This window comes from Vicia villosa, linkage group LG5, assembly GCF_029867415.1.
Source record: "Vicia villosa cultivar HV-30 ecotype Madison, WI linkage group LG5, Vvil1.0, whole genome shotgun sequence".
Lineage (NCBI taxonomy): Eukaryota > Viridiplantae > Streptophyta > Magnoliopsida > Fabales > Fabaceae > Vicia > Vicia villosa.
In genome coordinates, this window is record NC_081184.1 from 74744303 (window position 1) to 74816391 (window position 72089).

The 72089-nt window shown below is 37.9% G+C and overlaps 1 protein-coding gene and 1 long non-coding RNA gene across 3 annotated transcripts; one reads left to right on the forward strand and one right to left on the reverse strand.

Moving 5' to 3' along the window:
- Positions 1–20365: 20365 nt before the first annotated feature.
- On the reverse strand, positions 20366–22378 carry LOC131606752 (protein MAIN-LIKE 1-like). Its single transcript, XM_058878894.1, has 3 exons — positions 22052–22378; positions 21249–21953; positions 20366–21159 (listed from the first exon to the last, which is right to left on the reverse strand). Exons 2-3 carry the CDS (start codon positions 21933–21935, stop codon positions 20890–20892), a joined length of 957 nt encoding a protein of 318 aa, XP_058734877.1. The 5' UTR covers positions 21936–21953; positions 22052–22378; the 3' UTR covers positions 20366–20889.
- Positions 22379–24558: 2180 nt separating this feature from the next.
- Positions 24559–26757, forward strand: LOC131606753 (uncharacterized). 2 transcript variants are annotated; one of them, XR_009285016.1, is made up of 3 exons: positions 24559–25723; positions 25934–26085; positions 26166–26757. It is a non-coding gene; the product is annotated as an uncharacterized LOC131606753 (long non-coding RNA). The 2 variants fall into 2 exon arrangements; XR_009285017.1 differs by having other exon boundaries at positions 26178–26756.
- The last annotated feature ends 45332 nt before the right edge of the window (positions 26758–72089 follow it).

Below are 72089 nucleotides of genomic sequence, written 5' to 3' on the forward strand. Positions count from 1 at the left end.
TAAGAAATATAACTTGATCACTATATATATGAGCTTTGATATCTTGAGCCCCCAACTTGTTCACCACATCAGATGACAACTTCACCTTATAGCGTTATCATCAACACCAGAAGGACTTGATCAATACTTCTAATAAAGTGATCAATGCATATTTATGCATATTCTCCTATATTTTTACTTAGGCATTTCTTTACTTTACCTTGGTTATTTTTCTATTTTAATGTGTTTTTATAATTTAGTTTATTTTTGCCTTTATTTGATTTTCGCACTTAATTTTCAGCATTAGCAGTCTGTGCTAAAATGATCATAAGTGGAGCTCCGGGAATCCGATTGAGGCGTTCTAATAATCGCCGGAAAGCTAAGAGAAAGAGCTATAACTTTCGTGTTGGAGTCAAAGTCAGATTCAGAGCGCATATTTTCCAGAATTTCGTTTGAAGTTGCAGCATTAGTTTTATTTAGTTTTGGATCATTAGTTCATGGGCTTGGGTTATGTTTTTGACCCAGTTTGAGTTAGTAGAGAAGAAAACCTTATTTTGTTTTATAAGGGTTGGCAGCCGCTAGAATAAGAGAGACCTTTTTTTTGCCACAAATTTTACTTTTGGTTTCATGATTAGAATGAAGAACTAATTCCCGAAGGCAAATCCTGCTGCTTATGGGTTCCATTGCTTTGAGGTTATTCTAATACTAATTTAAATTCGATTTCTGTTCAATTCTTTTCTATGAAATCATTTGCTTAATTTGATTACAATTGTTTGCTTAATTCGATTGTTGTTCATAGGATAGAATTGATTAAATTCGATTGTATGCATGTTCCTAAATTTAATTGCGTGTTATCGTTTGCTTAATTCGTTAACTCGTCATATTCTTAACCGTTTGCTTAATTCGGTAAACAGGAACATAACTCGTATGATTTTGATAAGCGCTTGTCTGATTAATCTCATAATCGAATAGGATCGAAGCCGTTTAGGGATTGGTGTTATTATAACCGATGATAAGTCGGAACCCGAATCAGTAGGATTAGCCGTTTAGCTTATTTTGATAATCACTTATTTTACTTTGTTTTATAAATTGATTCTAAAACCATAAACCCCCAATTTCATTTATATTAGTTAGTAACGAAACAAGAATCCTTGTGAGAACAATATCCGAGTTGTCGTTACCGTTACACTATATTTTCAAAATACTCGTTTTTGATCCGTGCGCGACAGCGGATCATAAAGACTTTACTTTATAATGTTTTTATCATCAAAACTAAACAAAGTGATGAATTTCATTTATTTAGCATTTCATTTGAACATTGAATCTTCTTTCTCACGAGGCTTGAGATAACTCTTCATGATAGACACCATGATTAGAGATCTTCACTAACTTTATCAAGCGTCGCTTGACATTAGGTGTTATCCTTCGGAAATAGGATTTCATATCTTGATCTCCAAGCACCATAACTTGATCACCATATATATGAGCTTTGATATATTGAGCACCCAACTGGATCCCCACATCAGATGACAGTTTCACCTTATAGTGTTGTCAGCAACACCATTAAGGACTTGATTAATACTTCTAATGAAGACTTCACCTTATAATATTTTTATCATCAAAACTAAAAAAAGTGATGCAAACATTATACCTGCAATCACATATATCTATTAAATATAGGGATATTATAAGATTTCTCGTCTTTTCTTTGTATAAGATGTGCTCTATTTGCAAAAGTGAATCCTTATCAAGCTTGATATATGTTTAACCTTTTAAATTCTCCTCCTTTTTAGGATTGAAAATTATCTTAGTTAAGTTTAGGGTGTAGACTTCAAAAAGTATATATAGGAAAACCATGGGGATACTTTAGAATATGATATGTTTCAAACTTAGAGACAAGTTGGAAAAGTATCTAGAGTTCAAAACTTTTTATAAGAGGATTTTCTTGATATCTTTGATAAAGAAGCAGTGAAGTTCGTATCCTTAAAAGAAAGTGTTTCAAGTAAACTGTGGTGGTAACTAAAGTTAATGAAATTATTATTATCTTATGTATTATGCCATGTAAGTCCAATGGTTATCCTAATATTAATGTGAAATATAATGATATGTTACATAACATACCAAGTTTGGGTTATTCTATTTGGAAAGCAGTTTTGAAAGCAATGGATGTTGCAAAATTTGAGGAGCGCCAGGAGTATCAATGGGATAAAAAGTCAGGATCCAAAAGACTAATATTCCATATATCCAAGAAAAACCTTAAGGCATAAGATATACGAGTCCTTTCTCTAAAAAATGCAACATTTCCACCATTTCTAATTAATGTGGAACTTAACCACTCAAGCTAGAATTCAAAAATCTCCCTAACAAGTATGAGTCACACACATCACTAGCCTTTGTCTATAATAGGATCCCACTTCTACTCCTCTGTCAAGCATAACTATGGCTCTGATACCCCTAGTCGGAGAGTCTAGGGAGCACTGAGAGTGTCAATGGACTAATCATTTAGGATCCAAGAGACATTGACAGCATAAATCGATCAAAAACCTTAAGGCATCAAGTATATGAGTCCTCTATCTAATAAATATAACATTCCACACATTCATAGGAGAATAAGAATTTAACCACTCATAGTTGCACCCAACAATCTCCCACACAAGTGTGACTATCCCACATCCTATAACAAGAACCAATATACGATCTAACTCCTGCTCACCTACAAGGCCAAACATGGATCTGATCACATATACAAGAGACCTTGACACCATATATCCACCCAAAATCTTAAGGAATTGGGTATATGGATTCTCTCTTATAAATCCAACATTTCCATAACTTATACACGATGTGGAATTTAACTATTGGGTGCAAGCGTGGGTGGATGGGTTCCATATTTTTATAAATGGGTGGAATGTTGGATTTATAATATACATTGAATCACATTCCTAATATCGTAAGATTTTGGGTGGAAATATGGTGTCTCCATCTCTAGTGGTTCTAGATCATTGGCCTTGTTGTTGCTCTCGTCTTCCCTAGACTCCCCAATAACTACTATTAGAGCCATGGCTAGACTTGATGGCGGAGAAGAAGTAGGATCTTAGTATAGATCAAGGAAATTTATGTGGGTGAATCACACTTGTGGGGAAAGATTATTGAATTCAAGTGATGTGAAAGCTCTAATGTTCCACTCTTAAATGTTTTATTTACTTTTATCAATAATATGTTAAATAATCCAGATTGTTGAAAATTTCACCCATTTCAACACCAAAGGTATTGGTGATGTGGAAGCTCCTGTGTTCCACTCCTAAGTGTTTTATTTATTTTTATCAATAGTATGTAAAATAAGCAAGAGTAAGTCTTGAATTACAAAGGAGATGCACAGAGCACTAAAATATTTTCAAACTCTCCATATATTCCATACTTCTTCTAAAAACCAATATTGGAACAAGCTTAATCAATTAATAAGCAATTTTAACCAAATATGAAAACAAAACTCGATGTTTAATTAATTAGAGTATTCTTCTAATCGATTAAGGAGAGATTTATCCTCCTAATTGGTTAGGAATCCAATTAATCTATTATGGAGAAAACTTGGATTATGGTTTTCTATTTAGCCGAACTCTAATCGATTAATGTTACAACTTAATTGATTAGAGATTTATCAGCGTCATGGATTGTTTCCTTTTTTAGCTAAAATATTTTCCTATGTAAAGGAGTGTTGTGCTCACTTTTAAAGCAGTAATACAATGAAATTACTAATCTTTTATATCACTCATTCTCCTTCTAATATTTTTTATTCATTATACATTTCTTTAGTGTTGAGAGAGTGAAATACTTATATTGAGAGTTGTGTAATTATTTTTTTGTACTGACATTGTAATACAAGAGCTTGATACTTGTGTGCATTTGTAACTGACTTTAAGGTTGCAAGCTAAACCTGGAAAAAATCATGGTTTATGGAAGGTTGTTGGGTTTAACATATTTAAAAGCACAAGTTATTGATAATGAAAGTATCAAGAGGAAACTCTTTAGGACTAGAGTATGCCACGAGGTTTAAGGTTCAACCAATATAAGTTTGGATGTGATCTTTCTAAATCTATCTATTTACTTGATGTTATTTATTTTTTCTTTTCCTAATCTATGATTCTAATTTATTCCTAAAATCTATCAAATTAAAACTAACCTTTTATGAAAATTATTTTAAAAACCAGTTAACAAAATTCACCCTTCTTATTGTGTTTGAAGTTGTATGGTCAACTATAACCTTTGATAAGGTATAGTCGGTTATTGGAATCAAGGATTTATCCATGATGAGATAATTTAAGGTTGAAAATATTTGTGAAGATTTGAATTTTCAAGGGGAAGAAATGAGAGTAAAGGAAATCTTAAGTGAAATAAATCTAGGTCAAGCTTAAAGTTAATGGTGGTGACAAGTTAAAGTATAAGTGCTTCAATTATCATAAGACAGGTCACTTCCAAAAGAAATTTCTAGACAAGGGTGATAGTGAAAGTTCCATTTATATTATGGTTACCTAAGACGAGGGTTAAGAAAGTGTGGGTGTATAAATGGTGACTAGTAGGGAAGCTAAAAATAGTTGGATCATGTACGTAAGATGATTTGGTCACATACGGATGGGGAATGATTACTTTGAGACCTATGAACTTAAAGAAGATAGATTATTTACCTTCATATGTGATAAATCTTATAAGGTCTGGGATACGGGTTATATTCATCTAAAAATGTTTGATAACTATGATTTTTCCTACGCGGTGTGAGTCGTGTAATAGAATTGAACATTGCAAGTTTAGAATTCCGTAGGGGATGCATTAGTTATTGCAAAGGGGTCCAAAATGATTGTTGTAACACCCCAATTCTACCCCGGTAATTATTAAGAAAATCAGAGTTATAAAATTCTTTTTCGACAAGCAATTGGAGTATTACAATTCAACTTAACATCAATATCATGCTATCATAGATACATAACACAAATACTCGGATGAACTAAAACCACATGAATCAACTTTATTAACACTAAGCAGCAGAACTACATTAATCAACTTTGATGACATAGCAATTACTTTTCATGTATCAACATAATTATTCAACAATAAAACCAAACAACTAAACAACTAGCGTTCATCCCCGCAAGTGTTACGTATCAGAGCGACAACCCGACTCGAACTAATGAAGAAAATAACCTTCATCCTGGATTACATGCACGTTACCAACATAGGGATAAAATTCAAACAGAAGGGGTGAGATATCAACCAATAGAAGAAGGTGTATGATAAATAGTATATTAGATCAGGATCATACAAATTTCACCACTTCATAACAGCAACTATACAGCAACCGACAAACCACTTAGTAACAACAACAAGCCACTTATTAAATCAGCGTAACAACTTAATCAACACAACTTAATAACAACAACAACTTAGAATAACAACAACTTATAACAACAACAACTCACAACAATAACAACTTATAGTAACAACAGCTTATAACAACAACAACACAACGACAATCAATAAACAACGAATAATAATAACAACTTTAACACGTGACTCAATATGCGACTCAACTATGTAAATGCATGTGGTACCATTTGGAGCAGGACTTCCAACTTAAAAACCGCCAATACAGGCCATCGTAGTGAGCATTAGCTCCATCTCAGAAAATTGCCAATATAGGTCGTCGTGTTTGCCATAATTTTCAGGCTGTCGTGTTTGCCATAAGTTTCAGGCCATCATAAATATGCTATGCTATGCGACTTGAAATTCAACAACACAGTCACAACAATGCAACAACAACAACAACACACAACAAACAACAACTCGAAATATACATCAATGGCATCAACTTAGATCAACACTAGTCATACGACCTACAACTCAAGCATGTCCATAATTCGGGACAACTCAACTTATTCAACATTGGCCATAGGCCTACAACTTCATCAACAACAATTTATAATAACAAAAACTCAACAATAACAACATACTCAACAACAATAATAGTTTATCAATTGCAACCTCACAATTAATAACAACACACGCCACCAACGACGACAATTACTACACAATTTAACAGTTACGAATCTATGCCTAACACATCTTATTTACCACTACTATATCATTATTAAGCTTTACTTACTAAATTACTTAATTCACTCAACTACTTAATTTTTTTCTATTATTAAACCACCGACTATATTCGTCATTCTCGACACAATTTCAATACATCAGCCAACCAACAACAACTACAACCATTTATGAATTATTCGACAAAATTGCAACTAATTTCGATTAAACAAACTTACCGGTTAAACTACTAAATTTACTAATTTCATTGACCTCTATCTATTTCCTACCGATGGATACTTAGTATCCCTCCGCCGATTAATTTACTGTTTGCTACTGCTATACTACGTCCATTGATGCTTCATAAATTCTTCTGTTAAACGCTTCACCAACATTACTAGTCTCTATTTCATAAAATAATGCTATTTAAAATATGCTACCCTGTTCTTTCATTAACACTGCACCTTTATTATATTGCTACTAATTTCATCAATTACCTATCAACCTGAATTTTCTGCAATAATACTAGTATCATCTTCCTGCTATTATACTGGTATCATTTCTCTGTTATTTACACTTATAGACGTAGGTGCTATACTTAATATAACTCTCATGTTACAATTCATTATCTTATGGATTTCTACTTAACTTACTACATGCCATCACCCGATCAATTACAAACAGACAAAGAAAGGCATGGAACAGGCAACACGTGAGGCTGGGACAAGCAAAGAAAATCACAAAAATACTCCCTAGCCAAGGGTGCCGAACGGCAACCCTCTCTCCAAATACATGTTGCGATCGGCACATGTCCTTCATCACCATCCCTGCCGTTCGGTAGGGCTTCCAGCGGGGTCCACCATATTTTTCTTTTAATGCATTTTTTTCCAGCGTCGATTCAATTTTATTTATACTAGCACACCGATCTTAATTTTCCAGAGATGATTAATACCAATTTAATTAATCATTACCCGTATCCAAGATAACAACACAACAACAACGATTATCACCACAACAACAACTAATTTCATCGAATCAACACAATACAATCACAACAAATATTCCATGGCAAAATTCATACACCCTAATCCCACATACAATTTATCATAAACCCGATTATAGAGATTGAACCCCACCCTACCTTGGATTGGCGGTCTCTCCATAAATTTCCGGTCGAATTTCGACTTGGCTTTCTGATATGAAATTCCTCTTCCGGCGGCTAACCTCCAAAGCCCTTGTTCCTCTTTTTTTTTTCTCCTCACGTACAGCCACCAATAAAAAAACCTTTCAATTTAGCCTTAGGCTTCTATATATATAACTCCAACTTAAACCCTAATAAAATACTTATTATTCCATAACGTCATATTGGGCCAACTAATTAACACCTCCAATATTATTTCTCACACCTCCACTAAGGCTAAATTAATGCCAATCACGAAACCATGGAACTAACACTTCACATTATTTCAAATTCCCAACGAAAATTATATCTTTCATCATGAAAGTATTAAAGACCGTAATATCTCTTATTTGGAATATGAGTAGGGCTCTTATTAGTTTCACTCAATGTAAGGTCTTCAATAAGGGGATTCATTATCACCATATGTTTTAGTGTTGTACAGATGTTTGAGGCACGTGATTACTTTGGCAGATCTAGAAGGTAACTAGCACCCCTTCCATATAAATATGTTGAACAAGTAACTCTAGACACAAGAGGGGGTGAATTATGTATGTTTGAAAAACAATTTCCAAATTAAAATCTTTCATAAAGTTAAACTTTAAAAAGATTTTGCAAAACAAACAAGATAAGAGACCGAAAAACAGAAAATTAGATAGATGGAAATAAATAAATAAAAAGTAAAACATTAATGGAAGAGAAAAAAGTACCATATAATTATATAGGTTAGGTCTAATCATGTGACCTACTCCTCTCACCAATAATTCCTTCTTGAAAGTTTCCACTATAATATGAGCTTTTAACATGATTTGTCCACGAACCTCCTTTTACAAGGATTAGAATTTTACAATGGCTAACTTCTCAACCAAACATAGATATTTATCTATGGAGATCTCTAAACCAAGATATTTTACCACTGGGACACTCTCAAATCAACAGAGAGCTTTTAACACTTGGCTAAGCTCACGAACCGACTCAGAGTTTTAATAATGTAGACCTTCCAACCAAATAGAGGTTTTGACTATTTCACCTCAAAAACCAAACAAAATATTTTCACTTGGTTTAGCTCACAACTAAAACAATAAAATATCTCTTAAAAAGGATTTACAATATTTCACTCTCAAAAGCACTAAGGCAAAAGTGAGAAAATAAAGAGAAAAAAGAGTGTGAGAGAAATATATTTTTAAAATAAGTTATCTTATGTAAAATGAAATGAATTAGAATACTCTATTTATAGGATAATAGATTATCAATTAAGTTTTCCATGGGCCTTTTTATTGTTGATAATCAATTACGCAATTGATATAGTAGATTATCAAGTACATAAATGAAAGGTTTTCAAAAGAGTCGTTATTATTCGATTATTAGCCCTAATAGTTGAATATGAGGCGTTAACAAAAGAGGTAATCAATTAGACCTAAGGGCTAACCGATTATGCAGTGCAAACTTCTCTCATAAATATCTTTTGAGCTTTTATCCAACTAGCTAGGCAAAAAAACTTATTTTTTTAGTTTTAATAAAAAAAAAATTGAGGCTTTAAATAATTTGAAAGTGTGTGTAATTTTCCATAGTAAAATCGAGAGTTAGTCTTATACCTTTAATAAACGCAAATCACTCGACAGAGACTCAGCGGGCTTTCACACTTTTTCTCTTTTACAATTTTGAAGCTTTAGGTTCCTTGCTAAATTATCTTTTACTTTAGAATTTCATTTAAACCTTGAATATTCTTTCTCATGAGGCTTGAGATAACTTTTCATGATAGACACCATCATAAAAAATACTACTTGATTAGAGATCTTCGTTGACTTTATCGAGCGTCGCTCGACATTATGTGTTATCCTTCGGAAATAGGATTTCATATCTTGATCTCTAAGAAATATAACTTGATCACTATATATATGAGCTTTGATATCTTGAGCCCCCAACTTGTTCACCACATCAGATGACAACTTCACCTTATAGCGTTATCATCAACACCAGAAGGACTTGATCAATACTTCTAATAAAGTGATCAATGCATATTTATGCATATTCTCCTATATTTTTACTTAGGCATTTCTTTACTTTACCTTGGTTATTTTTCTATTTTAATGTGTTTTTATAATTTAGTTTATTTTTGCCTTTATTTGATTTTCGCACTTAATTTTCAGCATTAGCAGTCTGTGCTAAAATGATCATAAGTGGAGCTCCGGGAATCCGATTGAGGCGTTCTAATAATCGCCGGAAAGCTAAGAGAAAGAGCTATAACTTTCGTGTTGGAGTCAAAGTCAGATTCAGAGCGCATATTTTCCAGAATTTCGTTTGAAGTTGCAGCATTAGTTTTATTTAGTTTTGGATCATTAGTTCATGGGCTTGGGTTATGTTTTTGACCCAGTTTGAGTTAGTAGAGAAGAAAACCTTATTTTGTTTTATAAGGGTTGGCAGCCGCTAGAATAAGAGAGACCTTTTTTTTGCCACAAATTTTACTTTTGGTTTCATGATTAGAATGAAGAACTAATTCCCGAAGGCAAATCCTGCTGCTTATGGGTTCCATTGCTTTGAGGTTATTCTAATACTAATTTAAATTCGATTTCTGTTCAATTCTTTTCTATGAAATCATTTGCTTAATTTGATTACAATTGTTTGCTTAATTCGATTGTTGTTCATAGGATAGAATTGATTAAATTCGATTGTATGCATGTTCCTAAATTTAATTGCGTGTTATCGTTTGCTTAATTCGTTAACTCGTCATATTCTTAACCGTTTGCTTAATTCGGTAAACAGGAACATAACTCGTATGATTTTGATAAGCGCTTGTCTGATTAATCTCATAATCGAATAGGATCGAAGCCGTTTAGGGATTGGTGTTATTATAACCGATGATAAGTCGGAACCCGAATCAGTAGGATTAGCCGTTTAGCTTATTTTGATAATCACTTATTTTACTTTGTTTTATAAATTGATTCTAAAACCATAAACCCCCAATTTCATTTATATTAGTTAGTAACGAAACAAGAATCCTTGTGAGAACAATATCCGAGTTGTCGTTACCGTTACACTATATTTTCAAAATACTCGTTTTTTATCCGTGCGCGACAGCGGATCATAAAGACTTTACTTTATAATGTTTTTATCATCAAAACTAAACAAAGTGATGAATTTCATTTATTTAGCATTTCATTTGAACATTGAATCTTCTTTCTCACGAGGCTTGAGATAACTCTTCATGATAGACACCATGATTAGAGATCTTCACTAACTTTATCAAGCGTCGCTTGACATTAGGTGTTATCCTTCGGAAATAGGATTTCATATCTTGATCTCCAAGCACCATAACTTGATCACCATATATATGAGCTTTGATATATTGAGCACCCAACTGGATCCCCACATCAGATGACAGTTTCACCTTATAGTGTTGTCAGCAACACCATTAAGGACTTGATTAATACTTCTAATGAAGACTTCACCTTATAATATTTTTATCATCAAAACTAAAAAAAGTGATGCAAACATTATACCTGCAATCACATATATCTATTAAATATAGGGATATTATAAGATTTCTCGTCTTTTCTTTGTATAAGATGTGCTCTATTTGCAAAAGTGAATCCTTATCAAGCTTGATATATGTTTAACCTTTTAAATTCTCCTCCTTTTTAGGATTGAAAATTATCTTAGTTAAGTTTAGGGTGTAGACTTCAAAAAGTATATATAGGAAAACCATGGGGATACTTTAGAATATGATATGTTTCAAACTTAGAGACAAGTTGGAAAAGTATCTAGAGTTCAAAACTTTTTATAAGAGGATTTTCTTGATATCTTTGATAAAGAAGCAGTGAAGTTCGTATCCTTAAAAGAAAGTGTTTCAAGTAAACTGTGGTGGTAACTAAAGTTAATGAAATTATTATTATCTTATGTATTATGCCATGTAAGTCCAATGGTTATCCTAATATTAATGTGAAATATAATGATATGTTACATAACATACCAAGTTTGGGTTATTATATTTGGAAAGCAGTTTTGAAAGCAATGGATGTTGCAAAATTTGAGGAGCGCCAGGAGTATCAATGGGATAAAAAGTCAGGATCCAAAAGACTAATATTCCATATATCCAAGAAAAACCTTAAGGCATAAGATATACGAGTCCTTTCTCTAAAAAATGCAACATTTCCACCATTTCTAATTAATGTGGAACTTAACCACTCAAGCTAGAATTCAAAAATCTCCCTAACAAGTATGAGTCACACACATCACTAGCCTTTGTCTATAATAGGATCCCACTTCTACTCCTCTGTCAAGCATAACTATGGCTCTGATACCCCTAGTCGGAGAGTCTAGGGAGCACTGAGAGTGTCAATGGACTAATCATTTAGGATCCAAGAGACATTGACAGCATAAATCGATCAAAAACCTTAAGGCATCAAGTATATGAGTCCTCTATCTAATAAATATAACATTCCACACATTCATAGGAGAATAAGAATTTAACCACTCATAGTTGCACCCAACAATCTCCCACACAAGTGTGACTATCCCACATCCTATAACAAGAACCAATATACGATCTAACTCCTGCTCACCTACAAGGCCAAACATGGATCTGATCACATATACAAGAGACCTTGACACCATATATCCACCCAAAATCTTAAGGAATTGGGTATATGGATTCTCTCTTATAAATCCAACATTTCCATAACTTATACACGATGTGGAATTTAACTATTGGGTGCAAGCGTGGGTGGATGGGTTCCATATTTTTATAAATGGGTGGAATGTTGGATTTATAATATACATTGAATCACATTCCTAATATCGTAAGATTTTGGGTGGAAATATGGTGTCTCCATCTCTAGTGGTTCTAGATCATTGGCCTTGTTGTTGCTCTCGTCTTCCCTAGACTCCCCAATAACTACTATTAGAGCCATGGCTAGACTTGATGGCGGAGAAGAAGTAGGATCTTAGTATAGATCAAGGAAATTTATGTGGGTGAATCACACTTGTGGGGAAAGATTATTGAATTCAAGTGATGTGAAAGCTCTAATGTTCCACTCTTAAATGTTTTATTTACTTTTATCAATAATATGTTAAATAATCCAGATTGTTGAAAATTTCACCCATTTCAACACCAAAGGTATTGGTGATGTGGAAGCTCCTGTGTTCCACTCCTAAGTGTTTTATTTATTTTTATCAATAGTATGTAAAATAAGCAAGAGTAAGTCTTGAATTACAAAGGAGATGCACAGAGCACTAAAATATTTTCAAACTCTCCATATATTCCATACTTCTTCTAAAAACCAATATTGGCACAAGCTTAATCAATTAATAAGCAATTTTAACCAAATATGAAAACAAAACTCGATGTTTAATTAATTAGAGTATTCTTCTAATCGATTAAGGAGAGATTTATCCTCCTAATTGGTTAGGAATCCAATTAATCTATTATGGAGAAAACTTGGATTATGGTTTTCTATTTAGCCGAACTCTAATCGATTAATGTTACAACTTAATTGATTAGAGATTTATCAGCGTCATGGATTGTTTCCTTTTTTAGCTAAAATATTTTCCTATGTAAAGGAGTGTTGTGCTCACTTTTAAAGCAGTAATACAATGAAATTACTAATCTTTTATATCACTCATTCTCCTTCTAATATTTTTTATTCATTATACATTTCTTTAGTGTTGAGAGAGTGAAATACTTATATTGAGAGTTGTGTAATTATTTTTTTGTACTGACATTGTAATACAAGAGCTTGATACTTGTGTGCATTTGTAACTGACTTTAAGGTTGCAAGCTAAACCTGGAAAAAATCATGGTTTATGGAAGGTTGTTGGGTTTAACATATTTAAAAGCACAAGTTATTGATAATGAAAGTATCAAGAGGAAACTCTTTAGGACTAGAGTATGCCACGAGGTTTAAGGTTCAACCAATATAAGTTTGGATGTGATCTTTCTAAATCTATCTATTTACTTGATGTTATTTATTTTTTCTTTTCCTAATCTATGATTCTAATTTATTCCTAAAATCTATCAAATTAAAACTAACCTTTTATGAAAATTATTTTAAAAACCAGTTAACAAAATTCACCCTTCTTATTGTGTTTGAAGTTGTATGGTCAACTATAACCTTTGATAAGGTATAGTCGGTTATTGGAATCAAGGATTTATCCATGATGAGATAATTTAAGGTTGAAAATATTTGTGAAGATTTGAATTTTCAAGGGGAAGAAATGAGAGTAAAGGAAATCTTAAGTGAAATAAATCTAGGTCAAGCTTAAAGTTAATGGTGGTGACAAGTTAAAGTATAAGTGCTTCAATTATCATAAGACAGGTCACTTCCAAAAGAAATTTCTAGACAAGGGTGATAGTGAAAGTTCCATTTATATTATGGTTACCTAAGACGAGGGTTAAGAAAGTGTGGGTGTATAAATGGTGACTAGTAGGGAAGCTAAAAATAGTTGGATCATGTACGTAAGATGATTTGGTCACATACGGATGGGGAATGATTACTTTGAGACCTATGAACTTAAAGAAGATAGATTATTTACCTTCATATGTGATAAATCTTATAAGGTCTGGGATACGGGTTATATTCATCTAAAAATGTTTGATAACTATGATTTTTCCTACGCGGTGTGAGTCGTGTAATAGAATTGAACATTGCAAGTTTAGAATTCCGTAGGGGATGCATTAGTTATTGCAAAGGGGTCCAAAATGATTGTTGTAACACCCCAATTCTACCCCGGTAATTATTAAGAAAATCAGAGTTATAAAATTCTTTTTCGACAAGCAATTGGAGTATTACAATTCAACTTAACATCAATATCATGCTATCATAGATACATAACACAAATACTCGGATGAACTAAAACCACATGAATCAACTTTATTAACACTAAGCAGCAGAACTACATTAATCAACTTTGATGACATAGCAATTACTTTTCATGTATCAACATAATTATTCAACAATAAAACCAAACAACTAAACAACTAGCGTTCATCCCCGCAAGTGTTACGTATCAGAGCGACAACCCGACTCGAACTAATGAAGAAAATAACCTTCATCCTGGATTACATGCACGTTACCAACATAGGGATAAAATTCAAACAGAAGGGGTGAGATATCAACCAATAGAAGAAGGTGTATGATAAATAGTATATTAGATCAGGATCATACAAATTTCACCACTTCATAACAGCAACTATACAGCAACCGACAAACCACTTAGTAACAACAACAAGCCACTTATTAAATCAGCGTAACAACTTAATCAACACAACTTAATAACAACAACAACTTAGAATAACAACAACTTATAACAACAACAACTCACAACAATAACAACTTATAGTAACAACAGCTTATAACAACAACAACACAACGACAATCAATAAACAACGAATAATAATAACAACTTTAACACGTGACTCAATATGCGACTCAACTATGTAAATGCATGTGGTACCATTTGGAGCAGGACTTCCAACTTAAAAACCGCCAATACAGGCCATCGTAGTGAGCATTAGCTCCATCTCAGAAAATTGCCAATATAGGTCGTCGTGTTTGCCATAATTTTCAGGCTGTCGTGTTTGCCATAAGTTTCAGGCCATCATAAATATGCTATGCTATGCGACTTGAAATTCAACAACACAGTCACAACAATGCAACAACAACAACAACACACAACAAACAACAACTCGAAATATACATCAATGGCATCAACTTAGATCAACACTAGTCATACGACCTACAACTCAAGCATGTCCATAATTCGGGACAACTCAACTTATTCAACATTGGCCATAGGCCTACAACTTCATCAACAACAATTTATAATAACAAAAACTCAACAATAACAACATACTCAACAACAATAATAGTTTATCAATTGCAACCTCACAATTAATAACAACACACGCCACCAACGACGACAATTACTACACAATTTAACAGTTACGAATCTATGCCTAACACATCTTATTTACCACTACTATATCATTATTAAGCTTTACTTACTAAATTACTTAATTCACTCAACTACTTAATTTTTTTCTATTATTAAACCACCGACTATATTCGTCATTCTCGACACAATTTCAATACATCAGCCAACCAACAACAACTACAACCATTTATGAATTATTCGACAAAATTGCAACTAATTTCGATTAAACAAACTTACCGGTTAAACTACTAAATTTACTAATTTCATTGACCTCTATCTATTTCCTACCGATGGATACTTAGTATCCCTCCGCCGATTAATTTACTGTTTGCTACTGCTATACTACGTCCATTGATGCTTCATAAATTCTTCTGTTAAACGCTTCACACTGCACCTTTATTATATTGCTACTAATTTCATCAATTACCTATCAACCTGAATTTTCTGCAATAATACTAGTATCATCTTCCTGCTATTATACTGGTATCATTTCTCTGTTATTTACACTTATAGACGTAGGTGCTATACTTAATATAACTCTCATGTTACAATTCATTATCTTATGGATTTCTACTTAACTTACTACATGCCATCACCCGATCAATTACAAACAGACAAAGAAAGGCATGGAACAGGCAACACGTGAGGCTGGGACAAGCAAAGAAAATCACAAAAATACTCCCTAGCCAAGGGTGCCGAACGGCAACCCTCTCTCCAAATACATGTTCCGATCGGCACATGTCCTTCATCACCATCCCTGCCGTTCGGTAGGGCTTCCAGCGGGGTCCACCATATTTTTCTTTTAATGCATTTTTTTCCAGCGTCGATTCAATTTTATTTATACTAGCACACCGATCTTAATTTTCCAGAGATGATTAATACCAATTTAATTAATCATTACCCGTATCCAAGATAACAACACAACAACAACGATTATCACCACAACAACAACTAATTTCATCGAATCAACACAATACAATCACAACAAATATTCCATGGCAAAATTCATACACCCTAATCCCACATACAATTTATCATAAACCCGATTATAGAGATTGAACCCCACCCTTACCTTGGATTGGCGGTCTCTCCATAAATTTCCGGTCGAATTTCGACTTGGCTTTCTGATATGAAATTCCTCTTCCGGCGGCTAACCTCCAAAGCCCTTGTTCCTCTTTTTTTTTTCTCCTCACGTACAGCCACCAATAAAAAAACCTTTCAATTTAGCCTTAGGCTTCTATATATATAACTCCAACTTAAACCCTAATAAAATACTTATTATTCCATAACGTCATATTGGGCCAACTAATTAACACCTCCAATATTATTTCTCACACCTCCACTAAATCCAATTTTTAATCAAATAGTAGTCCAATATAATAATATTATTTTAATATTATTTCTGCGATTAAACCGTCTATTACTCAACTATCGACTTAACCGCTCAACCAATATATCAATCCAATACTGCCTCTTATTATAATTCCAATAATTTTCGACTTCGAACAATTCCAATAAATAATTTTTTATATAATTTAATTAAATAATTAATTAAATTCTGGACGTTACAAGTGTTTTGTACATTTTGGATAGTTCCACTGTTATAAGTCATGCAAAATTAGCTAGAGAGACTTTCATTGATAAAACTAAATTATGACATTTATGGTCATGTCATCTTAATGGGAAGGATTTAGATTATCTAACTAAACAAGGTCTAATAGAAAGGTAATAAAATGGATAAACTAAAATTTATGATTGTATACTGAGAAAACAATAAGGGAATGAGTTTAGGTAATAAAATGGATAAACTAAAATTTATGATTGTATACTGAGAAAACAATAAGGGAATGAGTTTAAGGAGGAATGCATAATTTTATTAGACGATTTTATTATATTTACTCAAATATTTGGCCTTTAAAAAGAAGGACTACTCATGAGGATATCCTTATTTGTTCACTATTATTGGAAGTTTGTCTATAAGCTTATAAGCTTATATTTTTAAAACATGAAAGTGACACTTTTAAAAAGTTTAGCAATGATATACTCTTGTAAAAAATAAATTAGGAACTGTCAGTTAATTAGTGTTTATTTCATAGTAGTTTAGTGAGTTTTTCATGAAATAAATTATAGAGGTATTGGATTGTATATGAGTAGGACCATTATTTATTTCTCACTACTTGGTAATTTCATCTAATTACTACAACTACTTTCCTAATTTTACAATAAACTAACAAAAAAAATTACAATTAATTTATTGGCTTGTACCCTTAGGCTATGTTTGGGAGTTTGGAGGGGAAGGGAGGGGAGGACTTTGAAAAATAGGAAGAATTGGATGAAAAGGATAAAAAGATTTTGGGTAGGAGGGTTTTGGAGGGTTTGAGTTTATTCATAAAACCAAAAACCCCATAAAATGGGGGAATTCAAAAATTGTATTGAAGGAGAGTTTTGGAGGGTTTTGAAGGGCTTACATAAATTTTCCAAATATCTTTTAGGTTGTTATAGTATTCTGAAAATTAAAAATTTACTAATGATAATGACTCTTTTATGATTCTAAACAAAATCATTTTTTTAAAAAATGTCAAATATTTTCCTATATTTTTCTAAAATTTTATTTTTGGAAGCCCTCCCCTCCCCTCCCCTCCAAACTCCCAAACATAGCCTTAATGTCTTAGGTAAGTTCGTAGTTTTAAAAAAATTTACCAAACGTTAATTCCTAAAACCAGAAGCCGACAATACATTAGATATTATCTATTTAACACTTAAGTTAGATAAGTTATAAAAGTTATGGTAAATAATCACTCATGACTTTGAATCAATTTTAACATTCGTCACTATAGAAAATTATTTAAAATAAACTTAACTGAATAACACTAGTTAGAAAATTGTATAGATTAGTGCAAAATAAAATTTAACTAATCAAAGGGAAATTTAGCTAATCATTTTAGAATTACTAATAGCTAAAGAGTTCAAGAAGTAATACATGAACTAGAAGATGAAATACGAGCTTCAAAGGTGTATAAGCATCAATCACTAACCCTAAAACCTTGCAAATACCTTTTCTCTATTAAAAATCGAACCTCGAAAATGTGTCGAGTCTTTCTTTTATAATCTAGGTTTTGACTCACATCAACGCACCATAATTTGGCCCGTCGAGTTATGATTAGTCCTTTAATACATTTGGCAGTGTGGGATTGTATTGAGTCTGCCGTGATCTCATATACCATTTTGATGCAATTCTTATCGAATTTTTCTTCATTTCACATAGTTATGCATCACACCACAATATTTTCTCATTATGGAGCGATTTCTATGGGTATGTTTCTCTCTTCTCCGTGCTTTTGAGTATTTTTATTGCTCCATCTCTTGTCACTGTAACATCCACCAATTAAAAACATCATATATATATGTCTGGTTAGAGGAACTTGAGGTGAAATGAGATTTTACACAATTCTCTCGACTCTTACTATAAAATATAACAAAAAGACCATTAAAACTATCGAGAAGTACTAGTATGATATATTGTCATCACATTGCTACAATCGCAAGTCACTTAAGTTCTGTTTTGACCTTATAACTTATAGTTTATAAACTCGTATGATAATAAAAGACCTGTTTGATAACAGTCTTTTCATTACGGATTTATAGTTTATTTTACTAACTTATAGCTTATTTTTCAAATGTTATTTTAAATAGCGTTGTACCTTGTAGCTTTTAGCTTATCATTATTTTTTCTTCCATTTTTACCCTTATAAATTTTATTATTTTAAGTATACATTTAATTATTAATTAAAAGATATCTTTTATGTCATTTTATATCTATCAGTTAGTTAAATCGTTAATTTTATCAAACATTTTAATTAACTTATCAACTATCAGTCACCAGCCATCAACTATAAGCTATCAGCCATAAACTATAAACTATCAGCTAACTTATCACTCAACCACTAATTTTACAAAACACAATCTTAATAAAGGTTGTTTATTAGAGGTTTTTCGGCGTGCATTTTATTCTTTTGCGACTAATTTTTAGAGAGAAAAAAGGAAAACTTTAGGAAAATCAAAGGATAAGGGTTGGATTCTTTTGAAAGATATTAATTCTTTGAGATGGGAAAGACATTCGAAATACCTTTTTAGTGATATTTCATTCGAGAAATTATCCAATTTTCCTTTTGCACTATCTAGGCCTTAAAAGCGACTATTTTAATTAAATTTTTTAAGAATTAACTTTTGGGATTTACCAGTTTTTATAAATAAAAAATACTCTATTTTTTCGCACGTGATTTTTATCAAAGAATGCTCTCAAAAAGGAAAGGAGCAAACTTTTATTAAAAAAAATGGTTCCCCTTTTGATTTGTAACTAAAATTGGTACGTTTACATTTGATAAATAAAATTGGTGACTGTTTAGGTTATATAATCTAATTTAGGACCCGTTTGTTTTGATTATTTTTTTTAAATAATTTTTATAATGTTATATAATTTTGTGTAAAAAGAATTTACAAAATTTTTTTATAAAAATTTAATTTATAGTTATTCTTAATATATAATTTTAAATATTTTATTAATAAAAAATATATTTGAATATCAAAATTTCAAAATATCATTTAATTTTTCCCTTCATTACAATGTTTGGGATGACAATTAGTCCAAATGTGATTAATGACGTGAGAGAAGCATCATAGACTCGTCATACTTGGAAGGTAACCATTTATTGGGTTTACATATATTAAAGTAATTAGTTTTATTTTATTTTCCTTGGTCAAAATACAAGAGCACCAACCAAGTATAAGAAGTCTCTAAATATTTGTCATTACTCTTAACAAATCATAATCATGTGGCCGGCAACAAACTAGATACGTTTAGATTTCGATAAAATTGACATATTTATTTCCTAACTTCTTGGCTTTCTTTTTCTTCGGATATTTTTTGGTTTTTTTTAGCCACTTCTCTATGGGGGTCACCCCAGCGAAAAAGCCAAATTACCCCTGCTTTGGGGATAAACTTCCGAAAACACCTTTTATCAGATTTTGGGGGTTTCGGAAATGAACTTCCAAATTATGCAGAAACTGATTTTTTTTTAATGTTTTTCTTAACATACTCTTATTTTTAATTAAAGGAAACCGGGAAATAAAATAAATGACAAATAAACAGAAAAAACTAATATGATTAAAAAGTAATATATACAAGCTGATCCAAATCCAAATAAAAATATTGTGCTAAAGATACAATCCGAAAACAAAAAATAAATAAACCCGACCACTACTGGGTGTGCCTAACCCTCTCACCCTGGGCCCTCCTCTGTCGCCTGTATGCTGCCGCACGACCCGCATCAGTGATGATCATCTCCATCACGGCGACTGCGTCTAGACCGCCCTGATGAACGACACCCAAGCATCTCTATCCACTGGCAGATTGGCAGGAGATCAATGGCGTGGTCATCCTCGGCCTGCTGGTTCTCCAGGATCTCCTCGTGTGCTGGCCTAGGAGCGCCGGGAGCGTCGGGTGTCAGCAAAGGATGAGACACCCGGTAGAACCATGTGACGTACCCCTCCACACTGTGCCAGTCCTGGGTGACCCGCATGAGACGGTACTCCTCCGGTACCACATGATGCTCCCAATCGGGCCACATGGCAGTGAGCTGCACTCTGGTCACTGTGTCGGGAGCAGCCTCGAAGGGTGACCTGGGTATCATATGCACGAATCCGAACTGCCGCATGCACCGCTAAGGGAGATACCGGACCATGATGGTAGTCCCGCATGCCAACCAGCCAGAATATAGAGATATGCCTTCAAAGGGGACAATCTGAGTGTAGTCGCTGAACGGCCTCCAGGTGATGTCGTCGTGCACCGTGCGGTCCAGGTACCCACGGTATGGTCCCACCACATTGTTTCCCCTCTGCAGAACGTATCTGGCGGCCCTGGGCATGGCGTCAACGTACGCAAGATCGATGTGGATGCCGTGGATGCGGGAGAAGTAGGAGATGATCCAACTCTGAAACATAAATAAATACGAAACATAAGTAAATACGAAACACAAATACGAAACATAAATAAATACGAAACAATTAAAATGAAACGTACCGTGAGTGGTGTGCAGGATCCAACCAACTGCCTCGTCCTCCAGTTGAAGGCCTCATTCAGCTTCTGGTAGAGGTATGCCAGAGTAGCTGCCCCCCAGTTCCACTGGTGAACGGTATCCAGGTCCATGAAGTAGCGGAGGTAGGTCACGTCGACGTACCTTGCACTCTTGTCCACAAAGCATGCAGCACCTACCACATGCATGTACCAGCACCGGAGAGCGCAGCCGCGGTGATACTGTGTGAATAGATCGTCACCCGCGGCTTCGGCATCGGCCGCCGCCACCAGGTGTTGCTCGAAGTAGCGGCTCAGTGTGATGAACCGGATATGAGGCCCAGATGTCGTGGCGCACTCAAAGTCAGCAACTTCGGGCTCCATGCCCAAATAGAGCGCCATCCACTGACTGGCCTCGACCCTCTGGATCCGGGAGTGGGTCAACAGCGGCCCCCTGATGGGAAGGTGGAGAAGACACTGCACATCATCCAAGGTGATCGTCATCTCCCCAACCGGCAAGTGGAAAGAAGACGTCTCATTGTGCCAGCGCTCCACAAATGCCCCCTGCATGCCGTGGCTGATGGTGGTGTAACACGTCATGCAGAGCCCGCTAAGCCCCGAACCTCGCACCGCGTCGTTAAACCACCCGGCAGTTGGTTTAAACAGACTGAAAATCTTTCTGGTATGGTTCACCATTTTCAACGGCACCCTCTCCTGTTACAAAAAAACAAATAAAAAAGTATGTTAAATAGACCGTTAAGAAAATATCGAATAAACGTCTAAATTATAAACGGTTAAATTAAAAAAAATACCTCTCCCTCCCAGATACGCCTAGCGACGTGGTCGCGATAGGATATCAGCACGGAAGTGTCAATGGGCCCTCTCGGGTAGCTGTCCTCCTGCTCATCCTCCTCCCCAGGTGGAGGGTCAACATCCGGTACCCCCTCCGGCTCAAGGTATGGAACTGCCACCTCCTCCTCCTCCTCCTCTCGCTGGCGGAAAGAAGATACCCGAGCCAGTCGACTCCTAGATCCAGATGAAGAGGTACCCTCTCCCACGTCCACGGGAACTCGCACACAGCGTCCCCGGCCCTGCCCCCATCCCTGGGTCGACACCAGCTGTGCCGCCGCCCGCTCGCGTCTAGCCGACGCTGTCTGGGTCTCTCTACCCTGTATGATGCGTGCTGGTTGGTTGCCTAACATGTTCCTGTAAACAATTGAAATCGATTAATATGCGAGAAAAATGAAAAAACAAAAAAAAATGCACTTCTGATACAGTTCGGAAGTTCATTTCCGAAAACTGGGATGGAGGTGTTTTCGGAAATGAACTTCCGTAACACCCCTGCGCATAACTCCTCTGCAACCTCCAATGGCAGACCCCAAAATCAAACTTCAAAACTACTTTTATGCCTACTAAACAACCTAATATCAGTACCAACCTATCTTAATGTATATTTTTCAATTTCTAAACACCCTAATAGAGTTTAATCAAATGTATCTAAAAATTGAAATAAAATGCTAAACTTACCAATTAGTGTTTGAGATTACTTAGGTTGAGATTGGAAGAAGACTTGGGCAATCTATTTGACTTCACACTTGCTTTTTGCAGAAAATTTGAAGAGAGGTTGTGTTTAGAATAGGATTAGGGTAAAATGAATGGGGAGGGGGGCTGTTTTGCTTAATCTGCAAAACGCCCAGTATTTCGGAAGTTCATTTTCGAAATACTCTTTTCGGAAATGAACTTCCGAAATAAGACAATTTTTTCAAAAAAAAAGGCGCTTTCGGAGATGCATCTCCGAAAACACCTTTTTCTTGCATTTCGGAGATGCATTTCTGAAGTCAGGGGTAGTCTGGGTTTTTCACCAGAGGTGGACTAGAAGGTTGGGAGGTGGCCAAAGAAATTTCATATTTTTTCGGCCAATGATAAACAATCTAGCAAGAAAAAAGAAACACTTACACACACAATCTTTTTTTTCAATATCCAAATTATTCAAAAAAAATCACCAATAACCAACATTTTAAAAATATTAAGCAAATGATCAAAATTTAAAAATTTAAAAACACATTGTCGATAATTTGAGCCAATTCGCTATATCCATCGGCAACTTCTCTTAAATTTTAGACCAAGTCGTCAGGTCTAGTGGCGACAACGTTCATTTTTTGTCCTTTTATTTACTTACCTTAACTTAAATTATTTTTACCATTATTTTTTTTGCTTAACTTATTTTACATTGTTAAATTATTTTACTTAGAAAAATAATATTAATAAAAATAACTATCATTTTATATTAATAAAAAAACTACAATTACAACCAAGCACTTGAGCACTAGTGGTAAAGGAGCTCTTCCTAAGGACGCAATCTGGGGAATACCGGGTTCGATTCTTAAGTGAGAACAATGCTTGGTTAGTGCCTATACCTCTCGGCACTATGTTTTTTTCTATCTAAAGGGTGTAATCTATATCTAAGCCGCCGTTTTTTAGAAGAGAAGGAACATGAGTTTGTGTTTTTTGATGTAATTCCATGATAAACAAAACCCACTACAAGGCTTCACACCACTTCTTTACTTTGTGTCATCATTTCTTTCAGTCTAACCTAATTGTTGTTGTTTTATGTACAAAGGGATGTCTACCTAAAGTTAACATGTTAAGAAATCGATTTTATCCTAAAGGAGCATACAAATGATATCAACAAAATAGGCCAAAAATATGGAGATGGTATAAAAGAATAAAAGAAGTGATCCAAAAATTAGTCTAAAAATACTACTATTTTTGTGAGTTTTTAATGAAAGAGAAAATTCAATTAATTCCAAAATTAAATTAACCTAAGCCCAATTAAGAAAATCGAAGTATTTTTATTGCATTTTTATATCCATTTTTCATGCAAAAATTTAACAAAAGTTATGATTTTTATATGCTTTTTATTATCTACAAAATTAGAACAAAACTATGTCAAAATCCTAAATTCTAACAAGAAAAATAAGTGGCACAAGGAGGTTTATTGCAGGAAATATGGTGCAGGGGAGTAAAACGCAGGGCCCAACAGATTGGTGGCCCATCAGATTTATTTTTGTTACAATTTTCAGCATACAAAAAAAGAGTATAATTGGGCTATGGGGAGCGCTGTACTTAATTGTGTATGGCCCAAGGACTATTTTTTTGTTCATTATTTTCAGCCAAAAATGAAGGGTATGTGGGCCTATGGGGGTATGAGGAACAATTCGTACAAGGCCCGATGGTATGATTTAGCAACAAACAAAATTTTCAATCAAGTCAGATTTTATTCAAATTCATGATCAAATTATCTATATTAACCAGACCTTATGCTAGTTGTATTAATTCAATTTGCTCAGATTTAATATTACATCAAAACCTTATGTTAATCTAGTTAATCTCCACTAATACCCAATTACTAAAAATCAACGTTAAATGGCAAATTGAATTAAAAGAGGGGTTAGGGTTTACCTTGTTGTGACTCATGAGCTTACTTCAAGCTCTTCTTCCCTCCTACGAACAAAATGAGATGGCGAAGCTAGCTTTCATCTCCGACTCAACTTTCCGGCGCCGAACAAACGTGCTCCGTCTTCCATCTCTCTTCGCATCTCAACTTTAGCTCTCTCAAGCTCTTTCTCAGACGAATATACGGACGACGGCCGGAGTCACGAATTATCACCTCCGATTGAAGCTCCTTCACTACCGTGACCAAGAAAACTGGATCGACGTCATCTCATTTATCCGCCTCTCTCTCCCTTTTCCACGATTCAAATCCTCGTGTGGTGTTGTTGCTCGTAGCGATTGGCGCTGAGGTTGCAGACAATTAAAGTGAAGACGAAGACGTCAGTTGCGATGCGAAGCATTAATATTTAAGAGGATTGAAGGTGCGATCGTGCGAAGAATTTAATGAGGATGATGATTGAACAGTTGAAGCTTCATGTTGAAGATGAATGAGAGAGTGAAGGTTGATGAAACATGGTGGTTCGACGACGATGATGATGATGCAGAGGCGTTGTTGAAAGCTGAACGATGGCTCTGAGATGATGAAGATTGAGTGTGGATTAAGAGAGAAATTTCGGAGCATTTGTTACATCTTTTTCGATGAGTTTCTTTTCCAACTTTCTCTTTTGTTTTCTGTTCTGAGAATTCTTTTTTTCTCTTCTGATTTTCTGTTTCTTTTCTGTTGATGATGATGATGATGAGATTGAAGAGTGGTGATGATGAATGGAAGTGCCGAATGATGAAGGTTGTAGAGAGTGAGAAGGGAGAAGGTTGATGAAAATGGTGGAGAGGGGAATGGTGAAGTGGATGCGTGAAGAAGCCTCTGACTTGGAGGGGAGGAGAATATATAGGTTGTTAATGATGAAGAAGTTAGTTAGAGGAGAAGTAATGAGAGCCCTTAGATTAAACCTTTTTGTTGTACAAATGGAGGGTGAGATTGAAGTTAGTTGTAGTTGGTTACCAATTCTGCTAGAGATGTTTTTCTGTTATAGGTTAGTTACAAATATGGTTATGATTAGTTTCTGGTAGTTAGCTGATTCGTTAGAATTAGTCTAGGTTAAATGTTGTTATGCTATTAGTAAGTTAGTAGCACAGTTAGGAAATAGGTGAAGAGTTTCTGTTAGAAGTTTATGGTGATAGTTATACTTAGGTTTGTTATTGTTCAGGGAACTGATTTGAAACTGGTTTTGTTGTGAATGCAGGGCTATATGGCTAGTTAGCATGAAGAAATGTTGAAGAAGCTTTGAAGAAGTTTTTCTGTGAGGCTTTTTCTGAGTTTTTGTGTACGAATTGCAGAGAAACAAAATGAAGTGAAGGTGATTGGTGGTTGAACAGTTGAAGCTTACAGACTGAGGTAAGGACTGGTTTTCTGTTACGATTGAATTTTCCATTACGATTCTTCGGTAACCATTGTTTAGAGTGATGTTGCTGAAGGTCTTGTTGCAGGGTTTTTTTTGTGAGAGATTCAATGAAGGTGAAGATTGATGATGGAATGAAGGAGCAGCTTGATGATGATTGAATTGAGGATCGAGAGAGAGATGGCGTTTATTACAATTCTGTTATCACCTATTTCTTTTTCGTCTTCTGTTGAAGTCCCCCCCGAAACTTTGTTTTTCATTCCATCCCCTTTCCATTGATTTTTTTTGTCATCCTTTGGGCCTCTAATGGGTTTTTTCTTTTATAATTCAAACTATTTTGTAATGGAGTTTGAATGGGCTTTTATTTGTGAATGTAATGTGAATAAGTACTTGGACTTTGATTTTCATGTAATTATGGATGTAATGATATTGATATATTTGCCATCCTTCTTTTTGTAACATGATACTTTTTCTTTTAATGAATTTTGAACGAGGAATAATGTGCATCTTAGATAAGCTTTTGACGACTTTGAATGATGGATCTTGTATAAAAATACTTGAAAACTCTTGAATGAATGAACGTGTTTTCCATAAGGCTTTCCATAAGGCTTGAATATCCTTTTACATGCCATTTGTCTTAAGTTTCAAGTAACTTGTTTCTCAAGACCTCACCCATAAATACTTAAGAACTTTAATTATCTTTGAACTCAAATCCACTTCAAATTTCAGTGAACAATTCCAATCAACCTGATCTTCAATGAATCTTTTAACTCAATTCAATTCATCAATTCAAATCAGACTTGCGTATCAAACGATAAGCGTTAGCACGATTGATGCCCTAAGTACAATGCAATCATCAAGTTTATCCTCTTGTACCATGGTTCAACAATGATCTCAGAGCAAAATCACAATGCCTTGAGGAAACCAGTGATGAGAGAACCTAACTTGACGATCCTCAGTTGGAAACTTTCTCAAGCTCAAACACAACAGGTGAAACCTCACCTTTGGTCAACCATAGGGAAATAAACCCTGATCCCACGCTTCACTGCTGGAAGTATAAGAAGAATCAGACTTTAATTGTCATGCACACCTCAAACTCAATATGAAGCCCTGGGCTTTCTAACTCCTTGATCCCAATGCCACGTTATTTGTTTAATGATGCATGATCTATGTTAATACCCTAATGGAAGGTGTGTACATGAATGCAAAGCATAAGCCTGATAAAATGAAAGGGTAGGACAAATTTGCGGTATGACAGCTGCCCCTATTTAATCGTCTTAAACCTGAAGGTGAGGTTGGTGTTAGCCTTTCGAACATTCAAGGTAAAAGAAGATTAAATATCAAAATACCAGAAATTTGTCCTGAAGAGAAGATGGTGTAAGTGTTACCCTTATTTTTTATTTTGATATCTGCTGGGGAAAGAGAATTTTGTTTAACGGTAAGTAACTGTGGTTGAAAGGTGGTAACTTTTAACGTGGTAATGGTTCCGATACAAGGTTCTCAAAGGAAATGATTGCCACATGAAGTAGTGATTAGAAAATAGGTTTTGATGGGGAGATAAGATCTACGGACAATCTACGATCTCAAGGTCTGTAATGAAGGTAACACGGACAAGCGTTGAAGGAAGATACAAACGAGTATGGAAAGGATAACACGAACGAGTGTTTGGATCAATATGGACGAGTATTGAAGGAAGATACAGACGAGTATCAAGGAAAATAACACGGACGAGTGTATGAATCAATACAGACAAGTATTGAAGGAAGATATGGACGAGTATCGAAAGAATAACATGGACGAGTGTTTTGGAAAGTTGTAAACAATGAGATGCTTAATTGATGGACTCGCTGGGGATTAAGGAGTAAGAAGTGGTCGACTTCAACACTGAGGTTGAGAAAGATGATAAGCATCAACACTGAGGTTAGAGAATGGATTTGACAGACATCAATATTGAGGTTGGAGGACATCAACACTACGGTTGGAGCGAGAAACAATAGACATCAACACTGAGGTTGGGAAAGAAGTAAAATACATCAACACTGAGGTTGGAGAAAAAATGATAAAAATTAAAATTAAGGTTGGAGAAAAAATGATAAACATCAACACTGAGGTTGGAGGAAAACGATTGCCATCAACATAGAGGTTGGAGAAACAAACAATTGTCATCAACACTAAGGTTAGAGGACATCAACACTGAGGTTGGAGTGAGAAACGATAGACATCAACACTGAGGTTGGGAAAGAAATAACAGACATCAACACTGAGGTTGGAGGAAATGTTAGACATCATCACTGAGGTTGGAAAATAACGGTTGTCATCAACACTGAGGTCGGGCAAGAAATGATAGGCATCAACGCTGAGGTTGGGGATGATGATTGGCATCGACACTGAGGTCGGTAAAGGAATGATAGAAATCAACACTGAGGTTGGAGAAAAAAGTGATAGGCATCAACACTGAGGTTGGAGGACATCAACACTGAGATTGGAGGACATCAACACTGAGGTTGGAGGAAATCAACATTGTGGTTGGAGGAAAAGTTATAGGCACCAGCACTGAGGTTGAAGAATAGTAGAAAGACAAACATCATTGGGGATTGAGAATACCAGGTATTGGCAATGTGGCTTGAGAAGGTTTGTAACATAGTAGCAGATATCAGACGGGTTTGTAAGGATAACATTCTCTGTGGGGATGTATCGTTGTCTTGATTGAGCGCTGATTTTGATTATATGGCTTATGCTTCGTATGCATGTTTGAATTTTTCTTGTATGGCGTAATGATCCGCTTTGATGGATATGCTACGCTTTTGAGGATGCAATGCCATATGCAATGAATACTATATGCAAGAATAATGAGGGCCCTTTAGAGATTATTCCACTGACTTGTCAATTAAGCTTCGTCTCTGACCTTGGGTGAGGTAAATGCCAGGGAGAATCCCCTTAGTGTTAAGAACTCTGTAGAGATGCCAATAGATATTGGACTTTGACTTTACAAGATACACATTATGGTTATTGCCTTCTGGAACATAGAATAACTTTTGACTTCCCACCATATGCCATTGCTTGGAGGATTTTCAGCTTGAGGAGATTCCCTCGATTCGCCATGTTGGGGATGATAAATCCGGATGAGGAAACCATGGTTGGGGAAGTGGAATAACTCCCAAGATAAATAAACTCCTGTGCTTGGGGAGAGACCAAATTTCTAGAGAAATAAACTCCAATGGGCGGGGAGAGACAATACAACTCAAAAGATTGTGCCCCATGCTTCGTGACCTATGGAGGAATTCTCCTCAAAGGATCCTTGCACCACAAATACTCGAGATATTTTTCCCTAGTATGTTCAAGTGTTTGAAGTAGTTCATCCTGATCAATGAATCCTTGAAGAGATTTGTCGAATCTCGACGTAACTGCCCCTGATTGATTGAACTTGAGAGAGATTCCTCGACTTGATTGCCCCAGATTGACGGAACTTAAGAGATTTATCGACGTGATTGCCCCAGATTGATGGAACTCAAGAGAGAATTATCGACGTGATTGCCCCAGATTGATCAAAGCTTAAAGAGATTTATCGGCGTGATCACCCCAGATTGATCAAATCTTAAAGAGATTTATCGACATGATTACCCCAGATTACACATCCTATCAGAATCCTCAAGTTCCACTACGATCAAGAAACATGTGGAAGCAACTTTATCACGCTCAACGGAGCATTCAACTTTTTCCCCTCAGGTTAATCCATCAAACTGCATTTGCTCAATAGACTATTTGGGCTTTTCCTTTCAGGGTAGTCAATTAACAAAGGTATAAACTGTTCATGCTCAACGAAGCCTTCAGGAAACATGCCCCTTGATAATTAGTCTCTGAAATGATTGGCTTTTTACTCCATGGATTTTTCAAGTCTCTTTACTTTGACATGATTAAGCTCTTCACTGATTCTCATCCTGAAAGTTTCCTTGATGTTAAGCAAATGTTTTGTATGCAGAAAAATGTTAATTCTAATAATGATAATTGTAATGCAAAGCATATGTTAGTCTTGAAGTTCAAAGATACTTTTATAGAAATAAGGTTATGACTTCTTGTGAATTGATCACTAGTTGACACAACCTCGATTTTCACATATGAAGGATAAAGCAAGCATACGATACCAACATGTGTTACGCTTCATTGGGAGTCAGTTAAACACTATCTCATCGGAGTGTGCTTTCAAAATAAACCCTGCTTCAATTAGGACTTTTGAGGGTTGTAACGTTGTCGGGTTCACGGTTTTTAGAAACAAAGTATTTTTCGGCTCAAAATTATTTGGTGCCCACCCCCTTCGTGATGTTCTCCAGTCGTATGTTCAGTTAACTCAATCATGAGTGTTCATCCCTCACAAGGAATTTTGAAATGGTTGAAGAATCAATGCGGTTTTTCGGACATGGCAGTCACTCACTTTCTTATTCTTCTGATTGATTATCACACGACTTTGTTTTTCGCTTGGCACTTTTCAATATCAATTTCTATTTTTTTGCATTATTTTTCTTTCTTTTCATTTTTTTTGCCATATATATTTTTTTCTCTTTTTTTTTGAACATTTTTTATTGAACAAGTTGTGTGATCTTGCATTGTCTTTGATTCGTTGGAAGTGATTGCGAATGCCTCATTCCATGATTGATGAAGAATTACCATTGTGACATCGTCATCTTTTGACCTCTTGGTTGGTGAAGGATAACCATCGTGGTTTTGACTTTCCTCAACCTTTTGAAGGATAACCATTGTTGTATCCTTAGATACATACCCTTTATGAGTTTTGAACACTTGATCAAGTTAAACTGAACACTACCCTGCCCCAGGGTTAAAGTTAAGGATTTTTTCTAAATAAAAAAGAAACTCCTACTTCAAGGCTCAAAGGGGTTAACGAGGGTCTATCTCCCTTATATCTCTGGTGTTTAGGGGTTTGAAACAATGCTTGTACATCATCAGTAGAGTTTTATTCAAAAGCACACAATTAGAGATTTTATGTTTTTATCTTTCATCATTCTCCCTCTGGTCTTTGCCTAAGCAAGAGATTAGTAAAGTTGGCATCGATATGCAAGCAAATCATTTTATGAGTGACAACGAATGGATTACTTAAGACAAACATAAACAATGTATTATGATTTTCATTCAGAAGTTAACAAGTTGTTACATGCTAGCAATTCTTAAACAAACAACGAAATGTTACAAATGAGAATGCAATAAAGAACTGAATGACTGCCATTGTTGAGGGGACTTGACTTCGTCTGGACTTATTGCTCTTGAATAGTTTATGCAATTTTGATACCCTTTTGAGACTTCAATTTACACATGAACCTCTTGGAGTGAATGTGATTGCTCTGGAATCAATGAGATCTTTGAACTTCCTTCTCTGAATAAACACCTAGCATTATCATCGGTTCTTGCATAAAACTTTTAGATTACTTCCCAGAAGAAAACTCCAACAAAGTCGCCCAAAGGTTGTAAATTTTTACCGTACTTTAGGGATTCGAGCAATGCAAATGGTGCAATGCTCAAGATAGACCGGGTCTTGCTTATCCCTCGGTCGGGATCCCCAAGCATAGATACTAGAAAAGTAATCACCATCGTGAATGGAGGAATATTGTATTGTCATTGAACTCAAGAGAGCTATCTATGGTGAGGAAGACCCAAAACACCAACTGAAATACCAACAATCAGGGATACAATTGATCACAAGGCACTGAAATTACATCGGTTTGTTTCCCATATTATTTATGTCTTTTTTGACAAGCAAAGGCTACTAAACAGGAAATTCTGGGAAGAGGTGACCTAGGACATGAAGTAAAACCTTGAGCGTGAGAAATTTCTTTGAAAAACACTCTTGTTTACCGCCTGGCAGGAGATTCCGACGGAGTCACACGAGAATTTGTAATGCTTTAGGGATTCGAGCAATGCGAATGGTGCAATGCTCAAGATAGACAATGTCTTGCTTATCCCTCAGTCGGGAGCCCCAAGCAACTTCCACATATGTACGGGAGGAGATTACTACTTTGGCTTGCATATCTAAACCATTCGGAGTGAGAATAGATGACCCTTACAGTTCTTGACATCAGGCACTAGGCACAACCCAACAATATCTAAATCAATGGAGTCACAACCTTTTATGGCTTCCAAACTTTCCTCCACGAGGTGGAACCTTTTTTATTCAATAATCAGAAACTTGAAGACTTTAATTTCCAGATTTTTCTCATGATGTGAATTCTCCTTAACAGGAGTTGGAAACTCAATAGTATTTCAGACACTCTGATTCATAAGAACTTTCCCTGAGGTGAAATTAACATTTGCATTTGGCCTTTGACGAACTTGTCTCAACTTTTCTTGTCTAAGAGAAAACACTTGAATAATCTCCATACACTGATTCTGTTCTCATCTTAGTCAAAAACCTCACGGAGTTGTTCTAATGTTAAGTTTCAAGCACATAGCGGTGAGAAGTCAATTTTGTTGCTGAAGTCAGAATCTGAGTAGAAAGGGCCCCCATAAGCTTCTGAGAGAACTATGAAATGCATGATAGTATGAATGTATGTTTCATTTATGGAGAATCCTGAAGTCTTTTCACACACTTTTTGTTTCTCTTTTTGTCTTTTGAAAATAAAGCTTTATTTTGTATATAACATCTTTTCTTTTCCTTTTTCCTTTTTTCTATTTCTTCTCTTTTGGAAACAGACTTTAGGATCCCCACAAATGAAGTGGATGAATTGATGATGTTATGCAATGCAAAAACATGGGATCAAAGTCCACATAATCTTAGTAACCACTGTACAATCCCTTGAATAAATGATGTAGAGACTCTGTAGGTCAAATGTCACAGGATCAAAGGTCCGACGTCTTTTTGAATACCAGGAAAACCAATAGTCACCAACAGAATGTGTGCATGTACCTGTAAAGAATATGATTCCCTCCCCACTCATGGGTGAATCTAGGTCAGGGTAGGTCAAAAGGCAACCAGCATTAACAGTTCTCCTGAAATACCATCATTGTTGCATCTACATGCCAATGACGATACCCCATTTGAACCTCGACTGGGCGTGGGTCTCATGATCGCACTAGACAAGACCTGACATCTCGCCGTGTCATGACTATCCACTCTATCCTTGATATCTTATGTGTCAACTCTGACCTGGGTATTGGGCCTTTTACCTCATACAACATCCCACCCACCTGCAAACAGAAAAATATGTGGCCCCCACGGGGGCCCAATAGTATAGTCCAGAATGTGAGAAAGTAAATATGATATGCAAGCAGAAAATAAACATGATATGCAAGCATATATATAGGATGTAAACATATAAAAAAAACAAAGAAACACCCAATAAATGAAACAAACAAAGGCTAGGATTGACTCGCCAAAATGGACCAGCACAAGTCTATCACATCCCCAGCAGAGTCCCCAGCTGTCGCACGCTCGCGAAAAATGAATCAGAGTTGCCACTAATATATTTATCCCATCGAGGGAAAGGAATATCAGAAAACCTAGCAAAGAATAAGAACAAGGTCTTACAACTAGAGATCTAGGTACATGAGTCGGTTACGCAAGGGGAAGGTACTAGCACCCCTCACGTCCGTCGTACTCGACGGTATCCACCTATGTTTGTTTCTATCTAAAGGGTGTAATCTATGTGTAAGCCTACATGCGAATTAAAGCAAAAGAAACACAGGGAAAAGAAGGATTATTTACAATTGTGCTCGCTTAGGCCCCGCGACCCAATACCTACGTATCCTTTTCAGGAATCAGAGCGCCGTAGTTCAGCTCACATATTTTTTTTTGTTTTGTATTTTTTAGTTGAACAGAGGTTAAGGTCACAATCCACGATGCTCGACCATGGGAGACTTACACGCCTAAGTATGGAATGGACTTAACTTGTTCTTAGAAGAGAAGGAACACGGGTTAGTGTTTTTTGATGTAATTCTATGATGAACAAAACTCACTACAATGCTTCGCACCACTTCCTTAGTTTGTTTAGATTTGAACCTTTATTAAGTATTTTAAGTGTTTTTTATTGGTGTCTTTTAAAGGGGGATTTATTTGTGACTTGGATCATACCCAAAAGGTTTAAGTATTTATAGAAATACACTAAGGTCTACACCTCAATCATTTCTCTAAGTAGCGGTTAAGAAATACACCAAGGTCTATGAAGGATAGAAAAACACTTAGAAAGGGGGGGTTTGAATAAGTGTAGTCTAAAAACTTGAACTATAAAAACAATTTGCACAGTTATTTTTATCCTAGTTCGTTGTTAACTAAACTACTCCAGTCCACCCCCACAGAGTGATTTACCTCACATGAGGATTTAATCCACTAATCGCCACAGATTACAGTGGTTTTCCACTTAGCCCACGACTAAGTCTTCTAGAGTATCCTGATCACAACCTGATCACTCTAGGAACAAATGCTTACACACAAGCTAAGACTTTCTTAGAGTATCCTGTTCACCACATGATCACTCTAATTACAACTGCTTAGACACAAGCTAAGACTTCCTAGAGTATCCTGATCAACACTTGATCACCCTAGTTACTAACAAATTAATGTAATCAAATAAGAGTTTTACAATGCTTCTGAAAAGCTATAATCACAACAGTGATATTTCTCTTAAAGTTTAAGCTTAATCTCACTAATATATTACAACAGCAATGTAGTGAGCTTTGATGAAGTTGAAGTTTGAGAGCTTTGATTTGAACAGCGTTTCAGCAAGTTAATTATCAGCAATCGTCAACCTTGCTTCTCATCAGAACTTCATACTTATAGGCACTTGAGAAGATGACCGTTGGGAGAATTTAATGCTTTGCGTATTCCGTACAGCATCGCATTTAATGTTTCACTCTTTTGTCAACTACCCCGAGCCTTGTTCACGCTGTGTCTACTGACGTTGCCTTTAATAGCTTCTAACGTTCCTTTTGTCAGTCAGCGTAGCCTACCATCTTGTACTTGCTTCTGATCTGATGTTTGTGTTTACAACGTTTGAATATCATCAGAGTCAAACAGCTTGGTGCAGAGCATCTTCTTGTCTTCTGACCTTGAAGTGCTTCTGAGCGTGATACCATGAGGACCTCAGTGCTTCTGCTTCTGAACTCAAGTTCTTCTAATGCTTCCATAGACCCATGTTCTGATTCTGATTCGACCATCTTCTGATGTCTTGCCAGACCATGTTCTGATGTTGCATGCTGAACCCTCTGAGTCAAAGCTTCTGAGCGCTGATTTGTGCATACTCTTTATATATTTCCTGAAAGGGAAATTGTAGTGTATTAGAGTACCACATTATCTCACACAAAATTCATATCCTTGTTATCATCAAAACTAAGAATATTGATTAGAATAAATCTTTTTCTAACAATCTCCCCCTTTTTGATGATGACAAAAACATATATAAATGGTATGAATTTGCGATCAGAAAGAGCAGACGGCTAAAGACAATTACACAGCTATATCATAAGCATGTGAATATGTCTCCCCCTGAGATTAACAATCTCCCCCTGAGATGAATAATCTCCCCCTGAAATTAATACTAGAAGAATTTTATAAATAAAAGACTTCCCTGAGTATTTCAGTAGAGACGTTCACATATGCTTGATCTTCAGAACATTCATGACTTCTGATTTCTGCTTCCATAGGACAGCTTCAGAACTTTGAATTTCTTTAGATCCTCAGAACATTCACAGCTTCTGATTCCTGCTTCTATCGGACAGCTTCAGAACTTGAATTTCTTTGATCTTCAGAACATTCACAGCTTCTGACTCCTGCTTCCATCGGACAGCTTCAGAACTTGAATTTCTTCGATCTTCAGAATATTCACAGCTTCTGATTCCTGCTTCCATTAGGACAGCTTCAGAGCTTGAATTTCTTCTTACATCACTTCATGCTAGATTGTATCAGAACATTGTTGAATGTACCAGAGCATCATCAGAGCATCTCTACATCCTGAAATGTTATAGAACAAAACTAAACGACAAAATTCAGCATGAATGAGTTAGAACATAGAGTATGTTTCAAAACACATAAAATGTATCAGAGCCACATAATATGTATCAGAACACATGGACAAAATGTTTCAGAGCATATTCTATCATCAGAATATCTGAACATTCTTCCTTCTTGCTTCTTGCTTCTGATTCTGAAGCTTCATAGCACTCAGCTTGCTTCAAGAATCCTAGAGCTTGATTATCTATAGAATTGCTTTTCCTCATCTTGTTGCTTCTTATGTTGAGCTTTTAAAGAGGATCTCCAATTCCTGCAATAACACAACTTAAAGCATAAAACTTTGCAAGTTCTGTTAGTAAAGCAACTGATTATATCAAATCATTTATCACATATTTCTCCCCCTTTTTGTCATAACATCAAAAACATAAAAGATTCAGATGAAAAATAAAAAGAAACACATGGAAGAGAAAGATAATTTTCATTGAAGTTCAAGCAGACAAAAGTACAAAAGTACAAGAAGATAAGGAAGAGAAGATGCACAAAACAAATGTAACACCCTGGATTTCCGCTTACCCCGCAGGGCTTCCGGCCTACCAAGCATGTCACCAGCTTAATCAATAATCCCCCCTAGGTCCGCTTATCGGCTTCCCAGGAAATATTGTTTTTGCCTCCCGCAGGAATCGAACCACGTACCTAGGGGTTAAGTACATATTCATAGCAATTCCTGCTACCACTTGAGCTACTAGCTCAAGTGGTAGCAGGAATTGCTATGAATATGTACTTAACCCCTAGGTACGTGGTTCGATTCCTGCGGGAGGCAAAAACAATATTTCCTGGGCAGCCGATAAGCGCACCTAGGGGGATTATTGATTAAGCTGGTGACATGCTTGGTAGGCCGGAAGCCCTGTGGGGTAAGCGGAAATCCAGGGTGTTACAACAAATGCAGCAAAAGCAAAAACAAAAACAACTAAGACTCAATCTAAGATGACTCTAGCTTCGACAAGATCTTGGCCAGCATCTCTTGAACCCCATTGTTGTGCTCATTCTGCTTCTCCATGAAAGCTCTAAACTCAGCATTGACTGAGCTTTGCTCATCCTGGTTCTTCTGAAGAACTTCCAGAGTCCTTGCAAGAAGGGAAGGTTCATCATAAGAAGCTTCACAACTTCTATCCACAGGGATGGCATTGTGATCTGCAGCATTTATTGATAGATCATTTGCAGGAATTTCCTCAACAGGAACTGTTTCAGCAACATGATTTTCTACATCCGCTTCTTGCATAGAAGTATCTTCATATTCTGCAGCCGGAATCTCAGAATCTCCATTCTCAAGTGCCTGAAGAATGGCAGCTAGATTCCTAGGGGCAGAAGGACCTTCAACTTCTGGTGGGTCAACAACTTCTGGAATGACCAAGCTTGGGTCTTTCTTAGAAGGGTTTTCCCTCAAAAAGTCAAAGAGAGTCTTGAAATCCCCGAGCAGAACAGGATATTGAGGTCTCCAAACCACAATTTCCCTGCAAGGGTTAGCTTCCAATGCAGCTGCCAGTCTTACTTCTTCCAATTCATCTACAAAGGGCTTCTCCTTAGCAGCAACACAATTTCTAAGAGGATGGTAGTATATACCATTATCACTCTCCAGAAGGTAACCAGGGTAACCAAGGGCAGCAGCCACTAGTCTTTTTTATACTCCCATTGCTTCTATTTGAAAATCCTTGCGAAAGCTTCTCCAGAGATTTCTTGTAGAAACATCATCCAGACCATTTAGGAAGGCATCCTTCAGGAGGTCTAGACTGCTAATCACCTCATGTATGAACAGTTCCAGGTAGGCATGGGGTTCAGGTTCAGGTGGATTGAAGGTGAATTTGTAGTCAAGATAGAGAAGGCAGTAGGGTTTGTATTTTCTGGTAGGTAAGGGATGGGATAAAGAAGGTGGAGGTACGGTGGATGAGGAAGAAGGGACATCTGAGAGAATGATTGATGTGGATGGAGTGTTTATGAAAGGGATTGGTGAGAAATATTTATCAGAAGGAGTTGGGGGAAGAATACTTAGAGGCGTGGGGTTCAGAATGGGAATGGAGAGAGATGATGGAGAAGGATTTGGTATAGTGAAGTTGACTTTAGGTTCAGAAGGAGGTGAATGGGGAGAAGGTTTAGGGACAGAAGGAGGTGGAGTAAAAACCTGCCTGGTGACGTATTCAGAAGAAGCACGTGAAGATCTGGTTGTGTGAAAAGAGTCTCTGATCCTTTTCTCCCTGCGTTCAGAAGAGTCCACTTGTCAGGATCATAGGTGGCCCTCAACCTCTTGGCTTTCTTAGCCTCATATTCTCGGTCCTTTCTTTTTAGCCTTTCCTTTTGTTCCTTCTGATCCTTCTTCAGAAGATCAGCTTTGGACAGAAGTACTCTGCCACGGATCCAAGCAGGATCAATATCTGATTGCTTCCTAACACAATCTTCCAGGTAAAGCTTGACAACCCGATGAAGTTCTTTATGAAACAAAGAGACAAAACCTTCAACAGCAACTCTTCTTGTCAGAATGTCAGGAAAGCTTGTGCACACAGAAGGTACATTTTGAATGAGTTCCAGTCTGAACAAATCCACACCATTGAAGATGGGACCTTGAACTACTCCAAGAAAATGAGACGCATTGAGTTTTCTGATGGAGTCCAGCACTTTGCATTCAATCAGAATGTCTGAAATCATTCTTCCGAAAGGAATAGTCTTTCTTGGAATATGAGGGTACTTCGCCCTTTCATCTTCTCTTGACTCAAAAATAGAAGTCTTTACATTCTCAAACAGAATATGAGAGATGTTGATCTCTATGTTTCTGCCAATGCAGAAAAGAGTATACTTGTGAGCCGGACTGATGTAGGAGGAGGAGAGCATCTTCTTTCTATGGTGAAGAGAACCCAGAATAATCTCAGCCCATACTTGATAAGACGGCCTTAAGGTGCCCGTGTTATGAGAATCAATTCCAAAGGCCAGAGAGATTTGTTGTTCAACTTGAAACCAGTCAACTGTTGCATGTTGAAGACCAGACCAACCTTCTTCATCATTCAGATTGTACAGCTTCCTGATGAGCTTTTCAGTGATAACCACTTCATGCCCTAGCACGAATGAAATGATGGCAGTTGGGGTAACCGTTGCATGTACCCAGAAATCCTTCACAAGTTCAGGATAAATTGGTCCAACTAATCTATCAAGATATTTAGACCATCCTTGCTCAAAGATTCTTACATCACACTTGAAGCCATTTGCTTTTAGGTTGTTGATGTCCACAGCAGATTCACATAGAACTTCCAGTTCTTCCGTGGGAATTAAGCATGTTTTCAATGGAGCATACTCATATTTGCGTAGAAGAATCTGTGAAGAAGTGAGTCTTTCTGCTGGGTTTGATGAACTTGAAGATGAGTTCATGATGATTATGCTTTGAGATCAAATCGGAAACTAGGGTTTGAAAACAAATACAACGAAAGAGATGCGCAAAAGAGAGAGAGAGAGAGAGAGAGAGAGAGAGAGAGAGAGAGAGAGAGAGAGAGAGAGAGAGAGAGAGAGAAAAGAAATAAAGATGAAGCGGGTTATTTAAACGATTTGAAAAAGAAAAGAGATTAAAAAAAAGAAAAAAAACTGTTTTGAAAAGAAATTGATTTCGAGAAAAAAGACATCATTATGCATTTAATGAGAAATGACATTAGGAGAGAGAACGTGGTAAATGAAATGATTTAACACAGTTACCTATGTCATACCCCAAATTTGTCCCACCCTTTAACTTCTAACTGGCTTAGGCTTTGCATTCACGTACATACATCACTTAGGTCATAATCCATACCCATGCATTCACATCATAGGTGTTATTCAGGGGCCAGCAAGAAAAAGCTCCATTGCAAAGAAGTATGATCAGAGAATGAGAAAACTGAGGTATAATCATGTGGCCCTATGTTCATTGAAGTCCTCCTGGATTGGGGTGTCTCTCTGCTTTGAATCAGGGCATCGATTAGAGGGTATAAGCTTGCAAATCATCTGGTTCTTTAAATCAGGGTTTCTTTGACCAAAGTCAACCAGTTGACTTTCTGGTCAACATTTAATCAGAAGTGACTTCTATGTGTGGAAAACTTCTCATACTGACTGTGTGGACGTGTTTGGTTGACTGGATGTGAGTGGAAGAGATTTAATCGGGAATTTCATCAATAGTCGGAAAAATCGAAACAGTTGACTTTTGGGTCAAAATCGGGAAGATTATTCAAATATCGATTTTTGGTGGAAAACCGGTCAAAGAAAGTCAAAGAAATGAGGAAAATCAAGAAATAATCAAAACTGCCAAATTTGGAAATTTAATTGAAATGAAAACTTGCCAAAAGAGGAAAGTTCTATACTTAAAGAATTTTGTGAATGAACTTTCAATTGGCTGGGCAGCTGACTTCAGGTTCGATTATCATGTTGAAAACGGCAGAATTTTAAGACAAGCTCAACATGAAAAACGTTCACACCATGGCATACAAAAACTTTGTAGTTGGAGGTTTCTCAATTGGAGGCTTAGATCAAGAGTTATTAATGTTTGAAGTAGAGGATTTTCATCTGAATCAAGTCACGAAGTTGGGCATATTTCTGGTCATACGTGACACAATTCATCAAACAGGTGGCGCGCCAAATCTAAAGCCAATTCTAGAGAAATTCAAGAACTCTGAAAATGCAAAAGTGGTGTGTAGCTACGCTTTGTCATGCCCGCTACACAATGGGACGAGAATTGAATCCATTGGGTAAGTATTGATTCACTTACAAAGCTCCAAAGTCACCTCCTCGCAGAGTCAAGAGTACGCATCCAGCCAGGCCAAAATTCCAGGTCACGCGTGAGCCTTCCAACAAACACCTGGCGTGCCGTTTTTAAAGTCATTTTTAGAGGCCCACGGATGTCCATTGAGATCAACGTTGGTGTGGAATTGTTCTTTGCCATGCCCTCTTTGCATTGAGTCATGGATCATGATAATTGAACATGTAATGAGCGAGATATAAGGATCCAAAGTCATGCATCGACCAAGGCACGTATTGGTTAAGGCTAGACAGGTCACGCATGCATGGTAATGCAGTATTGACATGGCATGTTCAGGACCATTTTTAAGGTACCTTCAGGTCACGATTCAAGAGGCCATCAACATAAAACTCACTCCATCAAATACACTCTTTACATCGATCCGAAGATCACCCAATTTGATGACTTAATGTTAAAGATGTTAGAACAAGATTTGTTCTGATCAATTATCTTAGTTTTGATGATAACAATAATATGAATTTTGCTTAAGATAATATGGTACTCTAATCCAATGCAATTTCCTTTTCAGGAAATATATATAAAGAGTATGCATAATTCAGCGCTCAGAAGCTTTGTCTCAAGGGTTCAGCATGCAACATCAGAACATGGTCTGGCAAGACATCAGAAGATGGTCGAAGCAGAATCAGAACATGGGTCTATGGAAGCATCAGAAGAACATGAGATCAGAAGCACTGAAGTTCTGATGGTATCACGCACAGAAGCACTTCAAGGTCAGAAGATCAGAAGATGCTTTGCACCAAGCTGTTTGACTCTGATGATATTCAAACGTTGTATTCACAAACATCAGATCAGAAGGAAGTACAAGTGGCAGGCTACACTGACTGACAAAAGGAACGTTAGAAGCTATTAAAGGCAACGTCAGTAGACACAGCGTGAACAAGGCTCGAGGTAGTTGACAAAAGCGTATAACATTAAATGCGATGCTGTACGGAACACGCAAAGCATTAAATGCACTCAACGGTCATCTTCTCCAACGCCTATAAATATGAAGTTCTGATGAGAAGCAAGGTTAACGAACTTACACAATTTCTGTGAATATTAACTTGCTGAAACACTATTCTATTCAAAGCTCAGAATCTTCATCTTCATCAAAGCTCACTACATTGCTGTTGTAATATATTAGTGAGAATAAGCTTAAACGATAAGAGAAATATCACAGTTTGTGATTATAGCTTTTAAGAAGCAATTGTAATACTCTTAGATTTGATTACATTAAGTTGTAAGGAACTAGAGTGATCGTGTGGATCAGAATACTCTAGGAAGTCTTAGAGGTTATCTAAGCAGGTTGTAACTAGAGTGATCGTGTGGATCAGAAGACTCTAGAAAGTCTTAGAGGGTATCTAAGCAGTTGTTCCTGGAGTGATCAGTGTGTGATCAGAAGACTCTGGAAGACTTAGTTGCTGACTAAGTGGAAAACCATTGTAATCCGTGCGATTAGTGGATTAAATCCTCAGTTGAGGTAAATCATCTCTGCGGGGGTGGACTGGAGTAGTTTAGTTAACAACGAACCAGGATAAAAATAACTGTGCAATTTATTTTTATCGGTCAAGTTTTTAAAGCTACACTTATTCAAACCCCCCCTTTCTAAGTGTTTTTCTATCCTTCAATTGGCATCAGAGCGCCGGTTCTAAGGTGCAAGCACTTAACCGTGTTTAGAAAAGATTCAGGAAGAGAAAAACGCTTCAGTAAAAGATGGCTGATGAAACTGCAAAGTCTACATCTACATCTGGCTCTGCTGAGCAACACAACGGTAACAATGGTTATACTAGACCGCCGGTATTTGATGGTGAAAACTTTGAATACTGGAAAGATAAACTGGAAAGTTACTTTCTTGGTCTAGATGGTGATCTATGGGATCTTCTGATGGATGGTTACAAACATCCGGTAAATGCCAGTGGCGTAAAGCTGACAAGGCAAGAAATGAGTGATGATCAGAAGAAGCTTTTCAGGAATCATCATAAATGCAGAACTGTTTTGCTGAATGCTATCTCTCATGCTGAGTATGAGAAGATATCTAACAGGGAAACGGCCTATGACATATATGAGTCCTTGAAAATGACTCATGAAGGAAATGCTCAAGTCAAGGAGACTAAAGCTCTTGCTCTAATCCAGAAATATGAAGCCTTCAAGATGGAGGATGATGAAGACATTGAAAAGATGTTTTCAAGATTTCAAACTCTTACTGCTGGATTGAGAGTTCTTGACAAGGGATACACCAAGGCTGATCACGTAAAGAAGATCATCAGAAGCTTACCCAGAAGATGGGGTCCTATGGTGACTGCATTTAAGATTGCGAAGAATCTAAATGAAGTCTCTTTGGAAGAGCTGATCAGTGCCCTGAGGAGTCATGAAATTGAACTGGATGCAAACGAGCCTCAAAAGAAAGGTAAGTCTATTGCATTAAAATCCAATATCAAGAAATGCACTAACGCTTTTCAGGCTAGAGAAGAAGATCCTGAAGAATCAGAATCCGAAGAAGAAGATGAACTGTCCTTGATCTCCAGAAGGCTAAATCAACTCTGGAAGAACAAGCAAAGGAAGTTCAGAGGCGTCAGAAGTTCAAAGAAATTTGAACGTGGAGAATCTTCTGATGACAGAAGATTTGACAAGAAGAAGGTCATGTGCTATGAATGCAATGAGCCTGGACACTTCAAGAATGAATGTCCAAAACTTCTGAAAGAAAATCCCAAGAAGAAGTTTCATAAGAAGAAAGGTCTTATGGCAACCTGGGATGAGTCAGAAGATGATTCAGACTCTGAAGATGAGCAGGCTAACTGTGCGCTGATGGCGACAGAAGATGACGGATCAGAATCTACATCAGAATCAGATTCTGAAGAGGTATTTTCTGAACTTACTAGAGATGAGTTAGTTTCCAGTCTAACAGAACTTCTGGAATTCAAGTCTCAGATTAGTCTCAAATACAAAAAGCTGAAAAAGCTATTTGAATTTGAAACAAAGAAGCTTGAGTTGGAGAATTCTGAATTAAAAGAAAAACTTTTAAAATTATCCAATAATGTTGGATCTCCTTCTGATTCAGAAAAATCCACTCCTAGTCTAAACCATATTCTGAAAGAATATGATTTAAGTTTCAGGAAATTCTTATCTAGAAGTATTGGCAGAAGTCAGCTAGCTTCTATGATATATGCTGTGTCTGGAAACAAAAGAGTCGGCATTGGTTTTGAGGGTGAAACCCCATACAAACTTGAACCTGTTGATAAGATGAAAATCACATACAAGCCATTGTATGATCAGTTCAAGTATGGCCACTCACATGATATTAGGCACACTTCACATGCTCAAAGTTTTCACATTACACACACTAAGAAGCATGTGACACAACCTAGGAAATATCATGAAACTCACATTAAGAATTATCATGCTGTTCCTCCTATTGCTTACAATGTTAAACCCAAGTTCAATCAGAACTTGAGAAAATCTAACAAGAAAGGACCCAAGAAAATGTGGGTACCTAAGGATAAGATTATTCCTATTGCAGATATCCTTGGCTGCAAAAAGGACAAAGCACAACATGTCGTGGTACCTGGACTCTGGATGCTCACGACACATGACAGGAAGAAGGTCTATGTTCCAAGACCTGGTGCTTAAGTCTGGAGGAGAAGTCAAGTTTGGAGGAGATCAGAAGGGCAAGATAATTGGCTCTGGAACTATAAAGTCTGGTAACTCTCCTTCCATTTCTAATGTACTTCTTGTAGAAGGATTAACACATAACCTCTTATCTATCAGTCAATTGAGTGACAATGGTTATGATATAATCTTTAATCAAAAGTCTTGCAAGGCTGTAAATCAGAAGGATGGCTCAATCCTATTTACAGGCAAGAGGAAGAACAACATTTATAAGACAGATCTGCAAGATCTTATGAGTCAGAAGGTGACTTGTCTTATGTCTGTTTCTGAAGAGCAGTGGGTCTGGCACAGAAGATTAGGTCATGCTAGTTTGAGAAAGATTTCTCAGATTAACAAACTGGATCTTGTCAGAGGACTCCCTAATCTGAAATTCAAATCAGATGCTCTTTGTGAAGCATGTCAGAAGGGCAAGTTCTCCAAACCTGCATTCAAGTCCAAGAATGTTGTTTCTACCTCAAGGCCATTAGAACTCTTGCACATTGATCTGTTTGGCCCAGTCAAAACAGCATCTGTCAGAGGGAAGAAATATGGATTAGTCATCGTAGATGATTATAGCCGCTGGACGTGGGTAAAATTCTTGAAACACAAGGATGAGTCTCATTCAGTGTTCTTTGATTTCTGCATTCAGATTCAATCTGAAAAAGAGTGTAAAATCATAAAGGTCAGAAGTGATCATGGTGGTGAATTTGAGAACAGATTCTTTGAAGAGTTCTTCAAAGAAAATGGTATTGCCCATGATTTCTCTTGTCCTAGAACTCCACAGCAAAATGGAGTTGTAGAACGAAAGAATAGGACTCTGCAAGAAATGGCCAGAACCATGATCAATGAAACCAATATGGCTAAGCATTTCTGGGAAGAAGCAATAAACACTGCATGCTATATTCAGAATAGAATCTCTATCAGACCTATTCTAAATAAGACTCCTTATGAATTGTGGAAGAATATAAAGCCCAACATTTCATATTTCCATCCTTTTGGATGTGTATGCTTTATTCTGAACACTAAAGATCATCTTGGTAAGTTTGATTCCAAAGCACAAAAATGTTTCCTTCTTGGATATTCTGAACGCTCAAAAGGCTACAGAGTATACAATACTGAAACATTGATTGTAGAAGAATCAATCAATATCAGGTTTGATGATAAGCTTGGTTCTGAAAAACCAAAGCAGTTTGATAATTTTGCAGATTGTGATATTGATATATCAGAAGTTGTTGAGCCAAGAAGCAACGCATCAGAAGCAGAGCTTCTCAGAAGCAAAGAATCTGAAGATCAAGTATCAGCTTCTCTGGAGAATCTAAGCATTTCTGAAGAACCATCTGTCAGAAGATCATCCAGACTCATTTCTGGTCATTCAGAAGATGTCATTCTTGGAAAGAAGGATGATCCAATCAGAACAAGAGCATTCCTTAAGAACAATGCAGACTGTCAATTAGGTCTTGTATCTTTGATCGAGCCAACTTCTGTTGATCATGCTCTAGAAGATCCAGACTGGATAATTGCTATGCAAGAAGAACTGAATCAGTTTACAAGGAATAATGTTTGGGATCTTGTTCCTAGACCAGATGGATTCAATATAATCGGTACAAAATGGGTCTTCAGAAACAAGCTCAGTGAGAAAGGTGAAGTGGTAAGGAACAAAGCCAGACTGGTGGCTCAGGGTTATAGTCAGCAAGAAGGGATTGACTATACAGAAACCTTTGCACCAGTGGCCAGGTTAGAATCTATTCGTCTATTAATTTCATTTGCCACTCAACATAACATCACTCTCTATCAGATGGATGTTAAGAGTGCCTTCTTAAATGGTTATATAGATGAAGAAGTTTATGTCCATCAACCTCCTGGTTTTGAAGACTCCATGTCTCCTAATCATGTTTTTAAACTAAAGAAATCGTTGTATGGATTGAAACAAGCTCCCAGAGCTTGGTATGAACGCTTAAGTTCTTTCCTTCTGGATAATGGTTTCACTAGAGGAAAAGTGGACACTACTCTCTTTTGTAAAACATTTAAAAGGGATATTTTAATTTGTCAAATTTATGTAGATGATATTATTTTTGGAACATCTAATGCTACACTTGGAAAGGAGTTTGCTGAGTCTATGCAGGCTGAGTTTGAAATGAGCATGATGGGAGAACTCAAGTATTTCCTTGGAATACAAATAAATCAAACATCAGAAGGAACGTATGTTCACCAAACCAAGTATGTGAAGGAACTTCTGAAGAAGTTTAATCTTCTAGACTGCAAAGAAGCCAAAACTCCTATGCATCCAACATGCATCCTAGGTAAGGATGAGGTAAGTAAGAAGGTAGATAAGAAGTTATACAGAGGTATGATTGGATCTCTTCTATATTTGACTGCTTCTAGACCTGACATTCTGTTCAGTGTTTGTTTGTGTGCTAGATTCCAATCAGATCCTAGAGAATCTCATTTAACTGCTGTTAAGAGAATTCTAAGGTATCTGAAAGGTACTACTAATGTTGGCTTAGTTTACAGAAAATCTAAAGAATACAACTTAGTAGGATTCTGCGATGCTGACTATGCTGGAGACAGAATTGAAAGAAAGAGTACTTCAAGAAGTTGCCAATTTCTTGGAAGTCATTTGATCTCCTGGTATAGCAAGAAGCAAGCAACTATTGCTCTATCAACAACAGAAGCAGAATATGTCGCTGCTGCTGGTTGCAGTACACAGATGCTCTGGATGAAGAGTCAGCTAGAAGATTATCAGATATATGAGAGTAACATTCCTATATTCTGTGATAATACTTCTGCTATATGTTTATCTAAGAATCCTATTCTTCATTCAAAAGCTAAACATATTGAGATTAAACATCATTTCATAAGGGACTATGTTCAGAAGGGTGTTCTATCTTTAAACTTTGTGGATACAGACCATCAATGGGCTGATATCTTTACAAAACCCCTGGCTGAAGATAGGTTTAAGTTCATTCTGAAGAACATCAGTATGGATTTATGCCCAGAATGAGAAGATGAGAAGTTCTTATGTATGAGTATCTTCTGAAATGAAAGTGGATTATTTTTTAATCAGAAGTTCTGATTGAAATCTTTTAGAAATTATGATTCGGTTATTACTAACGTTTCATTGTCTAAGTTGATTCAGAACCTCTTTTAAAGCAAAACAGCTGTAACGTTTTATCTCGGGATGGTAAACCTGTCTTTACTATTCATGGATAAGCGCGCGTGCAGTTGAAGGGACGCCGAACATAGGTAACTGTGCGTATCTTATTTTTTGTCAAAATCTCTCTCCCGTCTTGTCATGTAACATTAATTGTTTTTCACCATTTTCTTTATTGTACTTTTTCATTTTTTTATTCTATTCAAATCCTCCGTTCCTTTGCATTCCTCATCAAGTTTTCTCTCTCTCTCCTATTTTTTCTCTTGCTCAAACAAAGTTTTTCTTTCCTTAAAAAATCCTAGTTCAAACCTAGCGTTCATCTTGAATCCTTTGTCTGGATCTCTTAATCATGCTCTAAGCCTGTTGAAGATCTATGACTCAAAGGCGGCAGATCTATGCATATCTCGGGATGGTTCTCCTAATACCTCTCAAGTCAGACCTCTTCTTTGATGTTGTTATCAACTTTCACCCAAAGACAGAAGACTTTCTTGAGTTATGGGAAGAGGTTAAGAATGATATTCTTAACTTCTATGTTAAGAGAAAGCCTCGTTTGCAACATCAGTTCTCTGTCTGTGAACTGTCCCTCTCTTCCTCTTTGGTCTCTTGGATCTCTCCTACAGTGGAGGTTCTAGTCTGGAAAGACAAGAAGACCACAGGGATTCTTGATGGGTTGACACAGAATGTGTCTTGCTAGGGTTTTGTTTTTAATTTTTGTAGTCATTTCCTCTTGGGATGACTTTTTATGTATTTGCTAGGAATGTTTCTCATCTTGTTAAACATAAGAACCTTTTGTAATATCTTTTGATTATCAATGAAAAGTTTCTTTGTTTTTACATTCCAGTGATTTTATTTGTCGTTTTATACATCTGAATCTTTTGAAATATTCTTTTTGATGTTATGACAAAAAGGGGGAGAAGATAAATGATAAATGATTTGATTAATCTATCAGTTGCTGGGTAAAGCTCCCACACATTCACTAACAAGAACTGCAAGTTCTATATGGTTTAAGTGTTTTGCAGGTATAAAGAAGTGAAGAAAATCTTCAAAGCAAACACAAGAAGCAAAACCATAAGAAGCGTTATTCTGTAAAAAGAATAAGCTCATGGAAACTGAAGCAAGCTGAGTGCTGTCAAGCTTCAGAATCAGAAGCACTGATAATAGAATTTGATCCATATTTGTCTATTTGCTCTGACAAAATTCTATTTGCTCTGATACATTATTTTAGCCTATATGGCTCTGATACATATCATGTGTTCTAATATACATTTTATGTTCTGACTCGTTCATGCTGACTTTTGTCGTTTAGTTTTGTTCTGTAACATTTCAGGATGTAGAGATGCTCTGATGATGCTCTGGTACATTCAACAATGTTCTGATACAAATCTAGCATGAAGTGATGTTGGTAGAAATTCAAAGCTCTGAAGCTATCCGAGGGAAGCAGAAATCAGAAGCTGTGAATGTTCTAAAGATCCAGAAAACTCAAGTTCTGAAGCTGTCCTAAATGGAAGCAGAAATCAGAAGCTGTGAATGTTCTGAAGATCAAAGAAATTCAAGTTCTGAAGCTGTCCTAGATGGAAGCAGGAATCAGAAGTTGTGAATGTTCTGATGATCAAAGAAATTCAAGTTCTGAAGCTGTCCTAAATGGAAGCAGGAATCAGAAGCTATGAGTGTTCTAGGGATCTAAAGAAATTCAAGTTCTGAAGCTGTCCAATGGAAGCAGAAGTCAGAAGCTATGAATTCTCTGAAGACAGAAGCTTATGTGATCGTCTCTACCGAAATAATCAGGGAAGTCTTTTATTAAAGTTCTTCGAGTATTTATTTCAGGGGGAGATTATTTATCTCAGGGGGAGATTGTTAATCTCAGGGGGAGACATATTCACATGCTTATGCTATAGCTGTGTAATTTGTCTTTTGCCGTCTGCTCTTTCTGATCTCAAATTCATATCATTTATATATGTTTTTGTCATCATCAAAAAGGGGGAGATTGTTAGAACAAGATTTGTTCTGATCAATTATCTTAGTTTTGATGATAACAATAATATGAATTTTGCTTAAGATAATATGGTACTCTAATCCAATGCAATTTCCTTTTCAGGAAATATATATAAAGAGTATGCATAATTCAGCGCTCAGAAGCTTTGTCTCAAGGGTTCAGCATGCAACATCAGAACATGGTCTGGCAAGACATCAGAAGATGGTCGAAGCAGAATCAGAACATGGGTCTATGGAAGCATCAGAAGAACATGAGATCAGAAGCACTGAAGTTCTGATGGTATCACGCACAGAAGCACTTCAAGGTCAGAAGATCAGAAGATGCTTTGCACCAAGCTGTTTGACTCTGATGATATTCAAACGTTGTATTCACAAACATCAGATCAGAAGGAAGTACAAGTGGCAGGCTACACTGACTGACAAAAGGAACGTTAGAAGCTATTAAAGGCAACGTCAGTAGACACAGCGTGAACAAGGCTCGAGGTAGTTGACAAAAGCGTATAACATTAAATGCGATGCTGTACGGAACACGCAAAGCATTAAATGCACTCAACGGTCATCTTCTCCAACGCCTATAAATATGAAGTTCTGATGAGAAGCAAGGTTAACGAACTTACACAATTTCTGTGAATATTAACTTGCTGAAACACTGTTCTATTCAAAGCTCAAAATCTTCATCTTCATCAAAGCTCACTACATTGCTGTTGTAATATATTAGTGAGAATAAGCTTAAACGATAAGAGAAATATCACAGTTTGTGATTATAGCTTTTAAGAAGCAATTGTAATACTCTTAGATTTGATTACATTAAGTTGTAAGGAACTAGAGTGATCGTGTGGATCAGAATACTCTAGGAAGTCTTAGAGGTTATCTAAGCAGGTTGTAACTAGAGTGATCGTGTGGATCAGAAGACTCTAGAAAGTCTTAGAGGGTATCTAAGCAGTTGTTCCTGGAGTGATCAGTGTGTGATCAGAAGACTCTGGAAGACTTAGTTGCTGACTAAGTGGAAAACCATTGTAATCCGTGCGATTAGTGGATTAAATCCTCAGTTGAGGTAAATCATCTCTGCGGGGGTGGACTGGAGTAGTTTAGTTAACAACGAACCAGGATAAAAATAACTGTGCAATTTATTTTTATCGGTCAAGTTTTTAAAGCTACACTTATTCAAACCCCCCCTTTCTAAGTGTTTTTCTATCCTTCAAAAGATACACGCATGCGAAGTGAGTCATATGGAGAGTTTGGCAAGGGAATGCATGCAGGATCCTCATCAACATCTCTTGCCTTATATAACCATGCACAGGACTGATACGTAGAAAGCAAAGGAGACAATACTATAATTGTTCATACTTGTTCACTAAGTGTGGAAGAGAAATTATACACTACACTCATCCTCACCATAAACCATATACACCAGCATATAAGTATCAAAACCCTTCACAATTCACAGAGGACACACTCATTTTTTCCACACTCACTCTTCTTTCTCTCGGTTCACTCTCTCTCGCTATCAATCACCTTCAGAAGTTTGTTACATTTTGTAACAAACTTCATCAGAAGCAACCGCCACACACCACCAGCGATTCTTCCACCATCACAAACTCCAACCACTACCGTCACCACCATAACCAAACCTCCATCGCAACAACCTGCAACCTTACATCATCATCATCATCAGCAGAATCCGCACCATGCCATCGCATACTTGATCCGAGAAGAAGAGTTCCTGGACACGAGGCTCATCATCCGAGTTGCTTCTCAGCCGAGGACCGAAGTTCGTTGAAACGGTTATCAGCATCATCAAGGTATCAAAAGAGCTGCGCAGTTCTCTGAAGAAACATTCAAGATCTAAACACGTAAATCTCTGAAACTTTCTTGATGTTGTAGTAACATGTGTTAGGATCATTGTGGTTATATGTTGCATTTCGTTCGAATCTTGCTTGCAATTTCATGATGAACATGTGCTTTCGGAGATTTGAATCTTGCCTCTAAATTCAGTAGGTGTGTATGAGTGTTCGTCATGTTCTTGTCTTGTGTTGAGGGGAGCCTTGATGAAGTTAGGGTTCCGTATTTGGCTTCGGTATAAGCTTTAGAAAGATTTTTAGGAGAAATCAATATCATATTTGGATCCAGGTTAGAAAACCGAGCGGAAATGTGTGTGATTCTAAAATTTCTGGGCGAATTATAGAACTCCGGCGCGGTGAGGCCGCCGGAGAAGATAACCGGAGGCTGCTCCGGCGTTTCTGTTATGGCATCTCCATTTAACTCCGCCTGCGTGCGTGTCTTGACGTGATTGGTTCGCATGCTTCCCTTCTTGTTTTATTCAAATGATTGGCCGGTTATGTGGCATTCTCTAATTGGTCCGGGCCATACTTTTGTCTTACATGCTTTAAGTTGGGTGCACCGATTGATACTTGTTATCTATACCATTGCTATGTCACATGATTAAAATCACACATAAAAAATAAGTGTTGCATGAAAAATGGATAATGGACAATTATTGTGAGGATTCGGGCCATGTTTGACTGGGCCTGGCGCGTGTTAATTTCCATACCCCCCAATACTAGGCCCAAACGCGCCTCTAACCAAACTCAGTTCAAAGCTTTTACTAATACACACCCCCTGGCTAGCAGATTTATTTCTTGTTTGCAATTGTTTTGTTCCTCTAATTTTTGCTTACCAAATCATTCTTCTATGCAATAAAAAATAAATAAAAATATGTTTTAGATAGTTTTGTGTGTGTACATAATTGTGATATTTTTTGTATATTTTTAGAAGTTAGTTTGTTATTTTTAATAAATCATTTACTTTGGTATGTTCATGTTTCTTTCGGTTTTGATAGATTTCGCAAAGTGATTTCGTTTAACACCTTAGGATCAGAATTTAATTACCAATTTTTGTATGATTGCTGTAGACTAATCCATGATATTGTATATAAAAAATGAATTCCTAATTCTTTGTTTTGATTGGTATTTGGCTAGTGTTGTTCGACTCGATTAACATGCGTTTTTAATAAATGTTTGTGACGTTTGTGCTCTCAAATTGAAATGCATTCATGCAATTATGTCGGTTCCTTTTTGTACATATGATTAGGGATGTTTATAGGTCCTAAAACCTGGAATTGAAAATTTTAAATCATGTTTTCCCATTTTACTCGATTTTTCTTTCGCACATGTAAATAACTTGTTTTTGGTTGACGATTGCACCGTAACTTGTACAAATGACCCGTAATTTTGTGTGGAACTTCTTGGCATGACTTTGTGGTTGTTTAGGCATCTAGTATAGGCTATTTGCTACTGACTTGTACCATTTGATTGCATGTTTCTAACTTCATTCACAATTGGAAACCGCTTAGCTAGTATTAACCTAGTGTTGTCTAGTTTTGGTTAGAGTTTTGTATTGCTTCATGCTAATTGACTAATATAGATTAACATAGGATATTGGAACTAAATGAATGAGTTTGCTACTGACTTCAAGCTTAGACCATGTGTTCACTTGCTTTTCGCTTCGATTAAATGATGTTTGTTCGCTAATTGGTAAGTAACGATGCATGCGATGCGTTGACGACTTCTTGTGGATGTTTTTGTAGGGTACCGTGATGCTTTTGTATTTGATTTGGGACATTCAATCCCATGTTTTGCTACTGACTTGGAGCTTCTTTCTCTTGTTTCCATGCTTAGCCTCTCATTTCTTACTTTGATTTTGATTACATCTTGCTATTGCTTGCCATGTTCCCTTAGACTCTTCCTTCTTTGCTAAGAGGAATTGAGATAGGATAGTTATCCTCAACCTTAGGGCCAATTATAGATTAGAATAACTTAGATTAGAGAATAGGTTAGTCCCCCATTGCATTCTTTTTCTTTTCAACTCTTTAAAACATTAATAAACGGAAGATGCGAATCACATTAAGCAAGTGATAGAGAAATGAGTGGGATTCATTCCCTAATCTATTTCTCAATCACTTAGTGGCATAGAAACGAGTGGGATTCATTCCCTAATCTGTTTCTCGGTCACTACTTAATGGGAGAGAAACGAGTGGGATTCATTCCCTAATCTGTTTCTCAAACATTAATTAATGGGAGAGAAATTAGTGAGATTCATTCTCTAATCTGTTTCTCAAACATTACATAATGGGATGGAAGTGAGTGGGATTCATTCCCTAATCTGCTTCTCGATCATTATACATTTTATGTGATTCGAATCATGAAGTAAACTCCCTTAAAAAACACACAACCAAAAACACTTTAAAACCTCTAACAATGGTTCAGACTAAAGCAAAGTAGAGAAAGTGGTGAGTGGCCCGGTATTGGGAACTGTTCATCACTCATCTATCCTAAAAGACACAAACCAATCATTTCTTTTTCTTTTGCCTCATTGGCACCTAAGGGCAATGTCATTTCCGTTCGTACGCATCGTAGGCGATCCCTTATGCAAGAACGTGAACGTTGACTCCGCCTGTTGCACCCCAAAATTTGCCCACATATTTAATTTCTAACTGGTTTAGGTTTTGCATTCATGTACATACTTCTTAGGTCATCTAACGCATTATGCATCATTAATCAATAACTTTGCATTGGATCAAGGATTTTGAAAAGATGGGGTTCATATATATACCTTGAGGCATGCAGTTGGTCTTTATTTCAAGAGTTTGAGTGAAGACATGGTGAGCCTTCTAGGGTTCATTATCATTAAAGTTCCTCTTCCACCTAAGAGCATATTCTCATTTTTTCAGTGATCATGGGTGATGTTCGTGTCCTTGGTCACTTGGGTTACAATTCATTAATTTTGAACTTTGGTACAAGAGATTAGGAAGATACGTGGTGGGGACCTTTACTCTTGATGAAGGTAATCATGGGAGGTTGACTTTTCAACCATGGCTTATCTTTAAACTTGAGGTTTTCTATCCATTCATTCAAGGTTCTAGAAAATAAAAAAGTTGATCATGAGAATTTGAATTTTGGGAAGGAGGGAAAATACATGTCCAATCCCATTACAAAAAGCCATACACTTACATCATTCAAAAGTTCCTATAAATCACATTGTACATATCATTCTATCTCAAATTCCATCACAAGCCATTACAAGTTATTCTCGATTTAACAAAAAAATAGAACCATTCTCTAGTTCCATTACAATGTCATTACAAATCCACTATACATATCCAATTGTCCATACTCCACAAATACAATAGTCACATTACAAAAGAAAATTATATGTTCTACTTAAGGTCAGTATACATCTCAAGACTATTTCTTATTTATCCCATGTTTCTTGTTAACCTCCAAGTCATTCTACAAGCATCCTTCACCTTTTGGTTCCTTCAAGTCACATAAAAAACCTGTACATTCAAACCAAAACCTCATATCAGTGCACACATACCACAAATTCAGTTCAACTTCCAGCTATACATACACTAAACCAAAACTCTACATTCATACCAATCCAAACCTAAAAAAAAACTACATGAACAAAAATAGTAAAGCTTGCTGCAACTATCACAATTCAGCATCATACAGTCATTAGATTCAAGCCTCCATTTAAAGCTACACCATGTCCATCACAATTCCAGAATCAGCAGCATATATACAAAAAAAGGCACATCAGTTCAGACAATACAAACACATAGCTGCCACATATTCAAACACAAACAAAATTCTGCAAACTAAAACAGTTACACCTATACATATCAGCCCATAACACATACAAACAGTCCCAATATACTAGCAGCCCCGCATCGATTCAGTTCAGAAAACAGGAAATAAAAACCAGAAAAAGTCACTAACAGCCCATAATAGAATTGTCCTAACAAAATCCCATCTCTCAAATCCTCACGATCCTACTAACAAGTTCTCATAGTTAACTGACTTTGAGATACATACTAGCAACCAAAACTGAGTATAACCAACTGTCAAAAAACAGAGTTAACTAACTCATAACCAACTTTCACCCCTAACTCACTTTGAGACATTCCTGAAACAGAAAAAAACAAGTTTATAACTAACCTAACCGATCCTAACCATATCTCAACTAACATAACAGTTGCAAAAATCAATCATAACTACCCAACAGATTCATAACAGAAATACTAACAGTTTATAACTGACTGTTAACTAACTTCTAACAATCCTAACAACCCCTAACAGAAACCCTGAGATCCTAACAGAATTAACAGAAGAGCAATGGGAAGAGAATAGAACAGAAAATCAGTAGGAAACTCACTGCTATAAATCAGAATCTCCTCCACCATTGTTGCTCTAGACAATTCACTTTCATCTTGAATCTCCACCATAATTCCTCCATTCATTCATTCCACTCATCTTCTTCACATCCTCATAACCACTATTCTTCACCTTTCATTCATCACCTGAGAACACAGAACCTTCAATCTTCTTCTTCCTCAATCTGGCCACAACCTTCATGATTTCATCATCTTCATCACTCACTCAACCTCCTTCTTCAATCACCACTGAAATTCATAAGAAAACAATCTCTTTGATCTTCTTTTCTTCACCAATTCTGCAGAAGATCTTCATCACAACTTGATTCTCGTCAAGCATATGTTCATTCAAGTCACCTGCAAATCAATAACAGGATCACATCAATAACAGGATCACGTAAAGAAAAATGAGGAAGGAAAAAGGTAAAAGATTAAGGCGTTCTTACTAGGATTTATCTTTACCAGCATCTTCGAATCGGTCATAGCTCCAACCATCATCTTCTTCTGCAATAGCAACCTGTAGAACCTCAAGAACAACGACCGTCATCATCAACTTTCAGTGACCTTCATCATCTATATTCGCGCTTCATCACTGTAAATCGCACAATCTGCAAACAACAATATCCTTCATCATCGTCATCTACACGATTCGAGCATCACGGTCCATATTCTCCTCAATCATTCAACGTTTCTCTTCAATAATCCCTCATCATCTTCTTCATACATCCTCAGCAACCTGATGCGTTTACTGATCAACTCGAGGATGAAGCGAGTCTGAATCGGAGACGAGAGAGGCGAGGGCGGAGCGAGTGAGAGCTACACGGAGAGAGTGAGTCTGAGAGGACTGAGAGACGGGACGAGTGAGGAGGTTTTTGTTGTTTGTTGCCACGGCGGAGATGAAAGAGGGAGATGATCGGAGTTAAGAGGTTGCCGCGCCGTCTTCGTTGGAACGAGAGGGAAGAAATTTCCAGGTTCACATAACCCTAATTCCTCTTTCTACTTTTTCTTTTTTAATTTATTTAATTGATTTTGTTAATTGAAAAACATTAAAAATCTGAATAAAAAATGATAGTGGATCTGAACAAAAACCATTGGGCCATTCCACGATTTGCTTGTCTACACCCCCATAGGAGCCCATACTCTTTTTTTGCTGATCAGAAAAACAACAAAAACAATGCTGTTGGGCTATTCCCCATTGGGCCCTGCGCCTTACTACTGAGTCACACCCTAATTCAGCTTACACCCCCTGCCTACATGTTTTCCTCATTAGAATTTAGGTTTTTTTTAACATAGTTTTCTCTTAGTTTTTCTTAGTAATAATAGAGTAAATAATCACCATTTTGTTAGATTTTTTAGAATTTTGTTGACAATAAAAAACTCATAAAAATGTTAGTTTTAGGATTAATAGATTTTAAGTACAAATTAGGCTTGAATTAGAATTCCCTCAACATCAAAAATTCATAAAAATAGTAGATTTTAGGTTAATTTTGACATTTAAATTCCTTCACAAAAACCCATAAAAATAGTAGTATTTTTTTTTTTTGTTTAATTTCGCACTAATGCTTGAATTGCTTTTGTACTATTTCCATGTCATTTTTGTGTAATTGTCATGTGATTTTTGTTACTTGCTTTTGGCCATATTTTTGGCCTACTTTGTTAATACCATCTTAATGCTCCTTTTAGAATTTAGTCACCATGTTAACATTAGACTTAGACTAGAATAACTTAGATTAGAGAATAGGTTAGTTCCCCTTTGCTCATTCTTTTTTTCTTTTCAACTTTAAAACACTAATAAATAAAGATGCGAATCACATTAAGAAAGTGATAGAGAAATGAGTGGGATTTATTCCCTAATCTGTTTCTCAATCACTTAGTGGCATAGAAATGAGTGGGATTTATTCCCTAATCTGTTTCTCGGTCACTACTTAATGGGAGAGAAATGAGTGGGATTCATTCCCTAATCTGTTTCTCCAACATTAATTAATGGGATAGAAATGAGTGGGATTCATTCCCTAATCTGTTTCTTGAACATTATATAATGGGATAGAAGTGAGTGGGATTCATTCCCTAATCTGCTTCTCGATCATTATACATTTTATGTGATTCGAATCGCAAAGTAAATCCCCTTAAAAAATACTCAACCAAAAACATTTAAAACACTTAATAAAGGCTCAAATTAAAACAAAGTGACGAAGTGGTGCGAAACCTTGTATTGGGTTTTGTTCATCATGTAGTTACATAAAAAACACAAACCCAAGTTCATTCTTTTGCCTTGTTAGGCGCTTAAGAACAAGTTAAGTCCTTTCCAAAACTAGGCGTATAAGTCTCCAAAGGTCGAGCATCGTGGATTGTGACCTTAACCTCTGTTCAACTAAAAAACACAAAACAAATGGAAACTATGGAGCCGAACTACGGTCGTTCTGATTCCTGAAAAGGATACGTAGGCATTGGGTCGCGGGGCCTAAGCGAACACACTTGTAAATAATTCCTTCTTTTCCCCGTATTTTTTCTTTTGCATGCATTCGCATTTAGGTTTTAGACATTAGACACCCTTTAGATAGAAACAAACATAGGTGGATACCATCGAGTACGATGGGCGTGAGGGGTGCTAACACCTTCCCCTTACGTAACCGACTCCCGTGCCCTATTCTCTGGTCGAAAGACCTTGTTCTTATTCTGAGTTAGGTTTTCTGGTATTCCTTTCCCGCGATGGGATAAATATATTAGTGGCGACTCTGATTCCATTTTTCGCGGTAGCGACACCGCCCAATTAAAAAAACACAAAAACAAACAGAAAATCGTGAGCCGAGCTACGGTAACTCTGATTCCTGAAAAGGATACATAGGCAGCGGGGTAGGGCCCGTGCGAGTACAATTCTTTATTTTCCCTACATTTTGCATTCATTTCGCATTTAGATATAGACATAGTATACACCCTTTAGATAGAAACAAACATAGGTGGATACCATCGAGTACGATGGGCGTGAGGGGTGCTAGCACCTTCCCCTTGCGTAACCGACTCCCGTACCTTGATTCTCTGGTCGCAAGACCCTGTTCCTTCCTTTGTTAGGTTTTCTGATATTCCTTTCCCTTATGGGATAAATATATTGGTGGCGACTCTGTTCATTTTTCGCGAGCGTGCGACAACCTAGGTCGGCGTCTTTTCAACTGCACGCTTTGTACTAACCGTACATACACGTGTTCACTAGGCGCACCTTCACCTGCAGTTTCTTCCGTGAGGATATAGCGCCTCTGATTCGTTTGAGTACTTCAGTTACTGGGCAAAACTTGGATGAGTTCAGGAAAAAATATGGCCACATCTTACATATGTTAACTTCTCGGGTTGATGAATGGGCTCTATACACACTTCTTCAGTTCTACGATCCTGAGTTACGATGTTTCACCTTTCCTGATTACCAACTGGCACCAACCCTTGAAGAATATGCTGACATCCTCAAGATTAAGGTTCAACACAGGATTCCTTTTGTATGTGTACCTGAGAAACCGAAAATGGACCGAATTGCTGGTGCTCTTTATTTGAGCATGAAAGATGTTACAGATAACTGGAAGCCTAATGGTGGAACCCACGGATTCTATGTTAAATTTCTGATGAGGAAAGCTGATGCCCTTGTTATCGAGAAGAAATGGAAAGAATTCAATGCTCTCTTAGCTGTTATGATCTATGGTTTGGTGTTGTTCCCGAATATCCCGAATTTCGTCGATCTCACTGCCATTTGCCTCTTTATGGATCAAAACCCCGTGCCTACACTCTTGGCAGATACTTATTATGCTGTTCATTCCAGGTATGGGACGAAGGGAGCCGTTGGAGGCTGTTTACCGTTGTTATACGAGTGGTTCACTTCACACTTGCCTAAAAGTGGACCGTTTGTTACAACAAGAGACTCACAGAAATGGCCTCAAAGGATCATGGGGCTTACGACGAATGACATCGTTTGGTACCACCTTGGGAAAGGGATAGAGGAAGTTATTACTAGATGTGGTAGTTTTGACAATGTTCCCCTCATAGGAACGAAGGGAGTTATCAATTACAATCCGAGGCTAGCGCTGCGCCAGTTGGGTTTTGCGCTAAAGGACAAGCCGTTAGACAAGGAAATATTTGAATCCGTTTGCTTTAAGAAAGGGGCTGATCCAGAGGGTCTAGAAAAAGTGAGGAGCGCCTGGAATAGTATTCATACAGATAACCGAACTTCCTTAGGAGGGAAGAATGCCGTTGCTAAACAAGCTTACACTGATTGGGTGAAAGATAGAGTCAAGGAGCGCCTATTGCCTTTCCCGAAGGTTAAACCATTGTATGAACAACCACCTGAAGTTTTAACTGCCACCGTGCCAGCTGAAGACTATACCCAAGTACATGTGGAAAACATCCGGTTGCGTGAGAAGGGGGAAGACGCCAAGATAGAGTACTTCTTGGTGAATCAGAAAAGGGCTGAATTAGCACATGAGGTTAAAATGTTGAAAGGAGGATCTTCCAGAGTTCAAAAGAGGACTAGAACTGAAAGGGGTGAAAAAGCTACCACTATCATTGTCGAGGATAACGAGAAGATCATAAAAAAGGCCATAAAAGAGGCAGAAGAGAAGCTCAAGCAAGAGTACAGAGAAGACTTGAAGGCCTGCAAGCTCCAGTTAGAAAAAGAGACTAAATATCAGCTGAGGACTATGAAAAAGAAACTGGAAGATGAGACTACTCAGAGAATAGCAGTCGAGACACAGCTGAAAGGAAGTCACCTCCGCTCCGCTCGACTAACAGAAGAGAATGTCAAGCTCAGAAATCAAATGGCAAATATGGAGAATGCACCTGAGAAAGATTATCTCCTAGAATGTAAAGGGTGTGACGAACTTAGGGAATGCTGCAAGAAGTTGGATGGGCATTTGTTTCGCAAAGATGAGGTGATTCAAAGCCTTCTTAAAGGAAAAGATCGAGAAGCAACCAAGAAACTGTTTGATGAAACTAAGAAGTGGAGTGACGAGCACTTCAGACAAGGAGGACCTCTGTTTTATGTTCAGATGGATTGATGTTTGAGTTTGTATGTCTCGACCACCACCAGACTTGTTGGATGGGGTCTTTTATTTCCTTTGTTGAACTATCTTGTTGATGTATGGCTTGCCCAAGTTTAAATTTCTGTTATGAATGAAAAAGAACTAGTTTCTCTTGATACTTACCTTTTGTCACGTTGTTAGCTATTCTGGATCAATATTAAATCTTGGATACTCTGAAAATGGCACATCACGTCATACGCACACATGCACTCATGCATTCACATTATCACATTGCATTTTCAGGTTATTGTACAATATTCTAATTGGGGTCCCTTCCAACAGCAGATTTCTTTTCCGACGACGAAGCTGACTTTCTTACATCCTTACCGCACCAGGAGCAACGAGAGAATCATGGATCAATTTGAACAGAGTCAAGCTGCCCTCCGCAGGGATATGGATGTTATGGGGGAAAGAATGACCCAACTTATGGAGACTCTTCATGTCGTTGTCCAAGGGCAAGAAGAGCACAGAAAGAGCGTTGCTGGGTTGATCAAAGACACTCCTACCAATTCTGCTGATGGAGGGGTGAAAACTAAGGAGATTCCTGCTGAGGGGATACCGAAGGTAGTGGATGACCACCACGAGGTTATTGATCTTGAACATGATCTTACTGCTGAGTTGACTGAGACTGCTAAGATGTACCAAGCTCTCAAAGAACGCCTTAAGGCCATTGAGGTTGCTAAAACTTCGAGTTTCGATACCGCTGCTTTGAGCTTAGTACCTGGAATTGTTATTCCACCGAAATTCAAGGTGCCAGATTTTGATAAGTACAAGGGAATTACCTGCCCGGAAACTCACATTCGTTCTTACTGTCGTAAGATGGCCGCTCACGCCGAGAACGAACCTCTGCTTATGCATTTCTTCCAGGACAGTCTCACAGGAGCCCCGTTGGAGTGGTATATGAAACTTGAGAGGGCCAATGTCAGTACTTGGGGAGGACTTGTTGATGCCTTTTTGAAACAATACCACTACAATACTGCTATGGCTCCTAGCCGTGCTCAACTGCAAAATATGTCACAAAAATCTGAAGAATCTTTCAAAGAATACGCCCAGAGGTGGCGTGAACTTGCTGCTCGAGTTCAACCTCCTCTTCTTGACCGAGAATTGATTGATCTGTTTATGGGGACTCTGAAAGGGCCGTACCTTCAGCACATGGTTAGTAATACTTCTCCGTCCTTCTCGGATGTGGTCATCATTGGTGAACGGGTTGAGAACTGTGTAAAAGCTGGTACCATTCAGGGTGTTACTAGTCCTAGCAACTCAAGTGGTAATGGTAAGAAGCCGTATTCTGGGTTTGTGAAGAAGAAAGAAGGCGAAACCAGTACTGCTTCAGTTGACCAAGGTCGAACTCCAGTATACTCTGCTGTTCCACCTCCTTACTACCCGATGCCATATGCTGTTCCCAATCTGTATGCCCCTCAGGCATACGCTGCTGCATTTCCACAACCATGGATGGCACCCCAGCAGCCTTTCGTACCACAACAACAAGTTGCTGCTCCTCAGAACCGTCAACAGAATCCTAGGCCTCAAGGTCAAAGAGCTCCACAAAGGCAGAGGTACCCTGATAGGCGTATAGATCCGATTCCGATGCCGTATGCCCAGCTCCTTCCCCAATTACTTGCTGGTCAGTTGGTGCAACTCCGTGAAATGGGCCCTCCGCCTAGTCCTCTTCCTCCAGGATATGATGCTAATGCTCGTTGTGAATTCCATTCAGGCGCTCCAGGCCATACGATTGAAAAGTGTAAAGCATTAAAATACAAATTCCAGGATCTTCTCGATGACAAGCTCATCTCGTTCACTCCTACTGGTCCTAATGTGCAGAATAATCCTATGCCTCCTCATGCTGGTGCGACCAATGCTACTGAGTTATGTGATGATCAGATCCTAGTAAGTGATGTTAATGAGGTAAGGATGCCGCTAGCAGTTGTCAGAGAATATCTTATGCAGCAAAAGGTTTTGTGTGAACTACATGATTACTGTTTGCAATGTTCTTCTAACCCTGAGGAATGCACTAGGTTGAAAGAAGAAATCCAGAAACTAATGGATGAAGGTGTTCTTAGAGTGGAAAGGGTCGTTCCTGTCGAAGATGTGGCTACTCTAGAGATACCTTACTATCCTGCTGAGGTGTCAAAGAATCAGAGTACTCCTTTGGACATTCGTGCTCCGAGTACTCCCTTGGTCATTCAGGCTCCGAGGACTCCTTTGGTTATTCAGGTTCCAAATGCTCCTTCGACTCCTCCAACCTCGTCTCTTGTTCCTTCTCCTATGAATGATTCTAAGGCTGTCCCTTGGAGTTATAATGCCGTGTATATTCGAGGGAAGAAATATGATTGTCCTCCAGTGGGTAATTCGAGCATCACTAATATTACCGGCACTAGTGGCATTACCCGTAGTGGTCGGATCTTTGCTGCCCCTCCTCCACTTCCTAAAGAGACCAATAAAGAGGCTAGTACACAAGCAAAAGGAAAGCAAGTTGCTGTTGACCCTCCTGTAACACGTAATGCACAAGATGCCGAGCAACTCTTGAAGATCATTAAGAAAAGTGATTACAAGGTGATTGATCAACTCGACCAAACTCAAGCTAAAATCTCCATCTTGTCCCTTTTGGTGCACTCAGAAGCTCACCGTGATGCTCTTATGAAAGTCCTGGCTTGTGCTCACGTAACTCAAGACATTACTGTGCCTCAGTTCGAAGGGGTTGTGACCAACATTGCTGCTGGTAATTGTTTGGGTTTTTGTGATGATGAACTTCCGCCTGAGGGTAGAGCCCACAACAAAGCATTACATATCTCCATAAAATGTTTGGATGCTGTGTTGTCTCGGGTTTTGATTGATACAGGCTCTTCTCTTAACGTGATGCCAAAAACTACTTTGTTCAAGCTGAGTATGGATGGGGTCATGAAGAGGCCTTGTACCATGAGTGTTAAAGCGTTTGATGGTTCTAGAAGGTCCGTAGAGGGGGAAATTGATCTGCCTGTCTTGATTGGCCCTCACATGTTCTATATTGCCTTCTATGTTATGGATATACGTCCTTCATACACTTGTCTCTTGGGTCGTCCTTAGATCCATGTTGCTGGGGCTGTGACATCTACCCTCCATCAGTGTTTGAAATTTGTTGTGAATGACAAGATTGTTGTGATCACTGGTGAAGAGGATTTGATAGTCAATAATCTGGCATCATACCGTTATGTTGAAGTGGAGGGGGAGATACAAGAGACACCTTTTCAAGCCTTAGAGATTGTGTCGGTTGATAAACTCCCCATGGTTGAGAATAAGAAGGAACTCGGAGCACCCCTCTCGTCTCTGAATGATGCTAAGGCCTTCTTAGAAGCTGGTACTCCCCATAGTGCCTGGGGCAAGCTGATTGATGTTCATGAGAAGCGAGACAAGTATGGCCTTGGGTATCAACCATCCTCTTCTACTCAGCTCAGCATAATTCCTGGAAAGAAGGTGATTCCCCCCATTTCTCAAGTGTTTGTCAGTGCAAGCACCAGTTCTGGAAGTCAAGTTCTCGCCGTGGATGATGATGATGAAGAAGATCTCTCCAAATTCATTTGCCATGCTGCGCCTGGACAAGAACTCAACAATTGGACTATCTTGGACATCCCTAGAGTCACTTTCATGGAGATGTAATTTTCTTGTTTCGATAAATCATATGCTTCGCCCTAAGCATTTTGACCACTTGTATAAAGAAGGGCCCCCCATGTTGTTTCAGTTTGTTTAATATTGAATGAAAATCATATATTCGCATGCAATTACTGTTCCATTTCTTTCATTTTTGCTTTTTTACTTCAAAAACTTTTTCAAAAACGGCAAAGCTCTCCTTTTTTCCTTTTTATGTGTTGCATTCTAAGGCATAAATCATCCATCGTGCAGATCTGGCTCGAATTCCATCAAAAATGATAATGTTACAGTTCCACGTCCTGATATCCTTGAGAATCCAATTGACCAAGCTGATGAGGATAGTGGGGAAGATTGTGAAGTCCCCGAGGAATTGGCAAGACTTTTGAGACAAGAAGAGAAATCGATTCAGCCACATCAAGAAGCCGTAGAAATCATCAACCTCGGTATAGAAGAAGCAAAGAGAGAAGTCAAGATAGGTGCCGCTTTGGAAAGTGATGTAAAGAGAAGGTTGATTGAGTTGCTTCGAGAGTATGTTGATATCTTCGCCTGGTCATATGAAGACATGCCTGGTTTAGACACGGATATAGTTATGCACAGGCTACCTCTCAAACCAGAATGTCCGCCTGTAAAGCAAAAACCACGAAGAACTCGACCTGATATGGCTTTGAAAATCAAGGAAGAGAAATGAGTGGGATTCATTCCCTAATCTGTTTCTCGGTCACTACTTAATGGGAGAGAAATGAGTGGGATTCATTCCCTAATCTGTTTCTCCAACATTAATTAATGGGATAGAAATGAGTGGGATTCATTCCCTAATCTGTTTCTTGAACATTATATAATGGGATAGAAGTGAGTGGGATTCATTCCCTAATCTGCTTCTCGATCATTATACATTTTATGTGATTCGAATCGCAAAGTAAATCCCCTTAAAAAATACTCAACCAAAAACATTTAAAACACTTAATAAAGGCTCAAATTAAAACAAAGTGACGAAGTGGTGCGAAACCTTGTATTGGGTTTTGTTCATCATGTAGTTACATAAAAAACACAAACCCAAGTTCATTCTTTTGCCTTGTTAGGCGCTTAAGAACAAGTTAAGTCCTTTCCAAAACTAGGCGTATAAGTCTCCAAAGGTCGAGCATCGTGGATTGTGACCTTAACCTCTGTTCAACTAAAAAACACAAAACAAATGGAAACTATGGAGCCGAACTACGGTCGTTCTGATTCCTGAAAAGGATACGTAGGCATTGGGTCGCGGGGCCTAAGCGAACACACTTGTAAATAATTCCTTCTTTTCCCCGTATTTTTTCTTTTGCATGCATTCGCATTTAGGTTTTAGACATTAGACACCCTTTAGATAGAAACAAACATAGGTGGATACCATCGAGTACGATGGGCGTGAGGGGTGCTAACACCTTCCCCTTACGTAACCGACTCCCGTGCCCTATTCTCTGGTCGAAAGACCTTGTTCTTATTCTGAGTTAGGTTTTCTGGTATTCCTTTCCCGCGATGGGATAAATATATTAGTGGCGACTCTGATTCCATTTTTCGCGGTAGCGACACCGCCCAATTAAAAAAACACAAAAACAAACAGAAAATCGTGAGCCGAGCTACGGTAACTCTGATTCCTGAAAAGGATACATAGGCAGCGGGGTAGGGCCCGTGCGAGTACAATTCTTTATTTTCCCTACATTTTGCATTCATTTCGCATTTAGATATAGACATAGTATACACCCTTTAGATAGAAACAAACATAGGTGGATACCATCGAGTACGATGGGCGTGAGGGGTGCTAGCACCTTCCCCTTGCGTAACCGACTCCCGTACCTTGATTCTCTGGTCGCAAGACCCTGTTCCTTCCTTTGTTAGGTTTTCTGATATTCCTTTCCCTTATGGGATAAATATATTGGTGGCGACTCTGTTCATTTTTCGCGAGCGTGCGACAACCTAGGTCGGCGTCTTTTCAACTGCACGCTTTGTACTAACCGTACATACACGTGTTCACTAGGCGCACCTTCACCTGCAGTTTCTTCCGTGAGGATATAGCGCCTCTGATTCGTTTGAGTACTTCAGTTACTGGGCAAAACTTGGATGAGTTCAGGAAAAAATATGGCCACATCTTACATATGTTAACTTCTCGGGTTGATGAATGGGCTCTATACACACTTCTTCAGTTCTACGATCCTGAGTTACGATGTTTCACCTTTCCTGATTACCAACTGGCACCAACCCTTGAAGAATATGCTGACATCCTCAAGATTAAGGTTCAACACAGGATTCCTTTTGTATGTGTACCTGAGAAACCGAAAATGGACCGAATTGCTGGTGCTCTTTATTTGAGCATGAAAGATGTTACAGATAACTGGAAGCCTAATGGTGGAACCCACGGATTCTATGTTAAATTTCTGATGAGGAAAGCTGATGCCCTTGTTATCGAGAAGAAATGGAAAGAATTCAATGCTCTCTTAGCTGTTATGATCTATGGTTTGGTGTTGTTCCCGAATATCCCGAATTTCGTCGATCTCACTGCCATTTGCCTCTTTATGGATCAAAACCCCGTGCCTACACTCTTGGCAGATACTTATTATGCTGTTCATTCCAGGTATGGGACGAAGGGAGCCGTTGGAGGCTGTTTACCGTTGTTATACGAGTGGTTCACTTCACACTTGCCTAAAAGTGGACCGTTTGTTACAACAAGAGACTCACAGAAATGGCCTCAAAGGATCATGGGGCTTACGACGAATGACATCGTTTGGTACCACCTTGGGAAAGGGATAGAGGAAGTTATTACTAGATGTGGTAGTTTTGACAATGTTCCCCTCATAGGAACGAAGGGAGTTATCAATTACAATCCGAGGCTAGCGCTGCGCCAGTTGGGTTTTGCGCTAAAGGACAAGCCGTTAGACAAGGAAATATTTGAATCCGTTTGCTTTAAGAAAGGGGCTGATCCAGAGGGTCTAGAAAAAGTGAGGAGCGCCTGGAATAGTATTCATACAGATAACCGAACTTCCTTAGGAGGGAAGAATGCCGTTGCTAAACAAGCTTACACTGATTGGGTGAAAGATAGAGTCAAGGAGCGCCTATTGCCTTTCCCGAAGGTTAAACCATTGTATGAACAACCACCTGAAGTTTTAACTGCCACCGTGCCAGCTGAAGACTATACCCAAGTACATGTGGAAAACATCCGGTTGCGTGAGAAGGGGGAAGACGCCAAGATAGAGTACTTCTTGGTGAATCAGAAAAGGGCTGAATTAGCACATGAGGTTAAAATGTTGAAAGGAGGATCTTCCAGAGTTCAAAAGAGGACTAGAACTGAAAGGGGTGAAAAAGCTACCACTATCATTGTCGAGGATAACGAGAAGATCATAAAAAAGGCCATAAAAGAGGCAGAAGAGAAGCTCAAGCAAGAGTACAGAGAAGACTTGAAGGCCTGCAAGCTCCAGTTAGAAAAAGAGACTAAATATCAGCTGAGGACTATGAAAAAGAAACTGGAAGATGAGACTACTCAGAGAATAGCAGTCGAGACACAGCTGAAAGGAAGTCACCTCCGCTCCGCTCGACTAACAGAAGAGAATGTCAAGCTCAGAAATCAAATGGCAAATATGGAGAATGCACCTGAGAAAGATTATCTCCTAGAATGTAAAGGGTGTGACGAACTTAGGGAATGCTGCAAGAAGTTGGATGGGCATTTGTTTCGCAAAGATGAGGTGATTCAAAGCCTTCTTAAAGGAAAAGATCGAGAAGCAACCAAGAAACTGTTTGATGAAACTAAGAAGTGGAGTGACGAGCACTTCAGACAAGGAGGACCTCTGTTTTATGTTCAGATGGATTGATGTTTGAGTTTGTATGTCTCGACCACCACCAGACTTGTTGGATGGGGTCTTTTATTTCCTTTGTTGAACTATCTTGTTGATGTATGGCTTGCCCAAGTTTAAATTTCTGTTATGAATGAAAAAGAACTAGTTTCTCTTGATACTTACCTTTTGTCACGTTGTTAGCTATTCTGGATCAATATTAAATCTTGGATACTCTGAAAATGGCACATCACGTCATACGCACACATGCACTCATGCATTCACATTATCACATTGCATTTTCAGGTTATTGTACAATATTCTAATTGGGGTCCCTTCCAACAGCAGATTTCTTTTCCGACGACGAAGCTGACTTTCTTACATCCTTACCGCACCAGGAGCAACGAGAGAATCATGGATCAATTTGAACAGAGTCAAGCTGCCCTCCGCAGGGATATGGATGTTATGGGGGAAAGAATGACCCAACTTATGGAGACTCTTCATGTCGTTGTCCAAGGGCAAGAAGAGCACAGAAAGAGCGTTGCTGGGTTGATCAAAGACACTCCTACCAATTCTGCTGATGGAGGGGTGAAAACTAAGGAGATTCCTGCTGAGGGGATACCGAAGGTAGTGGATGACCACCACGAGGTTATTGATCTTGAACATGATCTTACTGCTGAGTTGACTGAGACTGCTAAGATGTACCAAGCTCTCAAAGAACGCCTTAAGGCCATTGAGGTTGCTAAAACTTCGAGTTTCGATACCGCTGCTTTGAGCTTAGTACCTGGAATTGTTATTCCACCGAAATTCAAGGTGCCAGATTTTGATAAGTACAAGGGAATTACCTGCCCGGAAACTCACATTCGTTCTTACTGTCGTAAGATGGCCGCTCACGCCGAGAACGAACCTCTGCTTATGCATTTCTTCCAGGACAGTCTCACAGGAGCCCCGTTGGAGTGGTATATGAAACTTGAGAGGGCCAATGTCAGTACTTGGGGAGGACTTGTTGATGCCTTTTTGAAACAATACCACTACAATACTGCTATGGCTCCTAGCCGTGCTCAACTGCAAAATATGTCACAAAAATCTGAAGAATCTTTCAAAGAATACGCCCAGAGGTGGCGTGAACTTGCTGCTCGAGTTCAACCTCCTCTTCTTGACCGAGAATTGATTGATCTGTTTATGGGGACTCTGAAAGGGCCGTACCTTCAGCACATGGTTAGTAATACTTCTCCGTCCTTCTCGGATGTGGTCATCATTGGTGAACGGGTTGAGAACTGTGTAAAAGCTGGTACCATTCAGGGTGTTACTAGTCCTAGCAACTCAAGTGGTAATGGTAAGAAGCCGTATTCTGGGTTTGTGAAGAAGAAAGAAGGCGAAACCAGTACTGCTTCAGTTGACCAAGGTCGAACTCCAGTATACTCTGCTGTTCCACCTCCTTACTACCCGATGCCATATGCTGTTCCCAATCTGTATGCCCCTCAGGCATACGCTGCTGCATTTCCACAACCATGGATGGCACCCCAGCAGCCTTTCGTACCACAACAACAAGTTGCTGCTCCTCAGAACCGTCAACAGAATCCTAGGCCTCAAGGTCAAAGAGCTCCACAAAGGCAGAGGTACCCTGATAGGCGTATAGATCCGATTCCGATGCCGTATGCCCAGCTCCTTCCCCAATTACTTGCTGGTCAGTTGGTGCAACTCCGTGAAATGGGCCCTCCGCCTAGTCCTCTTCCTCCAGGATATGATGCTAATGCTCGTTGTGAATTCCATTCAGGCGCTCCAGGCCATACGATTGAAAAGTGTAAAGCATTAAAATACAAATTCCAGGATCTTCTCGATGACAAGCTCATCTCGTTCACTCCTACTGGTCCTAATGTGCAGAATAATCCTATGCCTCCTCATGCTGGTGCGACCAATGCTACTGAGTTATGTGATGATCAGATCCTAGTAAGTGATGTTAATGAGGTAAGGATGCCGCTAGCAGTTGTCAGAGAATATCTTATGCAGCAAAAGGTTTTGTGTGAACTACATGATTACTGTTTGCAATGTTCTTCTAACCCTGAGGAATGCACTAGGTTGAAAGAAGAAATCCAGAAACTAATGGATGAAGGTGTTCTTAGAGTGGAAAGGGTCGTTCCTGTCGAAGATGTGGCTACTCTAGAGATACCTTACTATCCTGCTGAGGTGTCAAAGAATCAGAGTACTCCTTTGGACATTCGTGCTCCGAGTACTCCCTTGGTCATTCAGGCTCCGAGGACTCCTTTGGTTATTCAGGTTCCAAATGCTCCTTCGACTCCTCCAACCTCGTCTCTTGTTCCTTCTCCTATGAATGATTCTAAGGCTGTCCCTTGGAGTTATAATGCCGTGTATATTCGAGGGAAGAAATATGATTGTCCTCCAGTGGGTAATTCGAGCATCACTAATATTACCGGCACTAGTGGCATTACCCGTAGTGGTCGGATCTTTGCTGCCCCTCCTCCACTTCCTAAAGAGACCAATAAAGAGGCTAGTACACAAGCAAAAGGAAAGCAAGTTGCTGTTGACCCTCCTGTAACACGTAATGCACAAGATGCCGAGCAACTCTTGAAGATCATTAAGAAAAGTGATTACAAGGTGATTGATCAACTCGACCAAACTCAAGCTAAAATCTCCATCTTGTCCCTTTTGGTGCACTCAGAAGCTCACCGTGATGCTCTTATGAAAGTCCTGGCTTGTGCTCACGTAACTCAAGACATTACTGTGCCTCAGTTCGAAGGGGTTGTGACCAACATTGCTGCTGGTAATTGTTTGGGTTTTTGTGATGATGAACTTCCGCCTGAGGGTAGAGCCCACAACAAAGCATTACATATCTCCATAAAATGTTTGGATGCTGTGTTGTCTCGGGTTTTGATTGATACAGGCTCTTCTCTTAACGTGATGCCAAAAACTACTTTGTTCAAGCTGAGTATGGATGGGGTCATGAAGAGGCCTTGTACCATGAGTGTTAAAGCGTTTGATGGTTCTAGAAGGTCCGTAGAGGGGGAAATTGATCTGCCTGTCTTGATTGGCCCTCACATGTTCTATATTGCCTTCTATGTTATGGATATACGTCCTTCATACACTTGTCTCTTGGGTCGTCCTTAGATCCATGTTGCTGGGGCTGTGACATCTACCCTCCATCAGTGTTTGAAATTTGTTGTGAATGACAAGATTGTTGTGATCACTGGTGAAGAGGATTTGATAGTCAATAATCTGGCATCATACCGTTATGTTGAAGTGGAGGGGGAGATACAAGAGACACCTTTTCAAGCCTTAGAGATTGTGTCGGTTGATAAACTCCCCATGGTTGAGAATAAGAAGGAACTCGGAGCACCCCTCTCGTCTCTGAATGATGCTAAGGCCTTCTTAGAAGCTGGTACTCCCCATAGTGCCTGGGGCAAGCTGATTGATGTTCATGAGAAGCGAGACAAGTATGGCCTTGGGTATCAACCATCCTCTTCTACTCAGCTCAGCATAATTCCTGGAAAGAAGGTGATTCCCCCCATTTCTCAAGTGTTTGTCAGTGCAAGCACCAGTTCTGGAAGTCAAGTTCTCGCCGTGGATGATGATGATGAAGAAGATCTCTCCAAATTCATTTGCCATGCTGCGCCTGGACAAGAACTCAACAATTGGACTATCTTGGACATCCCTAGAGTCACTTTCATGGAGATGTAATTTTCTTGTTTCGATAAATCATATGCTTCGCCCTAAGCATTTTGACCACTTGTATAAAGAAGGGCCCCCCATGTTGT

Coding starts and splice junctions, on each gene's coding strand:
- LOC131606752 (XM_058878894.1), bottom strand. CDS start 21,935: ATGGTGAACCATACCAGAAAGATTTTCAGTCTGTTTAAACCAACTGCC. Junction 21,160..21,248: donor GATCCTGCACACCACTCACG/GTACGTTTCATT, acceptor TTTATGTTTCAG/AGTTGGATCATCTCCTACTT.